Source organism: Mytilus galloprovincialis, chromosome 1 (assembly GCF_965363235.1).
Source record: "Mytilus galloprovincialis chromosome 1, xbMytGall1.hap1.1, whole genome shotgun sequence".
NCBI classification, from domain to species: domain Eukaryota; kingdom Metazoa; phylum Mollusca; class Bivalvia; order Mytilida; family Mytilidae; genus Mytilus; species Mytilus galloprovincialis.
This window is the reverse complement of record NC_134838.1, coordinates 123,244,209-123,315,079: the sequence shown is the minus strand read 5'-3', so window position 1 is coordinate 123,315,079 and position 70,871 is coordinate 123,244,209. Positions and strand designations below refer to the sequence as shown.

The 70,871-nt window shown below is 32.6% G+C and overlaps 3 protein-coding genes across 3 annotated transcripts; all 3 read left to right on the top strand.

Annotated features, from left to right (window-relative positions):
- Positions 1 to 10,378: 10,378 nt before the first annotated feature.
- Positions 10,379 to 11,735, top strand: LOC143056667 (SPRY domain-containing SOCS box protein 3-like). Its single transcript, XM_076229826.1, has one exon. The coding sequence runs from the start codon at positions 10,690 to 10,692 to the stop codon at positions 11,386 to 11,388; it is 699 nt and encodes a 232-aa protein (XP_076085941.1). The 5' UTR covers positions 10,379 to 10,689; the 3' UTR covers positions 11,389 to 11,735.
- Positions 11,736 to 21,149: 9,414 nt separating this feature from the next.
- Positions 21,150 to 42,367, top strand: LOC143056657 (asparagine synthetase domain-containing protein 1-like). The gene is made up of 14 exons (XM_076229818.1): positions 21,150 to 21,303; positions 25,342 to 25,420; positions 26,566 to 26,763; positions 26,981 to 27,103; positions 28,242 to 28,361; positions 32,076 to 33,085; positions 33,525 to 33,611; positions 34,455 to 34,560; positions 36,478 to 36,512; positions 37,009 to 37,153; positions 37,763 to 37,830; positions 38,453 to 38,536; positions 38,978 to 39,068; positions 42,163 to 42,367. Exons 2-14 carry the CDS (start codon positions 25,361 to 25,363, stop codon positions 42,346 to 42,348), a joined length of 2,313 nt encoding a protein of 770 aa, XP_076085933.1. The 5' UTR covers positions 21,150 to 21,303; positions 25,342 to 25,360; the 3' UTR covers positions 42,349 to 42,367.
- A 3,299-nt stretch (positions 42,368 to 45,666) lies between these two features.
- Positions 45,667 to 58,580, top strand: LOC143056651 (membrane progestin receptor beta-like). Its single transcript, XM_076229805.1, has 2 exons — positions 45,667 to 45,806; positions 49,539 to 58,580. The coding sequence occupies exon 2, from the start codon at positions 49,547 to 49,549 to the stop codon at positions 50,552 to 50,554; it is 1,008 nt and encodes a 335-aa protein (XP_076085920.1). The 5' UTR covers positions 45,667 to 45,806; positions 49,539 to 49,546; the 3' UTR covers positions 50,555 to 58,580.
- Positions 58,581 to 70,871: the final 12,291 nt, after the last annotated feature.

The window sequence follows — 70,871 nt, the reverse complement described above, 5'->3', positions numbered from 1 at the left end:
ATGCTCCAGTCTTAATTTTTCCCAGACCATTTGTTTTTTGAAAAAAGTTCAGTCTTGTTCTTTTCACATAGAATTCTTTTCAAACTGCCACATACCAGAAAATGATTTTTATCGTCTTTTCTCTCATAGCTGTACTCTCCAAAATGATACACGAAGTGTCGTTCTGTCTATCTGGTTATCCATACCCTCTTATTTATCCTTTGACATTGACATATTTGTAAGTATCGTTTCCATCAAGCCCACCCCCTTATCATGGTTCGTTGACTTTGAAACTTTTTCATAGTAACAAGTTATTGTTTGTGTTTAAGTTTGTTTAAAGGGAACTACGTATTATAAGTCCATGGTATTTGGTATGCAGTTGTATTGTCATTGGCACATCTCATTTCCATGAAGATTTTGTAGCCATGTACCTTCATTTAGGGTTCATCGACTTTAAATCATTTGCAAAACTTGCATGTTAAATAGGGCCGTAACTAGGGTTCGAATTCAGGGGAGGCAGGGGTTTGAGGGTCCCCGAATGAGCCCCTAAAAGAGGGGGTTGGGGCACAGCCCCCGCAGATATTTCCTCTCATTAAAATGGCTAAAAAAAAATGGAAAACAACACGTTTAATAAGTTATTGCGTCCGAAGCGCTTTTCTGGATTTACCTTCATCAGGACCCTTTTTCATTCGATTTCCTTACTTTAAGAAACATCAGTATTGGTTGAACCTGGAAGCAATTTTATGCAAAAACAAGCTGAGATTACTGTTCGAGGTGAGCCAATGCTCCGTCTTGAAGGCCGTACTTTGACCTTAAATTATTAACATTAAATACATTGTGACCGTGGATGTTTTTCTCAATAAAATCTGACCCGTTTTGCTTCGATTTCCTTTCTTTTGCTGGATCCTGGAAGCAATTTTTATGCAAACCATTCTTATTTGTATTTAAAAACTTTTTGTTAGAAATCAAACCGGTAAGTTAAAAAAACATATAAAGCAAGATCATAGAACGCAAGATATATATTTTTTTTATCGAGGACCTTGAATTTCAATATTTTAGAAAGCTGAACAAACATGTATATAACTACAACCAGGGAATTTCTATACTAAGTATATAAAGTATATACAACGAATGGGAGTGTTTAACTACTAAGGCATTGACCATATTCCCGTAAGATCGGGAAACGTTAAAAAAATGATCCAACTGCTGATTCAGCTGGTGACGAATTTCCAATACTATTAAAGATTCACAATACAAAGGGAACTTCCTATGCTTCATTGAGTCCCTTAATAAATGCGAACAGATATGTTTTATTCTAAATTATCGAGAAGCAAAGTTTAATATGTGTTCTCGTACGAATACTGAATAACAGATGGACGGCCAAACGAACAAAAAAAAACCCAAACAAATACTGAAACGTTTCACTATCGAACAAAAATCGAAAGTGACATATATCACGTATCATGATAACACTGTTAAAACTGTAAACTTGTGTTGTTTATACTATAAATTCAAATTTTTCATGGACATATTGTCAATATTTTATTACGTCAAAAAAAAAAAAAAAAATTGGTGTAGAAAATTTAGGGGAGGCAGTTGCCTCCCCTGCCTCATAGGTAATTACGGCCCTGTTAAAGTATTGCTATTTTAATTTCAACATTTGCATTATCAAAAATACAAAAAGGCGAGACATATCTCTGTGATAACGTAGATAAACTTGCTAGTGTAATGCCTCTTTCACTTAATAAAATAACCTTGTCAAACTCCGTATATGCAACCCCAGCATGTTTTGTACAGAAAAAATATATATTGTTAGATCCTAATCTGTAGACAAATTTTAACTCTTGCCTATGGAACGCCGTAACTGCCTTATGTGTACTTGTTTCTAGATACGCTTATACTTTTCAATATATGCACATAGTTTTTGTCGAGCCTGCAACTTTTGTTGCAGAAAGCTCGACATAGGGATAGTGATCCGGCGGCGGCGGCGGCGGCTACGGCGGCGGCTACGGCGGCGGCGTTAGCTAACTTCTTAAAAGCTTTATATTTTAGAAGGTGGAAGACCTGGATGCTTCATACTTTGTATATAGATGCCTCATGTTACGAAGTTTCCGTCAGTCACATGTCCAATGTCCTTGACCTCATTTTCATGGTTCAGTGACCACTTGAAAAAAAAGTTCAAATTTTTTGTAATGTTGAATTCTCTCTTATTATAAGTAATAGGATAACTATATTTGATATGTGCGTACCTTGCAAGGTTCTCATGTCTGTCAGACAGTTTTCACTTGACCTCGACCTCATTTCATGGATCAGTGAACAAGGTTAAGTTTTGGTGGTCAAGTCCATATCTCAGATACTATAAGCAATAGGGCTAGTATATTCAGTGTATGGAAGGACTGTAAGGTGTACATGTCCAACTGGCAGGTGTCATCTGACCTTGACCTCATTTTCATGGTTCAGTGGTTATAGTTAAATTTTTGTGTTTTGGTCTGTTTTTCTCATACTATATGCAATAGGTCTACTATATTTGTTGTATGGAACGATTGTAAGGTGTACATGTCTAGCGGGCAGATGTCATGTGACCTTGACCTCATTTTCATGGTTCAGTGGTCAAAGTTAAATTTTTGTGTTTTGGTCTGTTTTTCTCATACTATATGCAATAGGTCTACTATATTTGTTGTATGGAACGATTGTAAGGTGTACATGTCTAGCGGGCAGATGTCATGTGACCTTGACCTCATTTTCATGGTTCAGTGGTCATAGTTAAATTTTTGTGTTTTGGTCTGTTTTTCTCATACTATATGCAATAGGTCTACTATATTTGTTGTATGGAACGATTGTAAGGTGTACATGTCTAGCGGGCAGATGTCATGTGACCTTGACCACATTTTCATGGTTCAGTGGTCAAAGTTAAATTTTTGTGTTTTGGTCTGTTTTTCTCATACTATATGCAATAGGTCTACTATATTTGTTGTATGGAACTATTGTAAGGTGTACATGTCTAGCGGGCAGATGTCATGTGACCTTGACCTCATTTTCATGGTTCAGTGGTCAAAGTTTTTATCTAATACTATATGCCATAGGTCAACTATATTTGGTGTATGGAAATATTTTATGATCTTTATGTCAGTCGCACAGGTTTTATTTGATCGTGACCTCATTTTCACGGTTCATTGCACAGTGTTAAGTTTTTGTGTTTTGGTCTATTTTTCTTAAACTATATAAGTAATAAGTCAACTATATATGTTGTATAGAAGCATTGTTAGCTGTACATGTCTGCCTGGCATGATTCATCTGACCTTGACCTCATTTTCAAGGTTCATTGGTCTATGTTTAGTTATCTTGGTTAATGTTAAGTTTATGTGTCAGTTGTTATAAAGCTTAGCTTTATACTAAGGACTATCAACATAATATCAGTGATTAGTATAGAAGGCGAGACATTTCAGCGTGTGCACTCTTGTTCTATATATGCACATACTTTTACTCTATATGCACATAGTTTACTTTATATGCACATAGTTTACTTTATATGCACATAGTTTTTCTATATATGCACATAGTTTACTTTATATGCACATAGTTTTTCTATATATGCACATAGTTTACTTTATATGCACATAGTTTTTCTATATATGCACATAGTTTACTTTAAATTTAAAACTTCTTCTCCTCTGTAGCAGTAGAGCCAAATGAACTGAAACTTGGTATGAACCATCCATGGGAGGTCCTATACCAAGCATACCAGGTGAGGTTACAGGCTCACCACTTGAGCCTCTTGTTCTATAACAAATTGGTTATGTGTTTAAAAGGAATCCACTGTATACTACTTGACTTTGACCTCATAAAACATTGCAAGTGCCAAATATGTCTTATTTCCATATTTATTAAGTTCACAGAAGACTTAACCCGTACATGTATTATTATGCTAAGCTCAAAGTGTAAATGCTTTATGCATTACAATTTACATCTACTTGTTCATAAAATGCAATCTTTTTGAGTGAAATTTCATGTCATTTTTATGCCGTATCTTTGCAATTACAACAGCTTTTGAACACTTTGCAACACTAGTCCATCATTATATATAAAAGAACTGATAGGGGATAAAAACACATGATATATCATCCCACCACAGAACAGCACAAGGACATGCACAAAACAACAGCCAAAGGTCACTGTAGTGGTCTTCAACAATGGCATCACCTACACTACCAAGTGAGTTCAAGCAGGCTCCTTACAAAAAGTGCAAGCAACTAGACATAAACAACCTGGAAGACACAGCGACAAAATGACCCCATGAAAACAAAACAACAAATAAAAAAAGACAGCCACTGAACACTGGATCCTGGCTTGGGACAGGCACATAAAGTATGTCAAGGTCACAAACTCTTGTAACTGGGGGTACCTTATACGGAATAATTTACTATTTATGTTGATGGGTACGTGGGGTAGCCCTGTGTGAGCATTGCATAAAATACCTCTAGTTTTATTTTCATAACTACTACATGTCAATATGTTCTGTAATCAGAACCTGGTTTGAGACGAGCTATGTAATGCTAGATTGCCTATATTTTGTGGTTGCTGGTGAATAATAGAGAAAAGTTTAGGTACTAAGTTATCTTAACTGTTGATAAAGGTGCAGAATCAATACAAAATCTTCCTAGTACCAAAAACAATATTATGTCTTTAATCATGCTAAAACAACAACAACAACAATGTTTTACTTTAAATAACATGTAATTTTAATGATTTTGTTAATGTTAATTATTTGCCGAAATGATCTCCAAAGACTTTAAATAGTCATCAATACCAAAGTTCTCGCCTGTTAGATTCAATTCATTATTTAGGATCTCCCTACATTGTTCATTTATAAGATTTAAGGGTTGAAATATTGGCCTTTCTCCATCTCTGGTAGCTTCATTGTTCTGTTCTCCAACTCCTAATTCTGGTAATTCCGTCTCATTCATTTGCATGCCAACTGGGTTCTGAACTTGCCCTGAGCCCCAAAGCTGTAAGGGAGTAGCCTTAACGGTCCTTATTCTGTGACAACCCCATGCTGTAGACCACACATTCAGTCTTCTGTTAATTTCATCCTTGAAATTATAGTGCAGCGCTGCCAAATGTAGATCATTTAAGGGGTCAAGGATATCATGATCCTCCATGTAGTAGAAAAGATGATAAAAATAGCACAAGACGCCTTCAAAAATGTCCCTCCAGAGTCTTTCGATCCGTTGATTATGTGTACTGGGACCTGTGTCGCTTTCACCTCGTTCCGTCAGCATAAAATCTGCTACAGAAACATTTTCCCGTCCCTTGTCGGATCTTACTTTTAATGGTATGCCATAATTATCAACACCGGTGAGGAAGCTTTCCAAAACAGTTTTAGAAGTGTTATTGTCATTACACGAAAGAAACATAATCATCCTCCTAAACCCGTCAATGCCACCAATTATTACAAACCTCCATCGAATTAGTTTATGGTTGGTGTCTATGTGCCACAAATGGTTGGGGGCCATTACGTTATAAGTTCTCCGATGGAGACGACCAGCTTTCCTTGCTCGAACTCCAGACGAATCTATTTTATGAATGCAGTCCCTTAGTCGCCATCGTTGTATTTTTAAACCCTTCGTTCTTAACAGTTGTCGAAGCATTTGCTCGCCACACATTGGGAAATCTTTAATGGTTTCCGAAACTACTCTTTCCAGATCACCATCGTCTATTTCTGAAAAGCCTTGTTTTGACAATCCAAACTGAGCCATTCGGCGATATATTGTCACGCTCTGATACTAATAAAAGTTTTGCAATGTAGGATATTTGGAATCCACAATCTAACAAACTGTCTATAATGTTAATTTATCAATATCAAATGTTGGTGCTCCAGAGTATCCTCCTATTTTCTGTGGTTTGGATTTTCCATATTTTACACATTCTGCCCGCAAACTCATCATGTCGGTTGCGTTTGGAATACCTAAAAACTGCAAATTTTGTTTTGAAAGCAGACTTATTATATCAGGAGTTATAGCTTCCCGTTCAAAACTTTCGTAAACTTCTTGCAATCCCACTTTCCTTAAAACAGTCAGCATCAGTGGCTCTGCCATTTTATTTACCATTACGGTACCCAGGATTCCTTCAATCAGGAAATAGTAAAGTATATTGAATACAAGTATATCCTTGAAGAACTATCAAGAAAATAAGGGAAAAGTATACACACGGAGAACGATGTGTATACATAGTAAACTATGCGCATATATAGAAAAACTATGTGCATATAGAGAAAAACTATGTGCATATAAAGTAAACTATGTGCATTTAGAGAACAAGTATGTGCGTATAGAGAAACAGTATGTGCATATATAGTAAAACTATGTGCATATATAGGAAAAATATGTGCATATATAGAAAAACTATGTGCATATAAAGTAAACTATGTGTATATAAAGTAAACTATGTGCATATAGAGAAAAAGTATGTGCATATATAGAAAAACTATGTGCATATATTGAAAAGTATAAGCGTATCTAAAAACAAGTACACATAAGGCAGCTACGGCGTTCCATACTTGCCCATCCCCTATTTTTTCATCGCAACTTCTCAGATATGGTTCATTAAATCAATATAAATTTAAGTACATGTATATGGTTTAATCCTAATTATCCGACATGCGTGTAGGATGTATTTTCATCCGAGACCAAATAAAATAAAGCAATACACAGACAATACAAGAGTGCACTCGCTTAAATGTCTCGCCTTCTTTACTAATCAAATTACAAAAATTAATGATCAGCAATATGATCTACGAATAGGTCTGCAAGGGAAAAATCGTCAGTAAACTCCTTATTAGAGTTATTGCCCTTCATTGATTTCGAATTTTACTTTTTAAAAAATCGTCACTCGCCTACTTTTGCTGTTGTCTGTTTTCAGTGAAGGTCTGTATGATCGATATGTTTCGCTTTTACCACAAAAGTCGCAGGCTCAATAAATTAATTAAATTTGTAAAATGTAAACTTTGTAACAGTTTTAAAACATTTTGGTTGGCCAAAAGATCTGAAACCTTATCACAAGGTAATAGTAAATTAGAAAATTATTTCAACCTTAAGACTGACTTTGTAAAGGAGGCTTATTTATCAAAGATTTTAGTATAAGAAGAGCTATATGTAAAATGAGAATAAGTGCTCATGATCTTATATATAGAATTGAGAAAGATAGATATAGTAAAAAATACATAGAGAGAAATCAACGTCTATGTCATCACTGCTTATCACATGGATCAAATTCTATTGAAGATGAGACCCATTTTAGAGTAAATTGTCCATTAATATAATGAACAGAGGAAATTATTATGTGATAAAGTTTTCACTTTTTATACTAATTTTAAAGAACTACCTAATGATAAGAAATGTTTCTGGCTGTTCACAAATGAGCATTTACCAACTCTCATGTGCCTAGGAAATTACATTATTAAAGGTTTAGAAATAAGATCCAGATGTAAACAAAATATATGAAATAATATAATATTTTATTGTTATAAGATTTAATATAATAGTAATATAAGACACATTTTGTGTTAGGCTCTGAACCTGTTCATAACGTTATAGTATGGTATTAGTTTTCTGTTTTGCTTTTTCCAATCATATTGTGTTGTAAAATGATTTCCTTTATGGATTCTTGATTAGATTAATAAAATTATTATCTTATCTTATCTTTTAATATTATATGTCTCTGGTAATGTTAACTGGCAGTCCATTTATAAGTAAAATACGGATAAACATGATTTCTTTTTTACAAAATTTACGTCTGGATACTATCTTATGATTCTAAAAAAAGCTTCTGTCCAAGTTTAGTAGAAATCCAGGATAATTTCAGAAAGTTATCAAAATTTTAAAACTTTTAACCACAGAGTGAATATTTGTGGACGCTGCCGCCGACGACAAAGAATGTTGGATTGACATGTCTCGATTTTGCGACAAAAATCGCAGGGTCAACAAAAAATGATTAGCAAGGCAATTTCTACAAGCAAGGCAATTTTACTGATATAGTTAGCAGAGGGTCAATATTTATAGATCTTTATTGACCTTAGATGGGACATTTTCTTTGCCCTCTGTGTTTAGAGTAAAAACTATAAAAGATAGAAAGAAGATAAACAGACAAAAGAAAGATACTACAAGATGGAAAAAAGGATGTTTTCACACGCATTTTATCGTCAACAATATGTGATCTAGTGTCCAATGAACATGCACATAGACCTAGGTGAGCGACACAGGCTTTGAAGGACCTCGGTGCATTTATACTAATTGCTCGGACACCTTACTTTTAAAGTATGGCATATGCGATATGTACCCCATATTGTGTGGACCAGTTTAAAATTCCCAGATATGTATCGCATCTTTTGTTAAAAAAGCGAACTTTTGTCATCAACAAAGCTATTATTTGAAGTAGTATGGACTTATAAAGTTTTGAGATCTCAAAGTTTAAAATATCAGTTTTAACAGGTTGTGAGAAACAAGTTTGTTGTCAGTAACACAAATCACACACTTATAACAGTTGGTTTGTTTTCGGCATTGTGTGATTTTTAAGTTTGATAAATATAACGTTAATTTTATCCCCTTTGTTCTATTATACAACAAAGACCAGGTGCTCTTTAATTGGTAACGGACAATACCTTCATTATTGATTCTCTTTTCGGTAACGGTAAACTGTATCGATCGCACGTGTTACGTTCAGGTCACGCCTGTTTACCATATTTAGCACTCTACCTGGATCTTTTGTCCCGTTAGCGGCACGCGACCAGATGACATCTGTTATATTGTCAATAAAACAGGTGAAAATGACATGAAAGAAAAAGTGTTGGAAATATCTGCATATGTTAATGACAAGTTGCAAAAGCATTTATTCATTTTGTTGTGTTTAATATTTAATCCACTTTAAATACCATTTATCAACCTTTCTTGCCCATGTAATATTGTCATCAGACAGTTTATACCCGCATGCCAGCTAACACACTATACCACTCGCAGGGATTTAGCTTTTTTTATTATTAATATTTACATCCGTATGCAATGACATATGCTTGATATTTTCATGGTTTCCAAAATGAAAAAAAAAACCATTTCCATGAACACTGTTTTTATTTTATTTTAAATGTTTGAAATATCAGACATCGGAAAAATTATTTTGATTTCCCGAAAATCCTACATCACACTGGTTGAAAATATTTGAAAATAGTTAATACAGGTAAATAGGTAAAAAAATTGAATTGTTGTGATGTATTTCTAATCACGGTAATATTATTCATATAATTTAAACTTTACCAATGTACAGAAGGGAGTTTCTATATATATTAACCCGAGATCCTTGCTCGCTATTCGACGCGAAGCACTTATTGGACAATGATGCCGGATTGGCTTTCTATAGGAGGTGGTCACTGTGGTCAAGAGGTTGAAGGCTTTTTCAGTTTCTTCACTTCGGATTGGGTCATTATTCCTGCGGGTAGACTCTTACAGATAGAAGCAGATGCAAATCTTAGAGGTGATATTTTTCGAGTCACATTGAATGCCATATCGATTCAAACAAACTGCACTCATTTATACGAGAAGGACTAAATATTCATATTTTGATTAATTTCTCATGTTTATCAGAAGTGTGTGACAGAGACACATGAAATCGGGTATTTTTAGCATTATGTTTAAATATGAATAAACGCTTATCGGATTACGACAAATCACTTAACCCCCTACCCTTTTCCAGAAAACCACATCTGGTGTATGTCTTCTCTCACGCTGGGTAGAATTAATAAGATAAAGTAGACACTTCCTGTCATACCCGACATTATCTAATCAGCGACAATAGCTGTTTACATTTTTCTTTATACATTTTTTTTCTTCTATTAACGTTTAATAAAAGTCATATTTTTCTTCTTTCCATAATAAATATTCAATATAAAGTTTTTATAAATGAAAAGATTATGACCATAATTTTGCTATCATAATAAGTCAATGTTTTCATTCTAAACGTATTTGTAACAATCAATTTTAAAGACTAGCTCACAGGATAAAAATGAGATTTCATAACTTCTTTTACATTATGCGAAATTAAAGTTAAATTTTCCCATGATATGTTTATTTATATATTTTTTTAATTCATCACACTTTCCTCTTTTGCTTCCCTTTTTCCTAATTGCAGTGTTTTAATTTTTATCAATCAATTAATATTATTTATTTTCATATTTCTAATTAATTCATGGCGAGATATGAATATAATAAAGCGTGTTACAAATCATAAAAGTTAGGGGAAATCAAACAGCTGTTAACGATCAATAGCCCACCCTTTGTCTCGGTAGACCAATCACGGGGATCGATTGACGGGGCCACCGCACGTGGCCGTCGCGAGAGTTTGTTTGTATTAAGATTATTAAACCAGGGGATGATAACGGCATTATTGAATGGTAGCGAATATTTTCTTTGTGTTCACATAGACATGTGATACTCGGAGAAAATAACGGTCGATGACAACTGTCGCTGTTATAAGAGGGATTTGACAGTTCAAATTTAAAACATTCGATTTCGATATCTGGACGGTTTAAGATCATTATATGCTACTGAAACGATTTGTAACCAATATTTACCATAAATATTGAGATTTATTGGGATAGAGATTTTATGATTATGAGTGTATTGATTTAACGTGACGTTAGCATTACAAGTATTGATCCGGAGGATGGTTTGCACTCGACATCAGATCATCCAAGATGGATGCGAGGAACAATGGACCTGGAATAAAAAGGATAAGTCGCACGAAGTCAAGGTACAAGGAAAAAGATACTTAACTGCACACTTCCATCCAAACTGGTCTAATGGTACGGCGGGTGTCCGAGGCAGTGTACCACTGAATTATGGACGACATTACTGGGAAATCAAAGTATCCCAGAGAATCTTCGGAACCAGTATGATGTTTGGAATAGGAACGAGGAATGCTAGATTACATGTAGATTCATTTGTTAATATGTTAGGAGAAGATGAACACAGTTGGGGACTTTCGCATAAAGGACTTCTTTGGCATAACGGACAGTGTAAAGAATTCACGAAACCTTTCACAGAAAACCAAGCTACTACTTTGGGAATGCTTTTTGATTGGTTCGAAGGAACTTTAACATATTTCAAGGACGGTGTGAGTCTTGGTGTTGGTTTTTCAGGACTGAACAACATTGACGAGGACTTATTTCCTTTAGTTTCGTCAACTGCGGCCAAAACAGAGATGACATTAGGAATTCGTCGTCGAGCGTACTTGAGTTTACAGGACCGATGCCGTGCTACGATTCTGTCCAGTGTAAAGAGACAAAACGAAATTGACATTCTCCCTCTACCAAAAACAATCAAAAGATTCTTGAAAAATTATAGCAACAGTACATGTAGGTAACAAAATGTAGCATGTTTTTGTTTAAAATAAAGCTTTATAATTTTTTATTATTTCAAGAGAGGAAAAACTACTTTTTGACGGTTATTTTTTTATTTTCGATGCAATTAGCAAATTCTAGAAAAAAAAAATCAGTTTGCATATTTTTCAAATTTCATTTTCAAATTTGAATACAATTCTAATTTCATCCAGTTTAATTGTTCATATTATTCATAATTTAAAAGCAGTCACGGTATTAACACGGCGACAAGTCCGTTATAAACTATTGATTAACGACAGTAACCTTGCCAGCTGCTGCATAATTCATGCACATACAGTAATAAAAATATTTAACTTCTTTGTTTGGGAATAGCATACACTGGCATAGATTACTCGTAGAAATGTCCATTTTTAATGTGTGGAAAAGATGTTTGTACATTTAACTTATTTAATTTTAATTTATTTAATTTATTTTAATTTATATTATTGAATACGAAATATGATTCATATTTCAACTTGGATGAGTTAATCTAGTCATTGTGATAACTTATTAGAACGAGTGTGGAGTGCGCGCGTGTGTATGTGTGAGTGTGTTTTCTGAGAAAAGATATAGTGAATGTATGCTCGATAGAATGTATTTATAAATGGAAAGAAAGTAATTGTGAATAGAAAGAATGTAAATTATGAATGGAAAGATATGTGACATAGTATGATTGAGTTTTGAAGATGAAAACAAATGTTGATGAATAAAAGCGCTGAATGTAAAGAAAATTGAGAGATTGTTTGATTGATTTTATTTATCATTGAACGGATCTACAGAAATCCTATTGTAATATAACTTGTATAATTATTTTGTGTGATGTTCTAGAATCTCGGGCTGGGACCCAGTGCAATACGAACAAATTCATTCTTCATTGTGTTATAAGGTTTTCAACATGATCTCATGAGTAGGTTATGTATATATTTCTAGATTATTTATTGTTGTCATGGAAATCATGTTGTATTTCAGTGATACATGTATCCTACATTTTTCGGTTTTCAAAGTATTTCTCTCTGTGATATTGTTTTCATTTCTTTGTATTCAAACATCCATTTTTTTTCTAGATTTCGTTTTCCTCCAAGTTTTGGTTAATTTTAAAGCAAGGTCAAATGGAAATATAAAGAACAAATACTTGAGGTTGTCATTTCCTTTTTCTTCGATGAAAAACGGGTGATTTTTGTATTTTCGATAAAAGGAAAAAGTAGTTGGTTATGAACGATTGTTGAAACCTTAACATGAAAATGTATTTTGCTATATTTATAAGATTTTGTGTACTTATTATGTTGTAATACAATATGAAACTTATTACTGCTGTTTGTTGTTTTTCACGAATAGCGTTCATTGCTGTAAATGAACGTACATCTAGTACATGTAGTAAACTACTCTTTTTGGAATAAGTTTAGCAATTCGTGGATCCAAATGGGGGAGTTTTTGGAATGGGAACGGCTTCTTCCTCAAATTTTCTCTTTCCAAATATCTGGTTTAAATCCTTATTAAAATTTGCCTTTCCACCCTGAATCTTATACAAAATTATGCATTGGTTGGCAATTACATCTTCCACCCAATATCATAAAACAAAGGTGAATTATAGTGCAAAAAATATTTACAAGAATTAGATCGTTAACAGTGTTGGCCGAGAGCTTGACATCTGGTATAGGAACCTATATTATTGAAGACCTTGTGTTGATTAAAGGTTTATTGTGGTTATTGTGTTGTCAGGTTAACCCCTTCTCCTTTTATTCACAAAAAATGTAGTTCTTATTTGTGTGTTTTCAAAAATGAGTCATAAGACGTGGACACAAGGATTTCAACGAACCCTTTGTTCTGCCATCGGACAAACTACGTTTGCAGATTTTGTCTCTTATAGTATGAATTTGTTCATCCAACTTGTACTACCAAATCCTTGGTATAGGTAAATTGTTTAATGTATTGACCAGACCATGCAGATATATCTATACTATAACGAAACTTCAGCTTACAACAACTGGAAGTGTTTTACGACCTTGGCTGGATATACAGCCCTCGCACGGTCGGTCTTCAGCTTATACAGTGATTGAACATAAGAGTTCTTCCACTACTTGTTGAGGGATAGACACCACACATATCCGTTCTTCAACACCTAGGTCCATAGTTTTTTTTTTTAAATGATACAAATATTGGAACTACTTCAACTAAGCACGTTGGTTAACTTATGGCATTAGGTTAAAAAATTGCCCATGCTTATATTGTTCAATAATCGTACAAAGATTTTTTTAAACTTAAGCATTGCATGTTGTGTTGAAACGGAGGTTTCGATCAAACAATTTAACAGACTGCAGGCCCCTTTTCAAGTTTTGGAAACTTTTAACTCAAAGTATGCAGAAAAATACAGAAAAACGGAAATACAAAAAAATATATAAGAAACTGTATATAAACAAATACAAACGAGCAATTTAATGGCCTTGTGATTTTTTTTCAAAATAATGGTCGAAAAACAAATATAATATACATCAACAAACGACAATCATGTAGTGGACTACAGGCTACTCACTTGGGACAGGCACATACAGATTGTGGCGGGGTTATTGCTGGCGCCAAACTCGCCAAAACAAAAAAGTTGACAAAGGCTTAACTCATCATGCAGATCAATACAAAGTAACAAAACATATATGTTACAAAAAATACGTGGCAGGGTATTTATACATTCCCACAACAAAAAGACACTTATAGTACAGATCCGACAGTATATACGCAGTACTTGCTGACTACTCATTCAAAGCCAACAACAACTTATAAAAACATCATGTATCTAACGCAGGCACTTGTCTCAGAAAAAATATTTCATGTTTTTATTAATAAAATCTAGAGAGTGACACACGGCATGCTAGTTTAAAATTCTGTTTCACTCCGGAATGTTCCCTGTCAGCCTTGCAATTCGCAGGGAGTCTCACAATCGGCCCTGCAGGTCACAAGAACCCTCCCAATCAGCCATACAGGTTACCGTGAGCCTCACAATCACTGAACCATCCAGGTCACATGGAGGGCAACTAGTAAGCCCTAAAGGTCGCCGGGAGTCTCTCAGTCAGCTCCAGAGGCCATCGGCATGCAGTGTCCAAGTCAGTTCTTCGGGTCGTCGGATTGTCTTTTAGACTTGCAGAGTTCATCCTTGTATAGTCCGAGATTTCTATACCAACCTCTTCTCCTTCAACGGGTCTTTCGACGATTGTAATGATAAATACATTCTCTGTAATGATAAATACATTCTCATCATGACAATCGTTGAAACATAAAGTTCTTACATGATATACTAGTCATATGTTTCGTTGTAATCTAGGAAAACACCCATTAAGTATAAAAACACTGCCATGAACTGATGATACCAAAAAAGAAAATATTGGACAACGAACAAAACAGAAAGATATTGGACAACGAACAACATTCTAGACCCCCATACTATACTTACGGAAAGCTTTCAAAACAACAATTGCACTTACTTACAAGGCGTTTCCCTTGAAGGAAAAGAAATTTTCAACCACAATAGTACGAGTAGTAATCAGATATACTTATTATTCTATTAATATTAATGACTTGGATATATCTTTTATTTTCCGAAACACTTTTATATCGGTTCAAGTGACAGTTTCTATTTTGAATACACCAGCTTTGATATAATCATGTATCATTCGAGTCATATGTATATCTATATACATGTATGTATACTATTTTGTATATTTTTGTGTTCTTGTGTTGTCATTAATTTATCAACTTATTTGCATTTTCATTTTTTATGTTTTATAATTGAAGGAGTCAAATGTTTTGAATATATTGTCTATAAACATTATCGATTTGATCTGAGTTTGCTGCACCCTGTGAAGTCAGCTACTCATGCAAGTGAGGCGGCATCGAGTGATATTCTTTCGCACAGTACTTCAGTAGTGACTTATTTTTAAGCAGTGGGTTATAAGGTTAATCTCCCCTCTTTTAGTAATGTGTAAGCAAAACCTTACTTAAGGCTTCATGCATGCGGTTAAATCATATTTCTGTAGGGGTAATCAATAGGTTGATCGTTGCTATCATTCTGTTAATAGTATAAAAAGAGTCTGAAGTTGGTATTCCTTTATCTAATGTTGAACTCTACTCAATCTTATGTATTTGCATGTTGACACCACAGCTAACCCTAACTGACTGCCATGGCTCATAACAGCAACAATACCGTGACCACCAACACATTCCGTTACATTCTTTCTCCCTCTACAAAACGGACATGACTCATAACAGCAACAATACCGTGACCAGCAACAATACCGTGACCACCAACACATTCCGTTACGTTCTTTCTCCCTCTGCAAAACTGTTATTGAGAATAACGTGTAATAAATTGATATTGTGATAACAGTCACAGCTACACATTGACAATTTATTAAAGACACAAACATTACGTTAGGAAATCGTTTCCAAGCGAATCTGTGAAGGTTTTCTTTGATCATTGTCAATACAACCATCGAAGTATTATATTGACTATAATACTTCCATGGTACAACAAAATCGCACTTTTCATTATTTTTACCTGTTTTTTTTCGACAATAGTACTTGAACAAGTTATAACTTGCAAAACTGTTTGAGGAAAAGCGGACGCGTTTGTGGTTACGACAATTGGAACATAGTTGACAGTCATCAGTGAAACATATTCCATAACAGTTAACCAATCCGTTAAGGTGTCTGTGCAATTTTCGAAGGAATGATGTCAACTTTACCATTTGGAACTCTTGATCCAATAGCTTCTTTGTAAGCAGCAACCCTCTACTAAGAAAACCATGCAGCGCTGCCGGAATGTTGCTACATAAACACAGAAAGTTCACAATTGGGAAACTGAAATCATCATCTCTTTTTTCGTAAAGTTTTTTCGTCAACCGACCCTCATTGTCAAATTCAAGATGTAAATAAAAATATGAGAAAGACTTAATTGTATCTTTTATATATATATATATATATACTTTATCATAAAGTTTGATGGAAATTGGAATGGATGCGTTCATCATAGTCACCAAACTTTGAATTATTTATAGAGAGGAAATCATCTTTAAAGGATTATGCCAATCAGAACTACTCGGCATGTCTAGTTGCACAAAGAAAGAACTAGCGTAGCGAGATGACCGAGTAGTTACGATTGAGATTATGCTAGCCTCTTATTATTTTCCAGTAAGAATTTCAGGTATGAAGTTGTCTGAAATTGCTGAGAAATTTCTTGATTTCAGTAAACAAGTACAATAAAATAAAAGGGTGCACTGTATCACTAGTACGAACTGGTCAACTCAACTCCATATTCCGTGGCTTGCTAAATAAAAATCAGGGGCAGAATATCGAAGAGGCCTGAGACTGTGTAATGGGCGTTTTTATTTTAAAACGAAGATGCAAGTGCCCACAGAGAGTAGGACAGTGAATAAATAAGTCAGTAAGTAAAAGAACACAAGATGGACCAAACAGTCTTCATGGAATGCCAAGCTAACTGCCTCCATCTACGACTAGATTAGCTGCCTACATCTAATTATATGCTTAGACCTTGCAGTTACTGATATATTGTATTTTGGTTAATCTTGTCTTAAGCTAATACCATACTGACACAATTTAATCACATTCTTTTTGTTTTGTTTTATCAACTTAAACTTAACTTTTATCCTTTGGTTTTATAATTTTTCTCAGTTTCATATTTTAATCATTTAACTTATTAAAACCGGGAATCAAAACGGTTTTTAAAATCATTTTTTTAACCTAGGTAGAATTATAAATGATGTAAATAGCACATGATTTTAAACACTTGTTTTTAAAATTCACAATCTTACCTGTATATAAAGTTTTGTTTAAACTTAAGCACCCACCACCCCACTGTAAATATCTGTGTAAATATTTTAAACACATATAACCCAAGTGGGAGTGCTCTAATATATAACGGAGGAAAATACCTGTACAGAACAGAATAGAACAGAACACAGTTCAAATGTCCTGAAACATTCCAGATATACTGTTACTTCCGGAAAATTTGGGAAACAGGTTGTCTATAAAGTGGAAAATAGACACTTTAAAGGGAAATTCCGCGATTTTTTACTTATCATCTAATTATGTTCATCTTAACATAAAAAACACATTTGCAAAGTTTTAAATTTATATTCCTTCTAATAACGGAGAAAATCAAGTATTTGTAACGTTTTTGGTTGAATTCTCGAGTGGGTCGTGACGTATTAGCCCGATTTATTGAATTCTGGGAAAAAATAAAATCTGTTTAACTCTTATAGCTTATCGACAATATACGTAATTAAAAGCGCACAGCTGACGAATGGTCGTAGTTATTAACCACAATATAATAATGAACGAAAATGAATATGCATATACCGTTTTGTATTCATTGAATTAAACTCCTATAAAATTATATGTCTCTGTCTCTAGTAAATGTTTTTGAATAAATTTAATTAATTATTGTTGAGATTTTATTCATAAAATATTTATTGAACATTTTTACTATTTACTTGTCTATTTACCGTTATTGTTTTGATAATCATTTCAATGCAACTAATGTGTGAGCAGAGTGTGTATCTTATTTTGTAAAGGTCACTGTATATTTCTCGGCTTGAGGTCAATTCGTTTACCTTGTAGCTATTTAGCCGCAGGTGTGAGTTCAAGCGTACACAGGTATAAATGTTGTTATTTGGAAAGGATATCCAGAAAGGATTAGAAAGAGTATGATGTCACGATGTTAATACACTAAGATTTAATACACGATGAGAATAAAGATTCAATAAATAAATTGTGTAAATTAATTGAAAATAAAATTCAGATTCGTAAATCCGAAAATGTATAAAAATAAAAGGAAACAATTTTTGATTACTTTCTTAGCGGCAAATTGGCGTAAAGATTCAAATATGAAGTAAAAAATAGTAGTTTTAATCTTTAATAAAAACTAAATGCAATATTACCCAATTTGATATACCATTGTGCATCTGTTTGATATCATTGACTTTACCGGAATTTCTTAACTTGTATTCAAATCTGGCTGTGTTTAAATGCTAATAAAACTATTGCAATTTTAAAGTTTTTAATTGACAAAAAAATACAACATACATGATTTTTTTTTAGTTTCTTTTTAACATTTTATTCTTACATAATTAAATTCATTTGACAATCATTTACACGAACTTTTTGTGAAAAAATACCAATTATCTAAGCTAAGGCATTAATTTTTTTTAAGGATTTTTGAGGATTTTTTTTTTAATTCTATGATAATAGTTGTGCAATGTTGAACATGATAGCCGTCATTAATCCAAATAAGTAATACAGTAGTTGTAATAAAAGTTATTTTTAGTCATGCATAACAGATATTGACGAATTTAGAATAGTTCGTCCATACATCGTTGTTCTTGAAACAATCATTATTAGTATACATGTAAGTTTCCTGACGTATAAGAGCCATTGAGGATGAGGTCCAGAGAAAGCAGACTAGTAGCGTTTCGTTCGTTTGTTTGTTGGGAAAGGAGATGAAATGCAACCGCTTGTACAGCTAAACAACAGAATTACCATACAAGCATTTATAGTCAACACAATCAGAAACAGTTCCCATCGTTAGACGGGGAATATGAAGGCTTTCAAGAATGAACAAGTGACATGTCTAACTCGAACAGTTAGAAAACGGACTATCGACATTGACCGCTTGTTCTTAATATTTGAAATTGTATGCATATATACGTATACGTTTATGATAGTGATGAGTTCTTGAGTCTGACAAAAACTAAATTCCTTCATGGTTATATCTTGCCATACGTTTATATTGGTTTGAAAGGTGATTACTCAAAATCATTATTTGAAAATCCTGTTTGTGAGATGTATATTCATTTCAATACAGAAATTTCGTCTATATATTTCACAAGTGTATAACACGGAGAAGCTCTGAAGGTCCATTACTCCCCTTTTGTTTGGGTGTGAACCATCGATGTTGACAGCAATATCAAAGAATAAGATGATGATGGTAGAAAGAACTATGGGCGTCATGTGGCAAATATTACATGCATATCGGACAATGAGTTGTCAATCTGTATGAAAAGATTTCCAATACAACCATATTATTGAGAAGGAATGTTTACATGCTATACTCTCGTACTAGTATTACAGGGTTCTTGTGGCGTTCACCTTAGACACACATCTTTTTAACGATGTTTAAAAAAAAGACAGAACCAATTTAATGTCATATTTCCCTATTTTTTTTTTTAAATATAACTAAAAGTCTTTCATCTGACAAGATTACCCCTATTTAGCGGACAAGTTATTTATTCTTTTTTCTGTTATTGAATACCAAGAAAAAAAATAAATCCCGAAATTAATTTGAAACTTTGATACTCAAAAGTTTCCCAGCAAAATACTCAAAAGTTTCCCAGCAAAATATTCACATCTCTTCGGGATAATTAGTGTTCGTCCAGTGGCATATATAACAATTGTGATGACGAATTCCTTCCTTTGTTCGAGAACAATCTTATTGAAATATAAATCTGTGATTTTACTATGTCCACAACTTCAATGAACCAAAGCAAAAGTTATACATCGACCTGTATTTAAATCAAATTGGTTCTCTTCTTCTTCTGGTATACAATAGTCTATCGACATTCGATGATTACATACTGTTGGCATACGTGGACTAGTCTATTTACAACACTTTTACCCCTATTTATTCAAAATATATGTTTTTTTCTTATGTTCAATGTATACATGTATATATTTTAAATTGCGCTATAGTTCCGTAACTTTCTATCCAGTCGTATAAACGAATCGTCGGCAAGTGCGTACATTTTTTTAAATCAATATTTCTGGTATGTTCCAATCTGTCCTTCACTTTTGACAATGAGTATATATTACATTTTCCCAAATTCACCCTTGGAAAAAATATTTAAATAGATTTTAATTTCATCAAATCTTATTTTTTGGGTATTATTTATATTTTTATGAATAATATTCTTTACACCAGAAATGTTATTTATAAACAAGCGTATGAGTTTGGTAATGACAAGTAAGACAGAGTTGTATATTATACATCTGATAGTTCAAAATGGAAAGTTAAATGTTATCAGCCGTGTACACTGATCAATACCTGCAGAAGTGAAACGATGCGTGAACTTGCAAGCCCGACAGGAAATCGCTTGAATACCTGGACGTGTCACCTCACACCCCTCACAATACCTTTGGAAGTAATACCTTTAGCCATGCTGGTGATCAGAAGAGGGAAGATCAAAATTTATTTGAAAACAGTTTATTACTTTAAAGAATTATGAACAAATTAGATTTTCGAAAACAATTTTCACGGAACACTTATTTATGATTTCAACTTTGACTTTTCACCTAATTCCAATATCAAGTTTAAAAACAACAGACCATGGTTAGTTGGATAAAACAACCGTACGATTGACAAGATATCGACACGCAATTACGACTACATCGGTTACTGTAGTTTTGTTTCTTTGTGGTTTATAGACATATCGTTTCATTAATCGGGAAAGAAGGACAAAATGGCGGAACGCAGATAATTAATACTCTAAATTTAAAATCGATGGTGATCTCTTATCTAGCGGAATAAAACTTTAATATCTATGAATTTGAGCATTTTTATACAGAATGAACATAATATCAATTTTTGATTTTTTTGCGAAGTTTCCCTTTAAAGTTATTATGTTGTTTGTAAAGTGTTAAATTAACACTTCACCGATTCACAGATTTTCCAACACACTTGACAAGTTTCTTTCCCCTTCTATATTTGAACCAACAGCCAACAGCAGGGAAAAGAAACGCAATACTTTTTATAGATGTCTCAGTGAATTATTTGACGATTGAAACCGTACACTTTTGGAATTAAAAACAGCAAATGAATTGTACCTTTCTGATCATGTGTAAGATATTACAGAAATTAGCATTTCGGCTATACAGTGTCCTCTCACACAAATTCACAATTTTTATTTTAGCTAATCTACAGTACTGCTGAACAAAATAAAGTATGGGCACAGTAAATGTTTTTGTCATACTTTCAATATGTCACTGTTTTTAATATCTCCAAACTTTGCTAATTATTTTGTTAACATACATGAGGCCAAAAAAAAATAGGTGTGTTTCCTGTTGCATGCCCCAAAAAATTAGGGCCGGTAGGTAGGTATTTTTTTTTTTTTTTTTTTTTTTTTTTTTTTTTTTACTGGCCTGCTTCGGTTGTTTTTTGTGTATTTTTATAATCAGTTTGTTATTCTTTCAGGTTATTTTCATCAGTTCATTGTATAAAGTATACAAGATATGAATAGTCCATGTTCAAAAGTTGCAGAAGACTTGGCCAGGACTTCCAGCTTATAAAATTTTCAAACTTTTCAGAACTGATACGCCATCTGTACGGGTCAGGCTATAGTCTTACACAGAAAGCCCATCAAAGTCTGTCTCAGCAAAGACCTCTTTTATAATCAGTTTCTTTCAGACAATTTAGTTCACAGAACTGATGCCAGCTTTTCTACAAATACCAAATATTAATAACATGATAGAGGGATGGGTGAAAATCTTTGAAATTTTGATTATATACTAGCTGTTTAAAAGAATTTCAATTACAAATTGAGTTTTGGGGCTATGGTTGAGCAAATATCAGATATTAAAATTAAATTTAATCCTAAATTGAACGTTTGGCTTCCCTCTTGTATTAGAAAAGACTGTCAGAAGTAAATGCCAAAACATTGTAAACTTGTTATACTGTCAATTTTATTCCTATAAAATTCTGAACAAATTATAAACATCGAAACAACCGAAACATTCAAATAATGTGAGGCAAATATTGCATTTTGTAGAATGCAAATAGTCATTGAATGATAAAAAACAAATTTATCACAATTGCAAAATTAACATGTATCAACAATCAATTGTATAAATCTTTAATGTGCAAAACAATGTTTATGCTCTGAAAATAAATGTATAATTTTCACTATGACTTTAAAAGGTGGTAGAATTAGAAAATGGGGCTATTATACTTTTTTTCTCGTTCCTGTGTGGACACTCATCGATTGTTATTGATAACACACTTTGACTGATGGCCATAGCAGAAGCCATGCCGTTGTGGTGTAACACCACTAATTCAGGCCCGGCCAGAAAGCACATACCAGAAAGTAGTACATATTTGACACAAAATAGTTCCTACGCATGGACATAACTTTCAATATATATAGAATATTTTATTAATTTTGGTATCAAATGAAAGCTGCATGACTGGTGATCATTGCAGGACAATGTTAGACTGATAAATTTGAATAATAAAAAAATGGCATGAAATTTAAAAAGGAGGGTAGATTTTGCCTTTTTGTCAGATCGGAAGTACCTGTTTTGGTACATCCGAAGTTCCGGGAACCAGTTCTTTCTTATATGCAATGTAAGGTATGTTGATTTTTTCAGTACAGGACACCAGAAGGTGTTGCTTTGACATGCAATGATTGTCACTTTATTTGAACTTGAGATAAAAGAGCTGTGACCACTGGAAATTGAGGAATTTAACATAGAAAGCAATGGAGCCATTAATTAGTGGTGTACTTCCTTGTTTGACTTCAATCTGTATCACACAAATGCTTACTGTATTAAAATTTTATTTGAAATCAAACGATTTTTTTTTTTTTTTTTCCGGAAAAAAAAGTTAGGGTCGGCGCCAAAAAATTAGGGTCGGTCGGGCGACCGGAAACACACCTTTTTTTTTTTTTGGCCTGACAAAACATTCTAAAAAAATGTTCTAGAAAGTCTGTCTTATACATGCATTTCTACATGAACAATCAACAAACTGAGTATTTTTTCATGACAATAGTGTGCAAAGTGACCCCTCCCCCTAAGTTTAGTTCAGCTTTTCCCCTTAGGATATGAACTGATGGAAGCTTTAACTAATACTTCCCCAACTTGCAAGAAAGGGAGTGTTTTAATCTCTGAAGTTCATGGGTGAAGAATATTTCTGGTAGTCACTTGATGTTGCTAAAATTTTGAAGCTTCTGTTATGTTTCTTGACAGTTTAGGTGGCATCAGAATAATTTCTTTTATTGCTGCAAGTTTATAATTTTGAAGAGCTTGGTGAGTCTTGCATCTTTTCGCCTATGTACCAAAGATCTCAATGCTAAGTGTTAGTGATTTTAAATAATTTTACTCACACTTGAGTGCTCATTTTGTTTATTCATCACATATTGTACTGCTAGTATCTGGACCATCTCTTGTCCCTCAATCTCTGTTTTATAGTATGGATTCAATACTGGACTGTCATATTGTGTTTTATGTGTAGGTAATAAAATACATTTTACTATTGACCATAAGATTAATCAATATACAAATGTATTAGCAGTCAGATGTTAAGCTACATGTATGTCAGATTTGCCAGCAAATATGCCATAATTGTACAATTCAAAGGGACAGAATTTTTTATAATTATCTTTATGAATTGCAACTTTGTCTTTTTATACGACCACAAAATTTTTGCGGTCGTTTATTGGTATCACGTCGTCGTTGTTATCAGCATTGTCCGATGATGGATGCTTTTCAGATAATAACTTTAGTACATGTAGTATAAGTAAATAGAAATCAATAAAATTTTAACACAATGTTTATTACCACAAAAGGAAGCTGGGGATTGATTTTTTGGGTAATGGTCCCTAAGGTTTAGGAATTGGGGGCCCACAAAAGCATTTATCTAGTGTCAGGACAAAAAGTTGTGTATAAGTATTTCAATTGTTCTGAAATTGTATCACATTGTTTAATGCCATAAGTAGAAGGTTGGGATATATTTTGTGGGTTATGGGACAAACAGTCTAGGAATAAAGGGCCAAAAACTAGCATGTTTGTAGTTTTAAGACAATAAGTTGAAGTTATATTTCTTTGTCCAGAATGGTTGTTGAATCATCTAAAACCAATGCTTTATGAAATCTTCTTTGAAAATTGGACTTATCTTTCTTCGTCCAGAATAGTAGTTGAATCAACTTAAATCAATGTAATATACAATATATACAATGCAGTATTCACTTTACTACCAACTGATAAATTAAAGCAATCTTTACCATTCAGTGATTACAAGCGTTTTGATTACCATTCTAGGGTTATGCCCCTTAACAAGTGGAATAATTGAAGAATTTCTTAGTTTCTGTTCTCTTAACTTAAGTTTGTCTCAACTAAATTTAATGAAATGTGTATATAATGCTTATTACCTTGTCAATTTTTGGCAGCTTCACTTTTACAGTTCTTGAGTTATGTCCCTTTATAATGTTATATGCTAACGGGGGCATCATCTGTGTCCCTTTTGACACATTCCCTATTTATTTTTTTAGAACTTACTATTAATTAATATTAATTTTAACCATGTCTGTATGACATTTTATATTTTAATATTTTATGATGTATTTAAATGAGTAGTTACATGTATTGTTGCAAACTCCATTAGAAATTTGAAATGAGATCACTTTTGGAATAAGGGAATGGAGAGGTGAAAAAAAATTTTGGGGGTGTGTCAATTTTTCTTTTAAGATTTCAGAAATTAAAAAGAAAATTTCTTCAAATATTTTTTGTTATTGAGAGGATTAATATTCAACAGCATAGTGAATTGCGCAAAAGCAAAAAAATAATTGAAGTTCATTAGACCACATTAATTCTGTGTCAGAAACCTATGCTGTGTCAACTATATAATCACAATCCAAATTCAGAGCTGTATCCAGCTTGAATGTTGTGTCCATACTTGCCCAAACCGTTCTGGGTTCTGCAGTCGTATAAAGCTGCGCCCTGCGGAGCATCTGGTTTCTAATGAAAAAACATGATTGTAACAAGTAGGATGCACTCATTTTAGTTTTTGAATATAGTAACAGCTTTAGTCCTTGATATAACACTTTTGTTGAGATACACATTTGTATTTAAGATATTATTCTGATTTCTTTTTCTTTATTTTTTAGGTTGAACAAAACTACAGTAATGTGTGGTATATGCTGTTTGTTGACAGAAAGAAATGAGAAAGATTACAGTGATCTAATGGTTAATTAATTAAGTTTTAAAAACAGTAATAATTTGCTGACTTTTTCATAATGCTTTTGCCAACAAAAGGCCATGATGATTTTTTGCCATCATTTCGTGTCCATCCTCCCTCTGTCTTAATTTTTGTTAGAGTTCTTTTACTCTTAAAATACTGAACTAATTCAAACCAAACATCAAAGACCATTAGGGTGCTCTTTTCATCATAAAAAAAACATAGGGGTAAATGTCTTACTAGTATATCATAAAAAATTATGAGAAAAAGATAAATTGTGACTGGAGAGGGGAAAACATATATACTCAGATAACAAGATCTAGCTACTTTTTTGTAGTTATTGCCCTTTAAATGATAATGGTTGTATTTTTGACTTACGAGTGTGGAAACGAAATGGGACTGACATACATGTAAGGATAAGCAGTCAAGGGTACATGTAACTCTTAAATAATGCCCCCTTGCCTATGGTAGGGGCATAAATTAACAGGTAGATAAACAGCAGGGGTAGTCTGACCTTGACCTCATTTACAGTGATCACTGATAATGTCAAGTTTATTGTATACTTAAAAGATCATTTGAAAGACTTTCAACATAAATTCAATCATTATCAGTTAATATAAAAAAGAACATATGGTATGATTGCCAATGAGAAAACTGTCCACAAGAGACCAAAATGACACAGAAATTAACAACTATAGGTCACCTTACGGCCTTCAACAATGAGCAAAGCCCATACTGCATAGTCAGCTATAAATGGCCCCGATATGACAATGTAAAACCATTCAAACGAGAAAACTTACGGCCTTATTTATATAAAAAAATGAAAATCAGTTAATTCGGTAAGACATTTAAATATATTCACTTTTGTTATTACATACCATAGGCATTAAAAAGACTGAATTTAACATATAAAAACATGTGTGTCATCATTATCTTTACATTTTACACAAGTGATAAAACTTTAAATTACTGCACTGTTACATCATACATTAAACAAATGCTATCAAAGCTAGCATGATATATTCTATATGTATATAAAAAAAACAAATTTTATTTAAAATTACTATATACATGACCGCTCCCCTCTATTCATGTAACTGGTAATTTTTGTTACTAAGAGAATGTTAACACAAGTTTTAAACAATTATTGTAGCACTGTATGGAGTATGGACAGATTTGTCACCGAGGGCCAGATTCATCAAACACAAAGGAAGTAACAATATCAGACAAACATGTATTGACCTTGACAGGCCATGTCCTTCATCTTAGAGGTCAACTCACATCACAACCTCTTCAAAATCAGAATGGTGATCTACTTTTATGGAATGGGGAAATATTTGGTGGAATACAAGTCAGTATATGCTTGGATATATATAGTTAAAAACCATACAAAATCTTTATAAAGAAAAACTATTAGATACAGTAATAATTGCACAACAAAGGACAAAAAAGAAACTTAATGATGCACTACATTACAACTTAAAGCTAGGTCGATAATATAATGTTTGCTTACATTCTAAAAAAAATTGTTATTTAAAAGATGAAATATTTTATTTTTGTAATTAAAGATTGGAGAAGAACAGAATGACACAGATATTTTACTTCAATTGCTTACCAAAGATGCATCACCAAAACATATACTGAAAACCATGGCAAATGTAGAAGGACCTTGGTCATTTATATATTGGCAGGTAATTTGAAGAGAGTAAAATGTCAATGCTCATTAGAGTTTCATGTCACATAAATCTGTGCAGTGACAAAACAGATGACATTTTTCTGCCCCTGTAGTGGAGGGGGCGTTAAGTTAGTATAGTTATAACCTTGACCGTCTGTACGTCCGTCTGTAGTTCTGTCCATTTGTCTGTCCATACCAGTGGCGGATCTAGAAATTTTCATAATAGGGGGATCAGTGGCTGCCTAAGAGGGGGCCGCTCCCATCGCGCTTCAGTGATTCCCTATATAATCAATTTTTTTTTCTCAAAAGGAGGGGGCGGGCCCCCCTCTTAATCCACCTCTGCATACTACCCTTCATTGGTTTCCGTTCTCTTACTCTCTTACTTAAATTTGCCTCAATCAAATGTTATGAAACTTATACACAATGCTTATTACCTTAAAACACAGACCAAGTATGAAATTTGGTGGCATCACTTTTACCATTCTAGAGTTATGCCCCCTTTCAAATGGAAATATTGCTGAATTTTTCATTTCTGTTCTCTAACTTTAGTTTGCATTAACCAAATTTGATGAAACCTATACACAATGCTTATTACCACAAAACACAAATCAAATTTGAATTTGGTGGCATCACTTTTACCGTTCTAGAGTAATGGTCCTCTACAAATTGAAATATTGCTGAATTTTTCATTTCTGTTCTCTAACTTAAGTTTGCCTTAACCAAATGTTATTAAACTTATGCACAATGCTTATTACCACAAATCACAGATCAAGTAAGAATTTTGGAGGCATCACTTTCACTGTTCTAGAGTTATGCCCCTTTACAAATTGAAATGTTGCTGAATTTTTCATTTCTGTTCTCAACTTTAGTTTGCCTTAACCAAATGTTATGAAACATATACACAATGCTTATAACCACAAAACTCAGATCAAGTTCAAATTTGGGTAGGATCACTTTTACAGATCTTGAGTTATGTCCCTTTATAACAACATTATATGCTGGCGGGGCATCATCTGTGTGTCCCAAGGACACATTCCCCATTTATTTCAATTGTTAATGAACATGCCATTTTAAACTAGTTTTGTTTTACATTGCTAATGTTAATGATGTTCCAAATATGTTATCACGCTCAAAATAATAAACTTTTATTTCAGAATGCCACACAGACTGTGTATTTTGGTAGAGACATGTTTGGAAGAAGAAGTTTATTATGGCACCTCCCTAGGACAGTTGATGATGTGTTCATGTTGTCATCTGTCAGGATAAGTGATTATGTAGGTGGTGTATTCAATGTTTTCTTTTAGGTTGCATTTCTGTAAATATTGACAATGCATTTTCCCATAGGAACTCTCTTTATGGCTAAAACTGTATCACTTTTACTATGAAGTTTTGAAAAAAATCATATCCCAGAATGGAAAGTGCATATGCATTACTGTTTTTTTCAAAGGTCAAAATATAGGGCTGTGCGACATATTTTCAATGTTTATATGCCCCGACCTTCTAAGAGTTTAAACTAACACTAAATTTCTTAACTACCCCTACCGCGACTGCAGGGTTACCATAGATTTCAATATAAACAATATTCACATGTATATTTACTGGTAAGGCCAATTAAAATTAATTGATAGATTTTCATCCCCGCCCGCCCCTCTGAAATCTTCCCGCCTCGATTTTTTGTCGAGCCTGCAACTTTTGTTGCAGAAAGCTCGACATAGGGATAGTGATCCGGCGGCGGCGGCAGCGGCAGCGGTGTTAGCTAACTTCTTAAAAGCTTTATATTTTAGAAGGTGGAAGACCTGGATGCTTCATACTTTGTATATAGATGCCTCATGTTACGAAGTTTCCGTCAGTCACATGTCCAATGTCCTTGACCTCATTTTCATGGTTCAGTGACCACTTGAAAAAAAAGTTCAAATTTTTTGTAATGTTGAATTCTTTCTTATTATAAGTAATAGGATAACTATATTTGATATGTGCGTACCTTGCAAGGTCCTCATGTCTGTCAGACAGTTTTCACTTGACCTCGACCTCATTTCATGGATCAGTGAACAAGGTTAAGTTTTGGTGGTCAAGTCCATATCTCAGATACTATAAGCAATAGCGCTAGTATATTCGGTGTATGGAAGGACTGTAAGGTGTACATGTCCAACTGGCAGGTGTCATCTGACCTTGACCTCATTTTCATGGTTCAGTGGTTATAGTTAAATTTTTGTGTTTTGGTCTGTTTTTTTCGTACTATATGCAATAGGTCTACTATATTTGTTATATGGAATGATTGTAAGGTGTACATATCTAGCAGGCAGATGTCATGGGACCTTGACCTCATTTTCATGGTTCAGTGGTTATAGTTAAATTTTTGTGTTTTGGTCTGGTTTTTTTCATACTATATGCAATAGGTCTACTATATTTGTTGTATGGAATGATTGTAAGGTGTACATGTCTAGCGGGCAGATGTCATGTGACCTTGACCTCATTTTCATGGTTCAGTGGTCAAAGTTAAGTTTTTGAGTTTTGGTCTTTTTATCTAATACTATATGCCATAGGTCAACTATATTTGGTGTATGGAAATATTTTATGATCTTTATGTGAGTAGCGCAGGTTTCTTTTGACCCTGACCTCATTTTCACGGTTCATTGCACAGTGTTAAGTTTTTGTGTTTTGGTCTATTTTTCTTAAACTATAAGTAATAGGTCAACTATATATGTTGTATAGAAGCATTGTTAGCTGTACATGTCTGCCTGGCATGGTTCATCTGACCTTGACCTCATTTTCATGGTTCATTGGTCTTTGTTTAGTTATCTTGGTTAATGTTAAGTTTATGAGACAGTTGTAATAAAGCTTTATACTTAGGACTATCTACATAATATCAATGATTAGTATAGAAGGCGAGACATTTCAGCGTGTGCACTCTTGTTTTATTTTTGATAAAATTACGATTTCCGGATTTTGTTCATTTCCGTTACCGGTAACCGTCGATAATTTTGTTTCATGTAAAATTTCCTGTTTCAAATTTCGGTTTTCGTATTTCTTAGAGTATTCTTACTGAATGATTAAGTCAATATATTCTGCTGATCTATGATGACAATATCATTTACCGAGAATAGAGATTGATTACGAGAAGGGCATGAAATATTTGGGTTACGAGTAATACGCTGTGTTCAAGAACGCTAATCACCGCAAGTCACACCTTCGATCTATTTTATTTATACAATGACTTTGTGTCAAGAAATTTGGACTGTAAATGAAACCCAAAAGCGTAAGAATCGTGGAACACATTTGACTGGAATAAAGAAATTGACACGAGCATGAACTTTTTAGATTGGTGACCGTATATTGAGTTCAGAAAATCGACAAACATACGCATTTTTAATTTATCAATTTTAGCAAGCTCTTAGATTAAGAATTAGCCATGTCTTTCGTTTTTTGTAGAAAAAACAGCAAACAATATCTTTCCCAATACCCATGAGAGTCATTAAACAACTTTATGTTCTACATTGTAACTATATATGCATCTTGCATACTAGTATTAAGGACCAAGCCTATTATTTCAACACCGTTTGAGTTTTCATTTTATTCTGTACTTATCGTACTAGCATTGCATACCAATGCATTTGCTTCATTTTATTAGGACAACAAAACATTGCTTAGAAAGAAATACATTTGATGTAGATAGTCCAACTGAAGAGAGCATTTCTCCACATTTCTGCTGTGTTCTATAAAATAGGTTTCTAAAGCGGCAATTACATGTAGAACAGTGGTTGCCAAATCATATATATTTATGAATTTCAAAAGGCGGCACCAGCATATGGAGTATATGTGTCTCAATTGATACGTGACTCTAAATCTAGCTCAAAGTACGTTGATTTTTGTTGAACGAGGAATACTGCTTTCTCAAAAGTTGCTAAGACAGGGCTATAAATCAATCAAATTAAGGTCATCACTCAAGCAATTTTATGGTCGCCATCATGAGCTGATAGGCCATTATGACAAAAGTGTGTCAGCAATCATATATATCTCTGTGATATTCTTCCTCAGTCGTAACAACCTTCTATCATTACCGAGCTGAACAAAGAAATAACATGACGGGTGTCGTATACGGTGCAGGTAATGCTTACCCTTCAGGAGCATTTGATTTCACTCCAGGAATTTAGTGGAGTTCGTGTTGTTTCCTACTTATTATTTGTAACTGTTGATGTAAATGTCTTTTGGTTTTATGAGTCTCTGGTTACTCCTTGGTTTTGATTGTTATTGTCTTATATAAAATACTTTATGGATGTATTTACATGATATAAGCTTATTATTATACTGCATATATGAATAACACGTGACAAGAAGGTTTCATATGAAATAAAATTTTAAAAATAAAATCCTCCCACCCGCCCCATTTTTTTCAAAAATTTGGATGAAAATCTACTAATTAATTTTAGTTGGCCTAACATTCCCAAGTTATGTCTCTATGAGATGCAACCTACAGGTCAGAACTGGGAACCAGTATGTAAGCAAAATTAATTATCTATGAATATTCTTTATCTCCCCAAAAGAAACGTGGTTTGAAAAACGGCTGTATTTTACAGAGTGCAACCTATAAATGGAAAAGTTTTGTAGGAATGATGTTAAGGCTGGTGTGCTTTAAATATTTTAAGTCTAATGAAGCTATTATTTTAATGCAGAATAAAACAAAATTATTTAAAGGATGTAGGTCCTATCGTACATATATGTGTTAGGTATTATGATGGACTATTAGTCCACTGACCTTTAGTGCTGAGGGAGTTGTTAGAGCTCTACCCATCTAAGTTCTATCAAGGAAAGGGTTCAAATGTTGTTGTAGTCTAAATTTTCTTGAAAGTTCTCAGATAACACTACTATTGACAAAGAATGAAAATCTATACAATGTATTGGAAAACTGAACCATGAATTATGAGTTAAATATTAGTTACATTTCAAAATATCCCATTATGAGTAAAAGACTTGTATTTGTTCTGTTTCAGGAATTTCAAGAAGTGCCATCGGTTGGATTATATTCCATGCATGTAATCAGTGATGTGGTTACTATGACAATGTATCCTAGAGATGAGGCAGTTTGGCCTGGGACATCTTTCCTGGTCAAGTCATCTGACCCTAGTCATTTCTGTATACCTTTCACTCTTGGTCCAAATTTTGATTTCCAATTCGACAAGGCACAGATGGTACCTATGTCAATACCTAAATTAAATAAACAATTACACTGCAGTATAAGATCAACCAGCAAAATTTTTAGCACCGATGCTAATAAATTAATGACCAAATCAGAACTAGATGAGGATAGCATTTCTAGTTCTATTTCTAAAAAGGATGATACATTAGAATCATCTGGCTCTGTCAATGAAGCAACTGCTAAGGCAGAATCTAGTTATGCCTCTGAAAGAGCTCATATACCTAGTTCTTCTCATACATCGACAGGCTCTAAGAAAAATGTCAATGTAGAAATACTAGAGGAGATTATAGATCCAAAATCATATCTAGAAAATGTCTTACAAACTGATGAATTGATGAACAAACTATCAGATCAACTTATGGATGTTTTGTTAAAAGCTGTAACTTTACGTGTATATAATCAAGTAGATTTACAGAGGATCAAAAATTCAGATGGTTACTGCCAACAGATGCAAACATTGCAGCATGCTGATAATAGTGCTGAAATTTGTCAGAAGACTTCTGTTAGCTACTCAAGTAATAATAAGGATTGTGCACAAAAAGAAAGTTATAGTGATAGAGTAACATGTTTAACAGATCATGTTTATTCAGAAAATTCTTGTAACTCAGAATCCGACATGAGTGAAAACTGTTCAAGTAAAACTGCAGAGGACAATTTATTACCATTAAATGTAAAACATACTAAAGACTGTTCACCTGATGTTGCAAGTTCATGTTCAGAATCAGAGATAGTTGGCAATGCTAGAGTAGCTGTGTTATTTTCTGGAGGGATAGATTCTGCTGTAATCACTGCTCTGGTTGATAGGTAAAAATACTTTTAATGAAAGAATTTAATGCTTTGTAAGATAAATAATTTGCTCTAATGATAAACTGTACCTTGAATTAAACTTTATTTCTGCATAATTAATAAAAAAAAAAGTGTAGTGTGCTTTCCTAATTCTTCTTCTCCTTTATCTTCTCCCTAGATTAAAATGATAAAGCCATATTTTGCAGAATTTTGTTCACCTTTTAGATATTTTGCATATAATTGATACCTTGATTTGGTTAATGTTGTCTTTATTGACATACTTCAGATGATTACATATGTAGGACACCATAATTTGGTTAATGTTGTCTTTATTGACATACTTCAGATGATTACATATGTAGAACACCATAATTTGGTTAATGTTGCCTTTAAAGATAACTTTCAGATTATTGGCGTATGAATTGGTTAATTTTGCAATTTTTGCTTCTTTTTTCAGATGTTTGCCTGAAGATGAACCTGTGGATTTAATGAATGTTGCATTTGAACAAAAGGCAAAGTCTCCTCAGAAAAAGAAGGGCGAAAGGTAAACAATGGGAATACATATTCAGTAAAATTGAGAATGGAAATGGGGAATGTGCCAAAGAGACAATAAACAACCCGACCAAAGAAAAAAACAACAGCAGAAGGTCACCAACAGGTCTTCAATGTAGCGAGAAATTCCCGCACCCGGAGGCGTCCTTCAGCTGGCCCCTAAACAAATATATACTAGTTCAGTGATAATGAACGCCATACTAATTTCCAATTTGTTGGTATTTAAAATCTAAAAATACTGATAAAAGAAGTCCTTAATTATATGTCAGTAAGCATTAATCCAAAGAAGTCCTTAATTATATGTCAGTAAGCATTAATCCAAACACAAAAAAAAGGTGTAGAGGTAAACATATAACTATGCAATACATGACAAGTGTCTTTGCAATGTGTTCTATAAATACTGATGAAGTCCTTGACTTGAGACATTCAATGTCATTAGAACATGTCATGAGGATTAACTTTTATTTTAGCCCTAAAACCCTTTATACAGAAATCCTACAATAACAGTAAACCACACAACATAAAAATATGTACATATACGTAAACAATACTAAATTTATTTTGCTTATGGATGTAAATAGTTGCATAAAGCCAGCTCAAACCTGCTGATATTGAAAGCATACTTTAAATCAGAAGAAAACATACTTAACATGCTCAAGTCAAAGAGAAAGGTCATTTAGCATGTTTAGCATCGTTAACTATCAAGAAAAGCTATAAAAGTGCTGTTTCTTTGGTATATCATTTAATTCCCAGTTTTTTGTAAGATTCTTATCTAATATGTATCTTCTTCATATCATTTCTCATTATAATTCTATCTTCTAAACTTACATTTCAGGCCCAAGACAGAAACTACAGAAACCAACTGGAAGGTACCAGACAGGGTAACAGGTTATACAGCGTTACAGGAACTCAATCCAAACAGAAGATGGAACTTTATTGAGGTATATGAGAAAATAAAGTTAAGATGAAAAAGACTGAAAATAAAAAAAGCGATTATTTACTTTCCTTTTTACAGAAGTCAATTTGCTGAAAGCACAGACATAATGTATATATTTGAAAATATAGCACAATATTAAATAAAATTGAGAATGGAAATGGGGAATGTGTCAAAGAGACAACAACCCGACCAAATAAAAAACAACAGCAGAGGGTCACCAACAGGTCTTCAATGTAGCGAGAAATTCCCGCACCCGGAGGCGTCCTTCAGCTGGCCCCTAAACAAATATGTACTAGTCCAGTGATAATGAACGCCATACTAATTTCCAAATTGTACACAAGAAACTAAAATTAAAATAATACAAGACTAACAAAGGCCAGAGGCTCCTGACTTGGGACAGGCGCAAAAATGCGGCGGGGTTAAACATGTTTGTGAGATCTCAACCCTCCCCCTATACCTCTAACCAATGTAGTAAAGTAAACGCATAACAATACGCACATTAAAATTCAGTTCAAGAGAAATCCGAGTCTGATGTCAGAAGTGTAACCAAAGAAAATAAACAAAATGACAATAATACATAAATAACAACAGACTACTAGCAGTTAACTGACATGCCAGCTCCAGACTTCAATTAAACTGACTGAAAGATTATGATTTCATCATATGAACATCAGGCACAATCCTTCCCGTTAGGGGTTTAGTATCATACCATCATAACATATATGAGAAGAACTTAACCCGTGTCATGCCAACAACTGTTTTTAGAATAAATGTGTTTAGTTCCGATGCAAAGACCTTATCAGTGACTCAATATTAACGCCAAAATATGCCATTTTTAATGACTTGACAACAGTATCGTAATTATATCCCTTCTTAATAAGTCTATTCAAAGGTTTTGTAAGTTTCTGAGGTGAATACTGACACCTTTGTGCTTTATAAAGAATATTACCATAAAAAATTGGATGTGAAATACCTGAATGTATTAGAAGTCTGCATGTTGAGCTATATTTACGAATGATGTCTTTATACCGATGATAAAATTTAGTAAATGTTTTGACTAGTTTGTGATATCGAAAACCCTGGTGTAATAATTTTTCAGTAATACATAAATTTCTCTCGTTAAAATCGAAAACATTGTTACATACACGAGCGAATCGTACAAGTTGAGATATATAAACACCGTAAGATGGTGACAAGGGAACGTCACCATCTAAAAACGGATAATTAACGATAGGAAATGAAAAATCATCCCTTTTATCATAAATTTTAGTATTCAGCTTTCCATTAGTGATATAGATATCAAGATCGAGAAAAGGGCAGTGGTCATTGTTAGTATTAGCTTTATTTAAAGTAAGTTCAACAGGATAAATTTCATTAATATACATACTGAAGTCGTCATTATTGAGAGCCAAAATATCATCCAAATATCTAAAAGTATTATTAAATTTGTTTATCAGATGTTGTTTCGATGGGTCTTTGCTTATTTTTGTCATAAATTGTAACTCATAACAATACAAAAACAGGTCCGCAATAAGTGGTGCACAGTTAGTCCCCATTGGAATTCCGATAATCTGACGATATACGGAATCTCCAAAGCGAACAAAAATGTTATCTAGTAAAACCTGTCTAACTGTTAGTCCATTTGTCCATTTATCTGTCTTGAATCATATATAACTTTTTGTTTAAGTTAAAATAGAGAATGGAAAAGGGGAATGTGTCAACAGCCTGACTAAAGAGCAAAAAACACATGCAGGCCACTGATTGTTCTAGTTTAGTTTACTAGATTCATAGCATATCAATTGATTTTAATTAAGAATGCTCATAACCAGAGTTATAGAAAAAAACATGGGGTGCATTAGTCATAGTCCTAATAAATGTCGGTCTAGAGTCAATTTTGAAAATAATTGATTATTTTTTGTAGGTGAATGTATCTATAAAAGAGCTTCAAGAACTAAGGTAAGATAATGAAATTTGAACTTGGTCTCAAATTAGAATGGCATTGAAGTCAAAGTCCACTCAGAGAAATAGAAGATAATTCAAAAGGAGCAGAGATGGACAAATGGGAAGACCGTGTTATATTGTAATCCAAACAAGAAATATTGAGAGATATTCTGTCCTTTGGAAACATAGACACATCATTAAATGTATTTAGTGAAACAGTAAAAATAAATTATGTTACTTGTAAGAAGATTTTGCTCTCAACATAAAACATCATTATAATTAAAGCATTAACAAAAATCCTTATAGTATAAAGACATTTCAAGGCACACACTCTTATTATGTATTTAATAAATTGACACTTTTGTTAAACAACTGCTTCTATTAAACAGTAGGAGAGGACTATCTAAGATGTGATAACTTGTGTCTGATCCTTATTGTTACATGTTATAACAAATAAAATATGTTTAATTGAAAAAAAATAGTATGAAACTTTTTTAATTCCCTTTTTCAGGACTAACCATATACAACATTTATTATATCCATTAGAGAGTGTATTAGATGATAGCATTGGTTGTGCTGTGTGGTTTGCTTCAAGAGGTTGTGGGATTCTTGGTAATACTGAACAGGTTGGGAAGGCATACAGAAGTACTGCTAAGGTAACAGAATTCTAAAGTGAATAACAGGAGCATTGCTTCCGTAAATGAAAATCCTGGTACTACAGCTAAAAAACAATACACTCCAGACATAGCTCCCAGTACTTTTTAATTTTGATTTATTCTAACTAAAAATTCTTTCAAGAGGCAAACTTGAGGGGATTTCATAAGTTTAATACAGTGAGAAAAGGACCATGTTAACACTATGACTGTATTCTGGTGATGGGTACAGGTCTTAATTTAAATTTGGTTTTTGATCAATAAAATCTTAGTCATTTTTTTGTCAATTTGTATAACTGATCATTTTTGTTTTTTATTTCTGGTTTTGGATTAGTTTCACTAAGTATTGTAAGTATGCTCTCAATAAATTAAATTCTTAATATGATGTAAAACTTTTTTGGTTTCAATTATATTATTTTATGTCATAAAGCTGATCTTGATCAATTTTGAAAACCTGCCTTTGGATCAGTTATTTTTTTTGATATGATGTAAAACTTGTCACTGATCTTGTTAATGACATTTTGTATGTTTTAAAAGGGTCTTGAATATAAAATTTCATTTTCTCTGAGTTGTAAATCTTTTTGAAGATCAATTACTTTTTTTATGTTGTAGGTAATATTATGTGGTATGGGTGCTGATGAACAACTTGCTGGCTATTCAAGACATAGAGGAAAATTCATGTAAGTCTAAGAGTTCAATATTTACGTTTTTTTCTTTTAAAATTATATGCTGCTATCTGGTGGTATGGATTTAAGATTTAACAGTCCAGACAGAAGTGCTGAAAGTGGGATAAACATTAATCAATCATCAATTTAATCTATGAGTTGTTGCAAAGCAGACAAAGGCACTTCTCTGGGTTAAAGTTGTAATGGTTTCTTTGTCTGCATCTTTTGTTTTCTTATAAAAAGTATGAAAACTTATCATGATTGCTTACATCTATGTCATGTTGGCTCTATCACTTTTTAAATTCAACAACATCTTGTTTTTGTCTCACTGGTGAAGAAAGTTGTGTCCATGTTTTTTTTTTAGCGGTGTCAACAATTGTTAAGTTTGGATCAAACCAGAACTTTGTGTTAGATCAATGATGTTTTTTTATAAAGTGGCATAACTATCAGTTGCATTTCAGTTTGACAAATTTTTTGAGATCCTGCCTCCTAGGCAATGGCCAACTGACTATATATTAATAAGCAATTTCAGTTTTCTACTTTTCTGATTTCTATTGTATAGAATCTTATTATTATTTTGAAATTAATGTTGTTCATTTATTTGGGGCTAATTGATAAAAATTCTTGTAAATTTTAGGGAGCATGGATGGGAAGGATTACTTGAAGAAATAGAAATGGAAGTAAACAGAATATCAGCCAGAAATCTGGGAAGAGATGATAGGTAAATTAATTTTAGATAGTAGACATGTTAGTATATACAAAGTTCTTTCCCTTTCTTTTTCACTGAACACAATTGTTAAAACCTTTTAAACATGTTATATAAATTCACAAATGTTTAACTCCTAAAATGGAAAAAAAAAATAAAAATATATTTATCAGTTAGTGCTCTTTGCATGACCACACAATATTAGGCTGTCAACTTTCAGTAATGATAAATGTCAGGTCTTCCTTAAATATTTACTTTTAGTAATGATAAATGTCAGGTCTTCCTTGAATGTTTACTTTCTGTAATGATAAATGTCAGGTCTTCCTTGAATGTTTACTTTTAGTAATGATAAATGTCAGGTCTTCCTTAAATGTTTACTTTCAGCCTGCAACCTTAGCAGATTAAACAGAAAACTATTGCTCTGTTTGATTAATTGCTAATTTATGCATATTTCAGAATTATAACTGACCACGGTAAAGAATCCAGGTTTCCATTCATTGATGAGAATGTTGTTAACTACTTACAAAAGCTACCTATACAGTATAAGGTATGACTTCATTTTCTGCAACTACCTGTACAATATAAGGTATTTCATGATTATCTTGGACATACAATTATACAGTAAATGGTATTACGTAGTTCCATACACCTTCATATCTATATATTATTTTTCTACAATTTCCTATACAGTATTAGGTAACACAAATTTTAAAAACAGTACTAAAGTTCAAAATTTTTAAAACCTCTTCCAAACTTCTGACAGTTAGAAAATGCACTTCTTTGGAGAAAATACTGCATTTAATAAAACCCAATAGGTCATATTTGAAAAAAATCAGCTTGAAATTCTTTTACAAAGGAGATTATTTTTCATTTCACAATGTTCAGTAACTTTTTTCTGATACAACATTTACCGGTAGTCACTCATAATGAAATATTAACCCCATTAAAAGAAAAGCATATACGCTATTATGCAAAATGAAGTTTTCTAGTCCAGGTCTAAGTAGTTCATCGACTAGTCTGTCAATCCTGAGGTTGTGAGTTGATAACCTCTACTTGGCAGGTGCTTGACTCTTGATTCTACAGTGTCCCTACCTGTCAATACTGAGTTTGTGAGTTGATAACCTCCACTTGACAGGTGCTTGACTCTTGATTCTACAGTGTCACTAGCCTGTCAATACTGAGGTTGTCAGTTCATAACCTCAACTTGGCAGGTGCTTGACTCTTGATTCTACAGTGTCCCTACCTGTCAATACTGAGGTTGTGAGTTGATAACCTCCACTTGGCAGGTGCTTGACTCTTGATTCTACAGTGTCACTAGCCTGTCAATACTGAGGTTGTCAGTTCATAACCTCCACTTGGCAGGTGCTTGACTCTTGATTCTACAGTGTCCCTACCTGTCAATACTGAGGTTGTGAGTTGATAACCTCCACTTGGCAGGTGCTTGACTCTTGATTCTACAGTGTCACTAGCCTGTCAATACTGAGGTTGTCAGTTCATAACCTCCACTTGGCAGGTGCTTGACTCTTGATTCTACAGTGTCACTAGCCTGTCAATACTGAGGTTGTCAGTTCATAACCTCCACTTGGCAGGTGCTTGACTCTTGATTCTACAGTGTCCCTACCTGTCAATACTGAGGTTGTCAGTTCATAACCTCCACTTGGCAGGTGCTTGACTCTTGATTCTACAGTGTCACTAGCCTGTCAATACTGTGGTTGTGAGTTTATAACCTCCACTTGGCAGGTGCTTGACTCTTAATTCTAGTGTCACTAGCCTGTCAATACTGTGGTTGTAAGTTCATAACCTCCACTTGGCAGGTGCTTGACTCTTGATTCTACAGTGTCACTAACCTGTCAATACTGAGGTTGTCAGTTCATAACCTCCACTTGGCAGGTGCTTGACTCTTGATTCTACAGTGTCACTAGCCTGTCAATACTGTGGTTGTAACTTCATAACCTCCACTTGGCAGGTGCTTGACTCTTGATTCTACAGTGTCACTAACCTGTCAATACTGTGGTTGTAAGTTCATAACCTCCACTTGGCAGGTGCTTGACTCTTGATTCTACAGTGTCACTAGCCTGTCAATACTGAGGTTGTCAGTTCATAACCTCCACTTGGCAGGTGCTTGACTCTTGATTCTACAGTGTCACTAGCCTGTCAATACTGTGGTTGTAAGTTCATAACCTCCACTTGGCAGGTGCTTGACTCTTGATTTTACAGTGTCACTAGCCTGTCAATACTGAGGTTGTCAGTTCATAACCTCCACTTGGCAGGTGCTTGACTCTTGATTCTACAGTGTCACTAGCCTGTCAATACTGTGGTTGTAAGTTCATAACCTCCACTTGGCAGGTGCTTGACTCTTGATTCTACAGTGTCACTAGCCTGTCAATACTGAGGTTGTCAGTTCATAACCTCCACTTGGTAGGTGCTTGACTCTTGATTCTACAGTGTCACTAGCCTGTCAATACTGAGGTTGTAAGTTCATAACCTCCACTTGGCAGGTGCTTGACTCTTGATTCTACAGTGTCACTAGCCTGTCAATACTGAGGTTGTCAGTTCATAACCTCCACTTGGCAGGTGCTTGACTCTTGATTCTACAGTGTCACTAGCCTGTCAATACTGAGGTTGTAAGTTCATAACCTCCACTTGGCAGGTGCTTGACTCTTGATTCTACAGTGTCACTAGCCTGTCAATACTGAGGTTGTCAGTTCATAACCTCCACTTGGCAGGTGCTTGACTCTTGATTCTACAGTGTCACTAAAATTGAGAATGGAAATGGGGAATGTGCCAAAGAGACAACAACCCGACCATAGAAAAAAACAACAGCAGAAGGTCACCAACAGGTCTTCAATGTAGCGAGAAATTCCCGCACCCGGAGGCGTCCTTCAACTGGCCCCTAAACCAATATATACTAGTTTAGTGATAATGAACGCCATACTAATTTCCAAATTGTACACAAGAAACTAAAATTAAAATAATACAAGACTAACAAAGGCCAGAGGCTCCTGACTTGGGACAGGCGCAAAAATGTGGCGGGGTTAAACATGTTTGTGAGATCTCAACCCTCCCCCTATACCTCTAGCCAATGTAGAAAAGTAAACTAGCCTGTCAATACTGAGGTTGTAAGTTCATAACCTCCATTTGGCAGGTGCTTGTCTCTTGATTCTAAATGATCAGTTTTCATGCCTATGGTTTTCTGCTTCATCTTCAGTTTGGTTTCTTCCTCCAGTAAAAAACTAGCTGTCTCAATAAAACCTAGCGTGCTACAAGAGCCATGAAATATCAACAACCAATATAATTAACTGTTGCATACTCTTTTAAAAGAATATTAATTAAGTCATGAATTCTAGATACAAACACCAAGTGGATGGGTACCTCAATGTTTATCACTTTGCAACAACAAAAAATCATAACATATTATCTTCATCTTCTTGATAACAGGATATATAGCCGTAAAGTGACCTATAATTGTCAGCTTTGTCATTGGATCTCTGTTGGTGAGTTATCTCATTGGCAATCATACCACGTTTTCATATTTTTAAATTGATTCATAACTTTTATTTCAAATTTACAAGTATGTAAGAAGTATTTGGACAATGTTTGATTATATACATGTAAAACAACTAATGTCTTGTTTTTTCTAGGCAGATTTATCACTACCCAGAGGTGTTGGGGAGAAACTGCTGCTACGATTATGTGCCATGAAACTAGGACTGGTCAAAACTGCAACATTCCCAAAGAGAGCAATACAGTTTGGATCAAGGATTGCAAAAACTGAAAACAACAAAGAAAAAGGATCTGACAAATGTCAAAGATTAAACACAAAATAAAAATTATCATTTACTTGTATTTATTTGAAGTCATTCAAAACATTAATTTACATTACACATGCTTTCAGAGAATTCTGGAAAATTAAAAAAAACACATGGTCTTGCATTCTTTGATCAACAACCTTATTAATGATGATAGATAACTGTTTTATGTCCAGGGGCTAATAAAAGACATATTCAGTACATGTTAATGACTGTAAAGTCTGCAATAATGAGAAAAACCCACTCAGCATAGCAAGCTATAAAAGACCTAGAAATGTCCAATGTAAAACAATTCAAACACGAAAACTAACAGCCTGATTTTATACAAAACAATAAACAAACAAAACATATGATATACAGCAATAAATGACAACCACTGAATTATGCTGTGGATGTTTACACCCATATGTAGTGTTGAATCATGTTGTTTAACATGTTTATGTTATGGTCACCAGGTGTGTCTTGTTGTTAAACACATATATGTTATGTTGTGTCATGATGTTTACATGTATATGTTATGTTGTGTCATGATGTTAAACATGTATATGTTATGTTGTGTCATGAAATGTAAACATGTTTATGTTAGGTTGAGTTATGCTGTTAACATGTATATGTTATGTTGTGTCATGATGTTTACATGTATATGTTATGTTGTGTCATGTTGTTAAACATGTATATGTTATGTTGTGTCATGTTGTTAAACATGTATATGTTATGTTGTGTCATGTTGTTAAACATGTTTATGTTATGATGTGTGTTCAAGTGGTCCATATTATGGTTTAAAATTAAACTTTGATTGATTTCAATATGATGAATCTAATAATGTATTTAGAGTTTGGATTTGAGGCCCACTCTTTGAATTTGTTCACATCAGGGTCAAGAAGGGTCCAGAAGTGTCCAAAATTAAATTTCTGTTTGATTTCTACATAAATTTAATGGTGGGGGATTTTGCTACGCTGAATTGCTTATATTTGATCAATTTTATTTGTTTGGAGTTTTTTTAACATTAAGATTTACCTCCTGTGCAATATTTCAGCTTTGTAATTTATGTCTTTTCTTTGATACGATATGCAAATGAGAAGCTGCTGTTTTATTTTTAAATGTTACTTAGATTTTTTCTGATTCAGATATATTAATTTTAGTGATTATTGTTCATGCATTGTGCTATTTTTAGATGGTTAAAAATAGATATAATTAATCTAATAAATTGTTTTTTTGTGCCAATATCAGCTTATACTCAATTTATTTTTGGAGCATTTTAAAAACTTAACTAATGTTGTTCATTTATAAATAAATACATTGAATTCTTGATGCAATTAGATATGCTGAATCTAACTGTGTATTTAGATCCATCATTTATATTTCAAAGAATGAATGGTAGTGTCGATACTTGCTCCAAATGATCAGGATTTAACCTATGCAGTCGTATAAAACTTTGCCCCACATTTTATTGCTCTAAGCACAGATCTGATAAGTCTAGCACTTTCCAACTGAGTTTAGAACCATGAACCATGAGTTAGTCAAGGTTGAGTGCTCATATTCTTTAGATGCCTGTCCTAAGTCAGGAGCCTGTAATTCAGTGGTTGTCATTTGTTGCTTCATATCATACAAATGTATTTTTTTTTTTTTGTGTAATAAGCCAGGCTTTTGGTATTACATGTATTGTTTAAATTATTTTACATTTTGTCATGTTAGGGCCTTTTAGCTTTATAGCTTGGTCAATATCCCTAATGCGCCTCTAGTTGAGGAACTCAAAAGTTGTGCGTAAAAAAAAAAAAACTATGTAGTGATATTGGACATGTTAACAAGTGACTGAGCTTAACCATTTGTATTGATTTGGAAAGAAAGGACTACTGAATAATTCTGCAAAAACTATGGATTTATTCAATGTATTCAAAGTATGAAATTTCAAAAAACTTATTGTGTGAAAAAAAAAAGATTTTTTTACCACAAGGAGCTCGACATGAAATGATTTCCAGGATGTGCTTTTTTTTATGGAATAATGAATCACACTTGGTACCCTGAAAATTAAACCGCAGATGTGTAAAATGTCTTAGCTTCAAAACGAGCCATCATACATATCCAAGTTTTGGATATGGACTGAGCTACCTAAGAAAATGTAACCACTACAGCCTATGGAAAATCAATTATGCATACTGAATTGGATTTTTGAAGGCCTTACTGTGACCTATAGTTGTAGGCTTCTATGTCATTTGGTTTCTGGTAGATAGAATGTGTCAGCTGGGTAGAGTGACATGTCTTCCTGTAAATTTTAACCTTGTGAACTAGCAGATTTAAAATCCAACTCAGCATGTCATCCTAGTACAAAGAAGGATTGGTATGATGGCCAAGGAGACAAATCTCCACCAGAAACCAAATAATGTAGAAGTTGTTTTGAAAATTAAAATGATAATGGATAGACACTGTATGGCCTTCAACATCATTGTTTAACTTTAAAATGACAAAAAAGTAAACAGAAACTATAAAAAGCGAAAATGATCAGCAAGACCTACATAAAAATTTAGAATTTGTTAAAACAAATTCTTAATCTTGTTACATACCATTATTAAAAACATTAATGTATAGGGAGAATCTTTAAACATTTAATATAATATAAAAAAGATGTGGTATGATTGTCAATGAGACAACTCTTCTCAAGAGACCAAAATGACACAGAAATTAACAATTACAAATTAAATAAAATATAAAAAAGAAGATGTGATATGATTTGTCAATGTATATATCTTTATTACCAAAGTCTATATAAACTATAGGTATACAATTATACATATGTGATAGCAGAAGGTGTTGTAGTAATAAACAAACATTATCTTAACATTTCAGATCTAAGCTTAAAAGATCTAAATATAAATTTACCTAAATTACACAACTCTTTTACATTGTTAGTACTCATCAGTTTAATAAATGTGTACATCAACGTTTTTTCCCAATAAAATGGCTTAATATAAATTGTAACTTCTAAAACCTTGACAACGTGGACATTTGAGGATGAAATGAAACTCATCCTCTATAACATTTTTACAAAAAGTACATGTTCTATTATTTCTTGTTATACCATAAAATCTTCCATTTTCTATAGCTAAGTTGTGGCTACTTAATCTAAGTTTTGATACATTTGAGACAAATTATTCTTCACAAGAGACCAAATGACACATTTAAAAAAAAAAATGACAGATTTAAAAAAAAAAATGAAATAAAAAATAAAAAGATGTGACCCAAATGGACACTGGTGTACTCAGGAACATACTGTTCCCAGGTGTACTGTACAATACAAGAACAAAACGAACTGTAAAATCAAAATTGCTAGAACGCAATTCCGGAAATTAAACGTCGCCGTATCCGAGCATGGCGCAATATTAGAACACATTTTATTTTCCTGTTGCCAAAGCTAGGCGAATGCGGAAGGCTTTCAAGTGAAGCCCGGGAGTATTGCAATATTTTACGATTGCAGTAAGGTAAATGGATTCACTATAACATAACAATATAAAAAAGACAAGATGGGAATCTTGTACCAAAAAGAACAAGGTTCTATCGACTTCTTGTGTAACATCCACCCGGCTTAATTCCCTTAGACTTAGTTGCCATGAGTTAATTTCATATTAAACGGAATCTTTCTGTAATCTTTACCATAAGCACAGACATATGTCTGGCCACCTAACAGGTAAATTTTAGTTATCTCCGACAAGTTTTGCCAGTTGTTGAACCATCTGATCGATGTATTAACGGCTGTTACAATAGTTTTGCAAGACAAGCTATTGACTCTTAGAGTCCAAATAACTATGACGTCTTGGAAGGGCAAGGCTTTTTAAAATGTTAGCTTTATTAACACCTTCCTGCGATGTAAGACCGCATTATTGACTAACTCTGGATGTGCAGTCTGGGCCTTCTGTGATAGGTTTGTGGTCTAGTGGTTAAGACCAATGGCTACAGTGTTGAGGGTCTCAGATTTGATACTGAATGGGCGCTGGAAATTTCAATTCATCACTTTGGTACCCAGACTGGAGCTTCAACTAGAATGCATACATGTACCTGCCAACCTATATAACCATAAAGAGGGAGATCTACCCCTCAGCTATAACAGCTGATTCTCATTCTGACAAGACTTTCAAGTTCAATATATGACCTGTTTATGTAGTTATCAACAAAACACCAATAAAAGTTAATAAATACACTTTATCCTCAATCCATTGTTATAACCTATACAAGGTGTGATTTATGTTAGATTTTTCAATACATGTACCTCTGAGTCTCATTTAACTCATTATAACATTCCATATATTTATTTTGTTGAGAGTCTCACACACTAAGCATGCTTTCAATCAAATTGCAGACCACCAGAAGAATCAAAAAGTTCATTAAACATGATGTGCAAAAAGATTCATCGCCAAGTGAACTTGGTCTTTAAAATTGAAAATTTTCATTCAACTGAGCCTGACATACATGTATCAATTTGCAGTTATTATTTCTTGTTTTTTACACGGCGGCTTGGTTCTTGTGAAGTTGATATACATTGTAGGAGAACTGAATTTCGATTACTTATTCATCAAACATAAAAACTTCTGTCCAAAGTTTACAAATTATAAAATAAGCGTTGATTGTTTATTTATTTCTATTGAAAGTAATGATAAAGCAAGAGAATTATAAATGCAGGTAATTTCAGGTCAAAATTTTCCTTGTAAAATTACCATAAATACGTTAGTGACACATTAATCCTAATTGGGAGTGTACATGGATTCCACTTTACCCTCACAGCTCTTGAGGAGTTCTTCGGTAAGGGAGCAATTTATCAGTCGGATGGGGTAATCGTAATCTGTAAATGTAATCGATTGTAATTGATTACATTTTTCAAGTAATTGACTGTAATCTATAACGTTTTCGATTACATGTATTTGTTATTTTATCGATTACAGCAAAATTATGATGTAATAAATCATTGATTACTTTTGATTACATTTTAATTACCTTAGTAAAATAGTACTAGTTTGTTGAAATTAAACCTAGTAAGTATAAATGAAAGTAGACAACTGCATGTTTTCATCTGTTTATAGTACAAATTAAATAGAGTAGGGTCCCTTCATATGAAAAGGAGCTTAGAGTTCCAAGTCTACCCTGCCAACTGGCCCCACTCATGAAAAAGAGTTTGATCCAGATGAATTTAGGCTTCCATATTGCCCAACTTTTAAAAAGTAGTTAAATCATTTATTGGTTAGATACACACATTTGAAATTTCAATGAAACTAGAACACAACCGTGGTATCACAGGTCTGTGACTGAATTAAAGTATATAACTATGCGTAAGCCTTATTTTGTTATTGTCATATGATAAAGTCATGCCGATTATAATAATCACAGTTTTCTCTGCTTTCAAATCTTTCTGTTTGAACCCGTCGACCTGGAACTTAATCAGTTTTTGGTAATATTAATTATTTGGAAAACAAAAGGCCCTAGAATGGAGTATTTTTCAATCAACAGCATTGTCCTATATTAGTTATAAGTAAAGATGAATTCTTTGATTCACTGTCTTACGTCATGCCCGCTAACAAATTCATTGAAAACTGTACCTATTGCTTTATTTTATGTCAAGATTTTTAGTATTTGTATTGTTATCTTAAAAAGTCTTACTGATTAAAATACTACAATAGGAAAACATTTAACAATGATTGAATTTAGTAGTGTCAACCCTGTGATTATGACCTGTGTATAAACTATAAAGCAAAATCCTAAATACACCGTTTGGTGGTGCGTCTGTCAGATGCGGAACATACAGATAAGGTAATAGGTAACAGGTGAATAATCTATTGGTATCTGTATCGGATTCGACCTGGAACTTGTTAATTATTGGCAATATTAATTATGTGGAAAACAAAAGGGTCTGGAGTGGTATAATTTTTGATCTACACCACTGTTTTGACTGTCCTGTATTAGCTACATATAAAGTTGAATTCTTGGATTTGTCGTTTTTACCCAAAGACGGTTGACAAATTGGACCTTTTTATTTTAGTATTATAGATACATGTATTGTCATTGCACTCAAACTCAGGTGTGTAGCTATGTTTTGAGCAGATATATCATGTTATGGAGGGGTATTTGTGAATAATACTATTTAAGGGACTGTGAATTTGTCCGAGCTGTAAGGCAAAGGAAATTCTGTCCCAAGATTGATATTTTTCACAAATACTCTTCCATAACATGATATATCTGTTTAATTACATCCAATAGATTTGGATTGAAGCTCTCTGTAAAGGTGCAAATAAATGTTTTTTCTTCACTGTAATTATGTTTATGCATAATTTTTTAGGATAGGTGGATATTATCATAGAACCATGTGAATTATAATTGTACTCATATGTCTTAGCTCGCTTTCTTTATGTAACGCCATATCTGAAAGGCGGGAAGATGCTTGCAAGGGTAAGAAAGGAATATCTTAAATGGCAAATACATGTACCATGGTATTTGAGGCAAATTCACCGGCAGTGGTAAAAACAGGCAAATTTGTTTGTAATGAAGAAAAATGTAAGAATGTGCGAAAAATACACTGGCTACCAACCAATCAAAATCTAGCATTCTAACATAAGGTGTAATTAACATCAAAATGCTTGTCAAAATGCCCAGGGCCTGCACATGAAATTTGGAGGAAAACATATTTTGATTCTTATAAATTCATTGAACTGTTTAAAGCACACAAGCAATTGAAATGCTTTCTTCAATGACTCATGAAAAGATACATTTAGGGATATTCAAAAGCATCTGTTAAAAACAAATTGTCATTGTCATTTCAAAAGAAGAAAAATAATGAAAAACAACAAACTGTGAATAAAAGACAACATATAAAACTAAATCTGGGGCTTATCTCAGGTACTACAGAAGGGTAAGCATATACTGTTCCACATATGGCACATGTAGTGTTGCACATGTAAGTAAAAACTCTGTTGAAGTCTAATTCAAGTATCAATCTTATTCAAGGAAATCATGTTGGGAATGCAATTTCTGAAATATCACCAAAGAATGAAACTAATTTACAACATGATTGTTGCATTATTTTCTTATGAAGTAAGCACCACCATAAAAGTGTTATTGTGAACACTTACAAACAATCTAAATAATACAGTATTCTTTTCTTTCAATGTAAGATTCAGTGGATTTTTTTAAGAGAAATTCCTAAAATGATATTTTATTTTATTTTGTAGTCCAAACAATGCCCATCCATAGATTGACTAAAGGTCTGAAGCCAACCACTACAAAAAATGAAGTACCATTACTGTACCATGAACCCCATGTAGAGACAGGATTCAGACATATACACCAGCCATGGAGTTACTATGCTTGTAGCTTATTTCAGAAACACAATGAATGTATGAATGTTTGGACTCATTTGATTGGGGTTCTCCTTACAATCTCCCGGGTGATAGGCTTTGCTATTGAGTTTGGTGTTACAGATCCAAAGAAATGGTCACTGTATGCAGGTTTATTCACTATGACCGTGATGTACATGTGCAGTACATTTGCACATTGTTTCTCGAACAAATCCGAGCTGGTCCATTACACAGGATTTATGATTGACTATGCAGGAATTGGTCTGTTTGGTTTCGGTAGTGTGATGCTGCATTACAGTTACTGTATCAAGGATAGCATGAAAGGTGGCATGATTGATACCTATGCCATCCCTATAGGAATATTCCTAGGCTGGTTGGTGACATTCTGTAATAGTGTCTCAAAGGTCCGTTACACAAGACCTTATCCATTTACCAGAAAACTATGGCAATTGATACCAGTGGCCAGTATCTACACCTTCTTAATATTGCCAATACTACATAGAATCTACTTGTATTTCTTTCTAAATGAACCAGATCCTAGTATACATGATCATATACAGCAGATAATTTGGTTTATGTTTGCCGGTTTTTTCTTTGGATCAGATATACCACAACGATTCTTCCCAGGGAAGTTTGACTTTCTAGGTCACAGCCACCAAATTTTTCATATATGTATACTATTTGTAACCTTGAATCAGTTGGATGCTGTATATGTAGATTTACATGAAATGAATATAAGTCTATACCATGCCACTTTTATGGGTTCTTTTGGAGCAGTTTTACTTGTCTTACTTGGTAATATTATAATAGTATTGGGCTTTCATATGTATGTTAGATTTAAAATTTTACCTGAAAGACGTCAGCTTCATCATAATGGTAAACAGCATTAGATATACATGATATAGCAATATGTAAACTCTCTTTTCTTTACAACATTATTTTTTCATTTTAATGAAGTACAGTGTCTGAACTGTAGCTTTGTTGGTCCCTTATTGATTTACTAAATGTGCAATTCGTAAATCTTTAGCATTGTCTTATACACATTTGTTTAGAGTAATGGAATGGATTTGAGGGGAAATTTTAAGGAGTAACAGGGGAGTTTTTTTACAAATGCCTTTTGTTGAAAAAATATTGTTTTTTGTTTCATAAATTATCTTATTTTAAATTTATTTTTCATTTCACCTCACAGAATTCTGAAATCTCTGATAACTATTTATGGTTCTTATCAATTGTCTTATAGTTAATATATGTTTTATCAACTTTAAAAATAAAAGGTTATCAAAACCAAGAGACTAACTATCTATCCAACTTCTGGCTGTTCAAAATTTCCCCCATATATGAAACTCAAATCCAATTATCCAAGTCAATATACAATTTTTGTTATTATTATTTATTTTTTAGCTCTTTGGTGAGCAAACAAGGGACCATAAGAATTGACGTTCTTCTGCTAGATGATATTTTGTTTTGTAATTGTGAAAGGTGTGCTCTGTGATATGTTTATTCCTTGTATTATGTTATCTTTTATTAAGAGTACATTATATCAGAATTTATTCACAAAACAAAATAGTTTTGTATAAAGGACTATAACAACTGTACACCACTACTCAAATTAACATTTTATAAAAACATAGTGTTTATAATATTGTGGTATAATAAATTTGAAAAAATAAATAAAACAATTTGAAACAATTAACAATGTAAAGTAGAAGCATGTTCTTTAATTCCCCTTTTCCTGTAGCACTAGACATTTTATTGTTTTCCTTTTGTTTATTATAATGATTATAAATCAATTGAGTTTTTTTAGTTATTTCAATGATTCACATGTACAGTTGACTCATTTTTTCGACAAAACAAAAATATGAGCATATTTTATATTTGCAATGTCTAAAGGATTGTAAAAGAGTAGGTTCACAAACGGATGATAATAAATTTGGATATTTTTTTATCTTGTCAAAATTCTTCTAATTTTACTAAGAAAAAGTTGTAACATGTAATTAAATTTTATGAAAAATTTACTTTTTTCTTGCACATCATATCATAAATTATGACGTTTTGCATTATTTGAGTTGTAAGTGGATTCAAAATAATTCTTAGCACCTTAATGCTTTTTATACAGAACAGTTAAGATGGTAGGTTGCTAGTTCAAATTGTGTTACTCAGCCAAAAGCATTATTTGCACATGTAGTTATAAAAATTTCATTATAAAATCTAAATTTACTGCAGTTGAAATGTCCAAACTATATTTGTAAAATTGAACCCTCTTCAAAGATTGCATTGTTATTTGCTGTTTCAAGGAAATGTTTACACTTAAATGTCATAATGTCATTCATGGTACCTTATTTTACCACCGTTTTTTACTTGTTATAGTTTTGGGTCCAACATATATATGTGATCAGAATAGCAAGAGTAAAATCTTGAATGTTGGTCATAATTTAAAATTTTGAAATGTTAACCCACCTTCTCTTTTGTACAAGTATTTATTGTTGATTTTTATAGAGTTTTATTTAATTATTATATTTTATTGATATTGTTAAACCAGTCAGTCTATCTTATTTCAAGCCAGTCAATCTATGTTATTCCTAATGACTGGCACAGGGACTTTCTATACTAACGGGACTTGTCCCTATTGATTTTAAGTGATTACTAAGCTGCCTGTTTAAAGCTACCACCCAACAATAAACTTAGTTTTGTATCTCTATGCTAGTAGTTATTTGCGTATTTCACATTAATAGCAATTTACGATGACAAAAAATATAAGATTTTGAAAGAATAATGAATTATTAAACTTAGACGTATTGTTTTAAGAACACCCCAACTGGGAAAAAAGGTTTGCAGCTACTGAAAATTCAACAAAAAATACCTCAAAGTTCAAAGAACAATATTTAAAAAATTAGAGAAATCTTTTAAAAAACAGCATTTTGTCATTTTTGCAATGACAAAATGTATAAAATTTTATAAAAACTATTTTTGTTAAACTTGAACTTGAACATGTAGTTATGAGGATCACTTCGTAAATGTGAAAAGATTTGTTATAAAGTCATGGGACATCAGCTACGGCCGAGATCAGTCTGATAATTTGTATAGACATCGTTATAAGTGACCAGTACCGTTAGTATAGAAAGTCCCTGACTGGAAGGACCAGTTTTGTTTTTCATGCTTACTATAACACATTAAGATTTTTATGTATTGTATTTATTTTGCTATCATCATTGACGGTCAACTATATTACAGGTACATTTAAGATGTTTATTTAGCACATATGTGTTTTAAGCGAACAAATTATATAGGCAAACAATCATTCCCCTCGTCTCATTATTTATTTTTTTTTGTAAAACAAGGGTTTATTTCTCAGGAATATTATTTTTTTTTATGATAGAGAAATAAAATGTGTGTTCAAATTGTATCTTAATTGGTAGATTGCTTATTGAAGTCATTGATTATAGTACAACAAATGTATATCAGGATATTTTTTCTAAGTACCACAATGAAATGGCAATTACTTGTGATGATGTTCTAATAATTACAAGGAATACAGATAATTGCACTACATCTTAAATGTATGGATCGAATATTAAAAAATACCAAAAAATTGGGAAGTAATAGATTCAATGCATTGAATAACAGTAAAAACTTTTATAAGAGATATCATTTAAGATAACTAACCTAAAGAGACCCTGCCATATCAGCAGTATTTATTGGGGTTCTTGGAGAAAGCTCATTTAACTAATTTGAATACTTAAACCCCCCTAACCTCTCACACTGGAATCACATCCTGTCGATCTTTGCCAATTGATAGTTACAAAATACATCTCAAAGCAATACCCATCTATTGATTTGTTTTATTCAATTTAATAATACATTGCTTTTATATCTAAATTTACATTTCTTTGTGATCATCCTATTGTAAATATGCTTTTTTTCTTTTTTGGGCAAATACAGCAAAGACTTTTGGCATGACCATTTTGTTTTCTAGTGACAGTGAAAACACATTGTTTGTAAAGTACTCCTATAATTTACCAAATATTGACACGATGCAATAGTTGACAAATGTTTAAACCGTGTCATGCCTTTAAATGAAATCCATCATATATTATTTGTTTAATTGTTCACCAATATTTTGTAAGAATAGTTTATACTTAACCCAAGACTTACTTCTATTTATATAAATGTCAAATTTTGTATATAAATACATTTCATTTAGTATACATGTATTATCTTTGTTATATGAACAAGCATTCAAGTATTTATTCTTACTTTAAACTGAATGAATTTTGTTTCATCATGTTCCCAGCGTATCTCATGAATATAAACTTTGTATAGATATTTTGTTTTTTCCTGATAAACTCTGATTAACAAGAAAAGAATTTACCAAAGTGAACAATTCTCAATACTGATATTATAAAATTAATATTTCTTGAAATGTAATTAAAGGAACATAGATTTTACAGTTGCCAGAACAACACTTTAGTCATTTTTTAATGCTAGGATGACACTTTTTAAATTTTTTATTGCCAGGATGAAATTAAATGCCAGGGACACAATTTTTATAAGGTAACAACACAAATATCATGCACTTTTGTATTGTTCTATATAGTAAAAAAAAGTCTCCTTAGTTTATGTTGGTATTTTTTTTTCTCTTTACTGACATTTATATTAAATTTGGTGCAAGTAAAAAAAAAAATGCAATCTTGAATTATTGCAAGAATATCTACCCCTCTTGATACAGTTTGAAAAAAGAAGATCTGATTTGTTTTCCCCCTAAAAAGAAATTCTTAAAAAGTGAGATGGTAAGATAACTTATCTATACACATTTGTCTTGTTAGAAGAAATAACTTCATTCTGCAAACTAGGTTTTTCTTACTTGTACATGTGCCAATGCTAAAGCAATCAAGGGCCATGACTCCTAAATGGCAGGAACAATCTTGACCTTTATTTTTTCACCAATCAGAACAATGGAATGCAATCTTAATTTTTTTCGTCAATAACAACATATTAAAATTTGAATTTGATAGTCATTGGTTCAATGGTTTTCAAGGAAATGACATATAAAAGTGCACTTTCTTACATATTCTAATCAATCAAGAACCAAAACTCTGTAAACTTAGTAAACCTTGTATCAATGAAATTAAAACTGGATCATGATATATTTGCTATGTGACCAAAACTCTTAATTGGGTTCATAAATTACATCAAATAATGATCAGTTTAAAATGTCAAATTTGTATGATTTTTAAACGATCGCAAAATATTTTTTGCGTTGTATAATAGTATGATGTCGTTGTCTGCGCTGTTCCGAAGACACATTCAATGGGAAGGTTCAATACCACAAAAGGAAGGTTAATTTTGATTTTGGGGATGATGGTCCATACTGTTTGTGATTAAGGGGCCAAAACAAGCATTTTTCTACTTTCAGGAAAATAACTTGTGTATAAGTTTTTCAATTGCTCTGAAATTGTACCACAATGTTTAATACTACAAGTAGAAGGTTTGGATACATTTTGGGGGTAATGGTGTCAACAGTTTAGGAGTTAAGGACTAAAAAGGGGCCCAAAACAAGCATTTTTGTAGTTTCTGGACAATAACTTTTGTGTAAGTTTATGGATCTCTCTGACATTGAACCAAAAGGTTCCATATCACAAAAGAAAGGTTGGGATTGATTTTAGGGTTATTGACCAATTCATGCAGGAATTAGGGGCCAAAAAAGGACAAAAAACAAGCATTTTTCTAGTTTCGAGACAATAACTTGTGTTTAAGAGTATGGATCTCTCTGAAATTGTACTACAATGTTCCATACTACAACAGAAAGGTTGGGATTCATTGTGGAGATAATTGCTTTAAGGGGGGACTCAAAACTTTTGGGGGTTCCAATTTTTTAAGGGGTTCAAATTTTCTTTTTCAAAATTTTCAAGAAGAATCTTAATTGCATAGTATTGCGCAATAGATTTGTAAGATCTTGACATTTATTTGGTGTCAGAAACCTGAAGTTTTTCAAAAATTTGATCAAATTCCAAGTTCAGACAGGATCAAGCTTGAATATTGTGTCAAAATTTGCCCCAACTGTTCAGGGTTCAACATCTGTGGTCGTACCAGGCTGCGCTCAGTGAAGCAGTTTATCAATTTCTGAAATAATTGTCCTTATATGATCTCAAATGTAATTATTGTACCTGAATATCTTTATACATGTATAATTACATGTACATTAATACATTTAGTACCAAATTTAATGCACCAGATGTGTACTCATAATGTGAAAATGGAAAAAAAAATAATAACCCAGACATACACCTTAACTGTCCTTTTAATATTTTTTAAATGACATTTTAGTGTAACCTCTGTGTTCATATCAAAGTGCATAATCGGAGAACTTTTTTTATATTTTTTAAATTATTACAAGATCTAAGTAATACATAAATAGGTCCCTTTTTGTGTTGAGGATACACAATTGGTCTATCTTTGACATGGTTCTTGGCAGTAAAGGGTCCCAAAACAAAGACTTAGTTAAATTTGTTGACTAGATCAACATTTTTTTGTAAATGGTACACAAACATTAACTAATTGTGTATGTTAATAGTTCACAAAACTTTCATAAACCATTTTTACCTTTAAAAGCCCAATGGTAATTTTATCTTTAATGCTTGGAATGTGTTTTTTGAAGAGTAAAACACATCCAGTGTCATCAATGAACATCACAAAACATGAAGCTTGTTTATATTTTAATAACTGTTTAATGTATCCAGTTTGATGTAATGTATGATAGTTTCATCAAAATATAAAGTGATCCATTGAACATTGTACATAAGATGAATTGCTCTACTAATAAAATCCCATTTAATTTTGTTTTGATGTACAAAGCTGGTTGATCTATAAAGTAAATTGATTTGTTTTCTTATAACTTCATTGTAAAGTCATCATTGTTATTCTCTTTATTTTTCTCTGTGGCTCCTTTTCTACAAAAGTACCACAATTAATTCAATAAATTTTTAAAAGGAGGGTTCCAACCCAGGATAAAAGGGGGGAGTTCCACCCATATGTCCTCATTCAAAAGCATTGATTGTTAAACAAAAGGGCATTCAAATCTGAGACTTAACTTTCAAGAAAATTATTTACTTAACTGTTTTTGAGAAGTCATTAATATGTTTTAAAGACAAAAGTATTTGTAATACTGTGTACATTATCATTCACTTCGAATCAAGCTTGAATGAGACTAAGGTTATGTTGATCAGAAACAATCTTTAAAATTAAAGTATAGTTTTAGTTTATTGTATACAAAAAGCATTGACCAAGAACCAGTATTTAGATCTCTATATGTTGTTTTCTACAATTATCTGATATGTTGTTTTATAATTTTATAAACATGTATATATATATGGATGTAATAATTGTTACCTTATTTAATTGATTATGGATCAAGGTGTGATAATTGTTAACTTATTATATTGATTATTGCTTGTTAAAGTTTACCTTATTTAAAACATGAAATGTACAGGTTTGATTTACTTGTAACCTTAGCGGTGGAAGTTGTCTCAATATCAACCACTTATAGTTTCCATGGTTTGGCTACTTTCAGTTATGAAAATATATTTTTCGGGCACTTCAGGAGTAGTATCTTGAATAGTATATACTGTGGGTTCATTTATCTTCTTTGGCACCATTTTTTTTGGATTGAGAGGAAATATATTTACGTGGATATTTGATGGTTTTGACAAGGTCTGCATACAAACCTTGATATATTTTATATTTCTATGAACATCTAAATTCGTGTATTTATGTATGAGTGGTATTCCATGAATATCCATGAATTCACAGTATACATGTATAAGATTAAATGCAGCATAAAATGATGACTGGCTAATTATTCTTATAAAAAAATGTCAAACTTTAACTATATAGGGTAACTCAGGACAAAGTGACACAATTATACCATGTTTTCAATCTTTTTCATAATCCACTGTTAATCATAGTATATTAAAGGTGGAGAAACCTTACCCAAACTACTTTTATTCTGTAATAAGGAATAGAAAAGAGAATGGAAAGGGAGAATGTGTCAAAGAGACAACAACCTGACCAAAGAGTAAAAAAAACCAAGTCAAAGGCCACCAATGGGTCTTTAGCGCAATGTGAAAATCCTACTCCGGTAAACAGACTTCAGTTGTCACGAGGTTTTTATTTTGAGCTAATATTTTGATTGAGATAAAATCACTATAAAACCTTTTAAATATATTTTGAGATTTAAAAAGATCAGAATCAAGGACAAGAAAATAGATAAAAATTAACAGTAGCAAGATGCAGTCTGCAGGAAGACATGTCACCCAAGCATTATTCTGAATGAGCTCATCAGTTTCTGTTTTACTCCTTAATGTTTTGTTATAAGCCGAGAAGCAGCAAATATCACTTTTAAAGTTTTTAACCAGGGATCACGCTTGTGATAATCCACACTGGAGGTAAACACGAGACCATCAAGGCCAATTCCCCTGCATGGAAAGCATGTAATATAAACATCATTCAGTAATACCAAGAACCCCTAGAGCCTGTTCAAAATACTGCATGAAATCCTACTTTTTCAGCATGATAAACCAAAAGGTCAATTAAAGGATCCAAAAAAACAATCAAGTTTTGATCAGATCAAATGACTCCCTCCTGTTGTTTTTTTGGGGAAGGTAAAGGAAATCATGTTGCTGACTTTTTAACCTCAATCTTCTTGTTTGCCTCCTAAATGCTTAATCTAAGAAAATGTATGAGATAAAAAGTGTCTCATTAATATAACCAGAAATTAATTGCTGCCAAAGAGATAATATCAGTAATGGATTTCTGATTTAACATGCTATCTTTTGTCTTTCTAGATGTTATGTTGTTAATTATTAATTGTTTTATGTTGCAAAAATAATTTGAATCAAATAAAACTGTTGTGTCACTTGTTCATTAGTTAACTGTTATTATGTGCCATTATGCAACTTCACTGTTCATCTTAATATGTTCTTTAGCGAGGTATTTCTTTAAATGTAATGGCTATTACATAGGTTTCTGGGTTATTGTCAAGGGGAGCTCTCCATGTAATGTGAACTATAAACAGCTTTATCCCACAGGTACAGTCTGTTTTTCAGATACTATAAGCAATAGTGAACTATCTTTAGTTTCTATACTATTAAACGAGAAGACCTCATTTTGGGTGTCGCTTCTCTTCTTTCCACAATAAATTAATCAACACGCCTCTGTGTCCTATAGGTACAGTGCATAGTCGCATTTGTCGTCCATTCATATGATTATTCAGATTGAGTTATTTTGGGAGAAAAACGAGAAAAAGGGCATCCTGATATTGTCCCGTCATTGGACAAAATTTTAAGTCAGATTATACTTCCGGTTTGCGTTTTTCTGTATACTTTGAATATACATATACTACGAATAAAGTGTATTTTCAGAATTCTATCTGTTATCATGTTCAAGTTTACTACCCACGGTGGTCACAGAGTTTATTAAATAGAGAGGGTCTGTATACTATATCAATGACCACCATGGATCGAAAACTTAGAATTGAAAGTAAATACACTTTATTTATATAGTGGATGTTCATAATATACAGATAAGCGCTAAAACTATTCATGTGCACTTTTGATACCTTTTCTGAAATTCTCCAGTCATTAAATCTTTTACAAAATTCATTGATTACAAAAAAAAAAGAAGATGTGGTATGATTGCCATGTTGACAACTCTCCACAAGAGACCAAAATGACACAGAAATTAACAACTATAGGTCATCGTACGGCCTTCAACAACGAGCAAAGATCATACCGCATACTCAGCTTTAAAAGGCACCGAAATGACAATGTAAAACAATTCAAACGAGAAAACTAGCGGCCTTATTTATGTACAAAAAACGAACGTAAAACAAATATGTAACACATAAACAAACGACAACCACTGAATTACAGGATCCTTACGTAAATGTTCGTATCATACTAAATGTATATTCATATCGAAATTGATAGAAAACCACAAATTGTGAATTTTGGAAATAAGGAGGAGGGATTAAAAAAAACAACATTTTCCTGTCCCCAATAACCTATGATTCATGATACTTTTACTGAAATTCTCCAGTCATTCAATATTTCACAAAATTCTTCCAACAACACTTTACATACTTTAAACTACGCTCTGAATGCCCGCGATTTCGCGGGTGTGTTCTAGTATAAAATAATTGTTAGATGTAAATGACTGTCTGGTATTGTTCATCTGACTTGGGCCTCATTTTCATGGACCATGCTTGCTAATAGGTCTGTTGTCCAGATACTTTGATTCAACTAGTTGTTGTATCAAAATATTAGTCTCTATATTTGATGTCTTCAAGCAAGTTCTCCTTTTTATGTGACATCCCAACAACAATGTCATTGAGAGGCAAGAAAATTTGATGTCATTGTTGAATTTCTCTCAATTAGAAACTTAGATCAAGAAAAATCACATTCTTAATTATACAAATATTTGATATGTTCAATTCAAAGTTTTATTTAAAGTTGATATTCAGTAAACATGGAATCTGATGTTCAGTGGTTGTCGTTTGTTGATGAGGTTTAAAATTTATTCTTGTTTGCATTTTTATACGCCTGTATGCACGACATATACAGTTTATACGAAACTAGAGGTGAAATTGTTATTTCTATTGACATGAGCTCTCTTACATTTTTTTTTTATATAAATTCTATTGACATGAGCTCTCTTACATTTTTTTTTAATATAAATTCTAGTTATGTTCACAAGTATGTTTCATTAAAAAGATGGGATTTTCCAGTTTTAGGACAATAACTCAAAAACTCTTTTACTTATATGCTTGAAACTTTGGTTAATTGTTTGTATCTATTAATGTAAGCTCCATTTTTATTTTTATAAAATTTGGATTTTACTTTTCAGAGTTATGTGATTTTATTCATAAAAAAGGGGGTATCTTCCAGTGTTCAATAATGCTTTGATCAGTTATCATGAAACTTTGGTGACTGGTTTATATCTATAAGAATAACCTCCCTTTAGTTTTTCATGACCTTTCAATATGACATTGAGAAACATTGTCCAACTGGAAGGTGTCATCTGACCTTGACTTCATTTACATGGTTCAGTGGTTACAGTTAAGTTTTTTGTGTTTTTGTCTGTTTTTCATATACTGTATGCAATAGGTCTACTATGTTTGGTGTATGGAATGATTGTAAGGTGTACATGTTTAGCTGGTAGATGTCATCTGACCTTGACCTCATTTTTATGGTTCAGTGGTCAAAATTAAGTTATTGAGTTTTAGTCTTTTTTATCTAATACTATATGCAATAAGTCAACTATATTTGGTGTATGGAAATATTTTATGATCTATATGTCAGTCGCTCAGATTTGATTTGACCTAGACCTCATTTTCATGGTTCATTGCTCAGTGTTAAGTTTTTGTGTTTTGGTCTATTTTTCTTAAACTATAAGCAATAGGTCAACTATATTTGATGTGCACTGTTGTTTACTTTTATTCTTTGAAAAAGCGACAGGCATATCAGGCGCTCATTGCACAGCTGTTTATTTAAATAGATTAGACAGTTGTCAAACTACTCTACAAAATAAAATATGAAAAAGAGGTCAAACTATTATGCATCTGCATTGACTTTGAACCTACTATATCAGCATCTGCAAAAAGCAATCAGAGTCCAGACAACTTAAATGATGTCTTAAAAAGACCTGGTAAATACTTAAACAAACTGGAAAAATTAATGACATATCACTGCTTCATTATGTCAAACTGTTTTACCCATTTCTTTATATTTCTGCAATGAGACAAACACAACAACAGTACAAGAAAGAGCACTCTGCTTCATTTACCAGGATAACAATAGCATATATATGATATCATGATTTACTTTTGAAATAAAATTGCCATCTCAGTGAGACTCGTAAGAACCATGACAATAGAGGCATTTAGAACAGTCAATAAAGAAAATTCAATATACCAGTACATGTGCTTTATAGTATCTATTTGTATGCTTGATGTAGCTTTAACACATATTTAAAAGTGCTACTTAACTATTCTTCCACTCTTTTAGTTTTAATTGCCTAGCATTTTATAATTTGTGACTGCTGTGCCTTTAGTGTTTTATATAGCTGGTTAATGTTGCTTTTATCTTAGTGCTCAAGCAAGTATATAATGTGTAGAATTTACACAGAGCTTTGCCTAACTGTGCATGAAATATATGTTTTATATAAAAAGAATAAGGCAATAGACAATATTTTATTCGCACAAACACATTTACATTAAATGGTTATGGCATACAAAATTAAGACAATAAACTGACAATAGTTAAATTGATTATAATTATATTAGAGTGACAGTGGTATTCACAGCGAAGAAGAAAAAGGCTATAAATATCAACAGTTAACACATTGTTAATGTTCATGAACAATTAAAAAAAGAACACAAACAAAAATTAGGTTGCATACTAAAAAAAGTTATACAGATGATCTTAATAAAAGACAATCATAAATATACTTTATGGTGATTTTTATAATGACTGGTAGACTGCTATTTAAAAGTACAGTCAAATGATTTAGTGTTATAGTGGACTGCAATTTAATAAAATTGAAATTAAGATTTTTATTAATATTTTGTATATAGGTATCCCTTAATGATTTATAGCATGGACAGATTGAGAAGAAATGGTATTCATCCTCAATTTCTTGTCTGTTACAGGATAAGCAAATGCGTTTACTTCTTTCAATGTTGGTATAACGCCCTCTTTCAATTGCTAGGGAATGGGCACTTAGTTTAAATTTACTGAAAACTGATCGGTCGGTTTTGAATTTACATATATCAATATATGGGGGCCTTTTTCTAATTCTTTTAGTATGACAAAAGAAATTTAATTTTTCACATTTATTGATAGAACAATTCATAATTTGATAAGTGGTATGATTGCTAATGTGACGATTTTAAAAAAAAAGACCAAATAACACAATTAATTACTGTAGATAACAGTATGACCTTCAACAATGAGTAAAGGCATACAGCATTTATGTCTTATATTATTAATATTAGTATTATGTATTTTTATTGTGTAAATGTATGTATTTGTCTGTCATAGCATATGTTATTGTTAGTGACATGTCAACCTTAAATGAAAGCTTATGATTTGTTCGTTTTAATTTATTTCTAGGGTTGTCATTCTGAACATGAAGATTCACACTGCATCCCAGATATCAGTGTTCGGAAATGTTCCGACAACGTTCCTGATATTATTATTTGAAGCAAAGCGAAAACAGAAGAAGATAACAAAAACATCGGCGATAAGATCCAGTCTTTGTTAGAAAGGCAAGTAAGCACTTCTAACTTATAATTTCAGTTTAACAGTTTACCTTGGTAACGTGATGTTATCCGTATTTTTTTCTTTTCTTTGTCAATCAATAAACAAAGTCACCAGACCGATGCCAACTCCCACTCGTCTGCCAGTTTATAAATATTTACATCTTGTTATTATAATTCTCTTGAAAGTATTACTGTATTTGTTGTAATTGTCCGATCACAAAAGTGAAAAATTACAATTAGATGTGATTTAGATGAGGTATGCAATAGACGTTCTTGTAAAGACAAATTTCGTATTCATCATTCATGCATAATAATATCTACCCTATCCTTGTCCCATGGGTTCTTGTGCTATCAAGAATGCATACCCCTTATCGCTATTTGTCCACCATTACTGGATATCACACAGGTTCCCGTAAAATTTTGACGTCATAAAACAAAATATCTGACACCACAAGGGAAAAGTGATTGTTGTATGCGTCAAAAGTTTAAGCAGCCGGGATTAGCGATAAGGTGTATTGTGACATCACCATTTCCATCTAAAAAGCATGCATAGTAGAAATTCATATGACGTATGAAAACATATGATCTAACCATATATTTTGTATGTCACAATGCTTATGTTACTAAGTCACAGTAAGAACTGAATGTTCGCCAATATTGTTTACTCTGAATGACCCCTGGTTAGCCAGTGTAACTCATTCATAGAAAATTACTGGATATTGGTGTATTTGAGAATCTGCAACACTAGAACCAGAGACCTTTATGCTGTATATGTATGTCTCTGATAGATCTATTAACATCTTGTACAAATGTATATACACATTTTGTATTGTTATGAGTTACAATTTATGACAAAAATAAGCAAAGACCCATCGAAACAACATCTGATAAACAAATTTAATAATACTTTTAGATATTTGGATGATATTTTGGCTCTCAATAATGACGACTTCAGTATGTATATTAATGAAATTTATCCTGTTGAACTTACTTTAAATAAAGCTAATACTAACAATGACCACTGCCCTTTTCTCGATCTTGATATCTATATCACTAATGGAAAGCTGAATACTAAAATTTATGATAAAAGGGATGATTTTTCATTTCCTATCGTTAATTATCTGTTTTTAGATGGTGACGTTCCCTTGTCACCATCTTACGGTGTTTTTATATCTCAACTTGTACGATTCGCTCGTGTATGTAACAATGTTTTAGATTTTAACGAGAGAAATTTATGTATTACTGAAAAATTATTACACCAGGGTTTTCGATATCACAAACTAGTCAAAACATTTACTAAATTTTATCATCGGTATAAAGACATCATTCGTAAATATAGCTCAACATGCAGAATTCTAATACGTTCAGGTATTTCACATCCAATTTTTTATAGTAATATTCTTTATAAAGCACAAAGGTGTCAGTATTCACCTCAGAAACTTACTAAACCTTTGAATAGACTTATTAAGAAGGGATATAATTACGATACTGTTGTCAAGTCATTAAAGATTGCATATTTTGGCGTTAATATTGAGTCATTGATAAGGTCTTTGCATCGGAACTAAACACATTTATTCTAAAAACAGTTGTTGGCATGACACGGGTTATGTTCTTCTCATATATGTTATGATGGTATGATACTAAACCCCTAACGGGAAGGATTGTGCCTGATGTTCATATGATGAAATCATAATCTTTCAGTCAGTTTAGTTGAAGTCTGGAGCTGGCATGTCAGTTAACTGCTAGTAGTCTGTTGTTATTTATGTATTATTGTCATTTTGTTTATTTTCTTTGGTTACATCTTCTGACATCAGACTCGGATTTCTCTTGAACTGAATTTTAATGTGCGTATTGTTATGCGTTTACTTTACTACATTGGTTAGAGGTATAGGGGGAGGGTTGAGATCTCACAAACATGTTTAACCCTGCCGCATTTTTGCGCCTGTCCCAAGTCAGGAGCCTCTGGCCTTTGTTAGTCTTGTATTATTTTAATTTTAGTTTCTTGTGTACAATTTGGAAATTAGTATGGCGTTCATTATCACTGGACTAGTATATATTTGTTTAGGGGCCAGCTGAAGGACGCCTCCGGGTGCGGGAATTTCTCGCTACATTGAAGACCTGTTGGTGACCCTCTGCTGTTGTTTTTTATTTGGGCGGGTTGTTGTCTCTTTGACACATTCCCCATTTCCATTCTCAATTTTACACAAAATACTTTTCATTTGTATGGTCTGATACTTTTTATTGTAAAAATTGTAATATTTTTACCATATTCCACCTGGGCGAGTCCAGAGAAGCAGAGAATACATGTAAATGACATCGATGTAAACATTACTTTTGTTCCGAGATCATCTGTTTTACAGTGTCTGATTTCATTTTACATAGTAACACCTCATGATAATGTTAGAAATCCATGCAGCATTGTGATCAGTTCAACATCCTCTGCCTGAAAACATCAACATTTGGATGAAGTTACCTTACATTATATTTTCATCAGGGCAAGGATGTTAAACTAAAACTGTGTGGAATTTGTTTAATTCACCTACATGTACATGTATGTAAAACTCAAGGCATCTGCATAGAAAAATGTCACTTAATATAACTTTTTATATCATATGTTCTCATAAAAAGATGATTTCTGATAAAAAAAAAATCAGCATTATTCCTATTGAAATTTGTTTTTTTATAAGTTTGTTATGTGTAAGAATTCATATTTAAGAAGTCAATAATTTAAGATAAAACTTTGTCATTTTCCAGTTTTTGTTTGTTAAACACACACTAAAAACAAATTTCCAAAGGAACAATGTTGAGAATTTAAGAAATCAACTTTTAATGTTGGAATTAACAGATTGAAATATATAATTGCTATTGCATAATTAATTAAATGTACAACATCACATGCTGTTTTGTGAGTTGATGCATGTATTTTCATCTACTTATACGATAATTTCTTTCTTAATTAAAGAGTGATGGAGTTCTCTTAAAGGTCCCAGTGAATAAACTACACAGAGAACAATTATAGCTATTGTTTTTATGTAATGGGACAAGTGAACTGCAAATGATATTATGTCCAAAAGTTTCGTTTCTTTCACAATAAAGCTGGGATATCATGAGTGAGCAGTAGCTCAAAATTCAACTTAAAATTCTGTCAATCGACCAAAATAGCCACCATGTCTTAAAATATAATATAACGGTCAAAAATATTTTTTGTCTTATATCTTTAAACCATATAATAGATAGAGAAGATCTGAGTGAGACAGTGCTAAAATGACAAAATCTAGCTTAAATTCATTTCCCATAAAAAAAAAAACCAAATCACTTTTTATAATCACAGGAGTAAGACAAGATGTTGGAGAACTAACAAAAGCTTAATATACATACAAATGTACCGATCTTTTTACCTACTGCCATTATAGGAGTACAGGTAGATAATGTGCAATGACATAATTATACAATGTGAAATGAAAATACTAATACTATCTGCTCATCTGATAATTGATAAATTCAGAGACAACCCTAAAGGAGATTTGATTAAAAAATAAAAGTAACCCTCAAAACCCCTTTTTTTCTGAAAAGGTCTGTACATAGTGTTCAATCTATCCACAGAGACCAATAACAAGGATGAAAACAACTATAAGGCACTGTACTGCCTTCTAAAGTGTCAGAGCAAAAGATATTTTGGATTATACATGTACATTACTTTGATGAAAAGGCATATTTCACAACATTGCATTTTGAAGATGCACATAGTATTATTCTTTAATGGGTTCACTACATTGTACCTCCTAATGTCGTTCCGAGGTGAAATCAATTATAAGAAATAGTTTGGGCCAGAAAAACTGCAGTGGTTGTAATAATGATAAACAAAATCCAGGAAATTTTAAAGTACATTTGTATATTCATAAACCAAGTTTGTCAAGCTTTTCTGAAAGATGTTTGTAAGAATCCTCATTATTTTTAAACATTTCTTTCAAATTAAAGACTTTATTGGAAAGTAGATATAGTGTGAGGAAATAAAAAATGTAATTATTGAACATCAAATTAACATACAACAGGTATCTGAAGTTACAGTAGCAGTGAATGAAATATTTAAAAATGTCTAAGATACTTCAGAAGTTTATTGCTCTTAAATGGTGACATATCAACATATAACAAGTCATGAAAAGAAAAGATTGTAGTTTTCTAGCTGTAACTTCATATTTTGGGGTAAATTTATTTAACAACATTGTGTAATGGTGGGACAGAGTCTTCTAGGTAATAATACACAAACATTGAAAATTTCAAAAATTTGAGGCAGAAGCAAAATGAATCTTTAAGTTTCTGTCCGTCTTATTTTTTATTTTTTTAAACTGCAAAACTTTTTTTCTAAAAAAAAAATCCATTGGGTTATTTTGTTCTTTAAATTTAAATTCTGTAACTCGTTTCTGTTACTATATTATAAACAACATTTAGTTTAAACAGTATTTTATTCAAATAGAGCAGTGGCGGATCCAGAGGGGTGGTTCCGGGGGTCCGCACCCCCCCTTTATTTTGGCCGATCAATGCATTTGAATCGGGACATATGTTTGCACCCCCCCCCTGCACCCCCCCTTTGCCCTGGGCTAGCACCCCCCCTTTCGAAAATTCCTGCATCCGCCACTGTAGAGTTGGATTGGGCAACAGGCAAAGCCTATGTAAGCCATCTCTTTAAAACAAGGTACATCGTAACATGTACAATATATTATATATAACATTCAAACAAAACAACTCATACAAATCATAATAAAATCACAAAATTATTTTGTTTCCATGAGTCAGCTACTAAATGTTAATATTAGAAAACCTCATTTTTTCAAAAACAACATGTTTGATATCATGTACTTATTCTAACTTATTTATCCCACCTACAAAAAAACCACTGGAAGCAAATAACTAGGCAGCATTTAAAATGGGACAGGTATAAAGTTTATGCATCAATCATATATGTATCTCCATTAAGTGGAGGGGGTCCTCTTTTTCCAGTGGCAGTTCAAATGCCCCAGGTATCATCCCTGTACATGTAGCGGACCCACTTTTCAAAATCAACCTACCAGTAATGGATTTTAAACTAATTTGTTTTTTTTCCAGAAGAGTTGCAACCATTTATTACATTGGAAATATAAGATGGTCATTCTATAACTAATGTTATATATTCTTAATACAACATATACATTGTATCAGATATATTTTAGGGTTTGTGATTAGATATATATATGTATTTAATGTTGATATTAAAATTAGTGATTTTAATTTAAATAAGGTGCCATTTAAATTACTGTAAATTCAGAAATAAATGGGTGCATTTATTATTGCAATTTTGTCGTTTTCGACTAAAATGCAATTTTAATTTTTGCGATATTGAGAAAATTCATAAACAAAAATTCAAAATGCGATTATAACCCTGTCACATTTTTTTCATTATTAAAAACATTGCAATAATTTCTGATTTACAGTATTTAGTTATTTACATATTTTTTCATTTTAAAAACAAAGTGAAAGTCTTAGGATTTGCCTTAATTCAAAGGCTGATAGTTCAAATAAGTCAATGCATTTTATTAATATAATTTAATCAATTGTATTCTTTTTTCACACATACAACAAAGACCTTAAGTCTAAATTTAAATCATGATGTGAAGGTGACACAAGAAGCCTATGTACAATGAAATAAATTTTAGTATAAATAATATGAAAAAAAGGAGACTGGATCCAAGGAAACAAAAATAAACCACTTTCAACATTAAACAAGTGTTTCAATGCAAGTTACAAAATCTCAAATTTTATCTTCCCTCTGAGTGATAATTTTAGCTAAAAATGTTACAATAATCTAATTATTAAGATTATTTTAAGTAGAAAATAGTTTTTATCAAAAATGTTCCATACCGAGAAAGATTATTATATTGAATAATTGCAAGGCTTGCAGAAAATATTATAAACATGAAATATTTTATACAGAGCCTGACATTTTTCATTAGTTAGTTACCATTAAAATTATGATACACATTCTTGGTGCAAAATAAAAATGTGCTTAAGAAGTTTCATTCTTTTTCTCCTACACTAAACCACTATGAGGCATTAGGAGTGTTAAGTACTATATTTACCTGTGTGAATCACTGTGGTTCATGGTTCAGAGGTCACAGTTCATCTCTGCCTGTTTTGGATGTGTAACCTAATACCCTCTTTCAACATGGAGTATTGATGCAGCTTCAGTTTTTCTAAAGAAAACAAATATTTTTGAGGATAATATATAAATTCTGTGATTTATTTAGGAATTTCTGTGAGTATAAACATTATGTTTATAATTGTATGAACAGTTTGAGTTTGAAAGTTTATTACAAATGTATAGAAAACTTGTTTGCCATAAATATCAACCACTTGACAGGTAGTTTCTGAGGCAGAATTATTTCAACCTATATCTATTAATCTGACAAGTATTTTGCCCTTAATGTATAAAGAGACTTTGAAGGTTTTACATGGCCTTTTTAAATCTTTAACTTAATGCAGACTAAACAAATGTTTGACATGACTGATCATCTGTTATTAATCTTATTGTATGTGTGCTAATCTACTGTTTCTTCATACTTATCATACCATGATTATTTAATATTATCCCCAGTGGGTTAATATATGTATTGAATGGACAGTAGAAATAAAGATTTTGAACTCCATTTCAGTTATCTTGATGAAAATAGGTGTATTCATCAACTATGTATAAAGACTTTATTGATAACATAAAATATTTCATGCATGTAATAAAGATCATATCATGTTTGATATAAGGGTAGGAATCATGCTGCCAAAATTATATTGCAAAAACATAAATTTAATGTATAGACTGTAAGATACAGAGAAATAACTGTTCTTTGTTTTTAAATCTTGACATTTCAATGAGAGAGTCATTTATAACCAGGAGCTGTTATGTGACAAAACATTTAAAAGTGTGTACAAAGATTACAGGATATTTGATAGCTGAACTTTTTAACTTTTTTGTTCCCCTTCATGTGAACGTATAATTTGGATATATTAAATTTGGGGGTTTAATGGTTGTCTAAGGGTTATTTTTATTGAATACAATTTAAAATTTCCCCATGAATATATTTCCCATATAGTTAAAAACTCATAATGTAGTGAAATGTCAGTAAGCTGAAAGATCAAATGATATTTAATTAAGGCCAAATAAAAATATATGTGTGGTTCCAGTGACCCTACTTTCCCTACTTTTTCGTCTTGAAATTAGCCTACCCTAAAGATTTTATTATCATTTTTCATTAAGCACTGTTAAAGTCAGAATGATGCTCCCATAGACTCAATGTAAAAAAAAAACATAGAATAAAAAAAAATCCCTATCTACCTACCCTAACTTTTTTTCAGATGTAACTGGAACCACACATACTATTTTATTTGGCCTAATACATGTACATTGTTGTATTCAGTTTGTTTTCCATTTTCAGAAACACATTATTTATACCCCCGCTTTAAAAAAGGGGGGTATACTGTTTTACCTCTGTCTGTCAGTCCGTCCGTCCGTCCATCAGTCCGTCCATCAGTCCGTCCGTCAGTCAGTCAGTCAGTCAGTCCGTCCCATGAAACTTTCGTCACATTTTTCTCAGGAACTACACATCCACCCTTTCTGTAATTTGTTATCAACATTTATATATGTCAGCCACACCGTGTGATGCGTTTTCAGATTCATCACTTGGCAACTTCCTGTTTACCGAACACTTGTCTGATTTTACACATGATAGCCAAGTTGAAAATTTTCGTCACATTTTTCTCAGGAACTACAATACAAGGATTTCTAAAATTTGGTTTCAGGATTTATATAAGTCAGCTATACCGTGTGATGCGTTTTCAGATTCATCACTCGACAACTTCCTGTT

Excerpts from the sequence above, each read along its gene's own strand:
- LOC143056667 (XM_076229826.1), top strand. The coding sequence starts at position 10,690 with ATGGTTTGCACTCGACATCAGATCATCCAAGATGGATGCGAGGAACAA.
- LOC143056657 (XM_076229818.1), top strand. The coding sequence starts at position 25,361 with ATGTGTGGTATATGCTGTTTGTTGACAGAAAGAAATGAGAAAGATTAC. Across the intron at positions 27,104-28,241 it reads GGTCATTTATATATTGGCAG|AATGCCACACAGACTGTGTA; the intron begins GTAATTTGAAGA and ends CTTTTATTTCAG. Across the intron at positions 39,069-42,162 it reads AGCTACCTATACAGTATAAG|GCAGATTTATCACTACCCAG; the intron begins GTATGACTTCAT and ends TGTTTTTTCTAG.
- LOC143056651 (XM_076229805.1), top strand. The coding sequence starts at position 49,547 with ATGCCCATCCATAGATTGACTAAAGGTCTGAAGCCAACCACTACAAAA.